This window comes from Leptodactylus fuscus, chromosome 2 (genome assembly GCF_031893055.1).
Source record: "Leptodactylus fuscus isolate aLepFus1 chromosome 2, aLepFus1.hap2, whole genome shotgun sequence".
In the NCBI taxonomy this organism is placed as follows: domain Eukaryota; kingdom Metazoa; phylum Chordata; class Amphibia; order Anura; family Leptodactylidae; genus Leptodactylus; species Leptodactylus fuscus.
This window is the reverse complement of record NC_134266.1, coordinates 90,209,464-90,281,552: the sequence shown is the minus strand read 5'-3', so window position 1 is coordinate 90,281,552 and position 72,089 is coordinate 90,209,464. Positions and strand designations below refer to the sequence as shown.

At 43.3% G+C, this 72,089-nt stretch overlaps 1 protein-coding gene across 2 annotated transcripts; it reads left to right on the top strand.

Annotated features, from left to right (window-relative positions):
* The first annotated feature begins 25,147 nt into the window (after window positions 1–25,147).
* On the top strand, window positions 25,148–58,679 carry BLACAT1 (BLACAT1 overlapping LEMD1 locus). Of its 2 annotated transcripts, XM_075264210.1 has the most exons (4): window positions 25,148–25,392; window positions 26,076–26,251; window positions 53,264–53,308; window positions 58,096–58,679. In XM_075264210.1, exon 4 carries the CDS (start codon window positions 58,133–58,135, stop codon window positions 58,232–58,234), a length of 102 nt encoding a protein of 33 aa, XP_075120311.1. In that variant the 5' UTR covers window positions 25,148–25,392; window positions 26,076–26,251; window positions 53,264–53,308; window positions 58,096–58,132; the 3' UTR covers window positions 58,235–58,679. The 2 variants fall into 2 exon arrangements, with proteins under 2 accessions (XP_075120311.1, XP_075120312.1); XM_075264211.1 differs by lacking the exon at window positions 53,264–53,308.
* The last annotated feature ends 13,410 nt before the right edge of the window (window positions 58,680–72,089 follow it).

The following is a 72,089-nucleotide window of genomic DNA, read 5'->3' as shown; positions in this document are numbered from 1 at the left end:
CAGGTATGCCACATGTATGACACTGGTGTACCCAGGATAACGTACGTAATGTCATATGTGGTATAAACTGATATTAGGGCACATGTATGACACTGGTGTACCCCGGATAACGTATGTAATGTCATATGTGGTATATACTGATATTAGGGTACATGTATGACACTAGTGTACCCCGGATAACGTACGTAATGAATTGCAAATGTATCTGATTGCTGTACTGTATCTCTCAAGTATTACGCTTGGTCTACTGGAGCTTCAATGTACTATGTTTCATTTGTTATTGATGCATGATATTTCCTATTCTGTTCTCAATTTTGAACCTATTGTAAAAATTTGTAAAAATATTCAATAAAATCAGAATTAAAAAAAAAAATAAAATATGTGGGTATAAACTGATATTAGCGCACAGCCGGACAGAGGGGAAGAAGGGTTATTTGGTTTTTAGAGCACAGACTTAGATGGTTTGGTTTTTGGATGCTATGACACTTTTGCAGAGACCCTAAAATTGCCCTTACAAACTGGGGCCACTTCTTGGTGAATTCCAGTTTACTGTAGCCTCCAGGGCTCTGCAAAAACAACATGGCCCCCAGAGGGTCCCTCTAAATCTGTTCCTCAAAAGCTAAAAAGCGCAGTGCTCCTTCCCTTCTGAGCCCTGCTGTGTGCCCAAGCAGCAGTTTACACCCACATATATAATTTTTTGCCCCTCGGGATGGCACACTTAATAGTTTTAGGAGTGCAGGTCTCTGACAACACAAAGTGGGTGCAACATATTGGGCAACGAAAAGGCATATTTCTTTAAAAATTTCAACTTTCAATTTATGGAAAGCATTTTTAGTCTCAAAATCATAATACCCCTTGATACATTCCTTGATGGGTGTAGTTTCTAAAATGGGGTCACTTTTGAGGGGTTTCTATTGTATTGATACTTTAGGGGCTCAGCAAATGCGACATGGCACCTGAAAACTATTCCATCAACATCTGCCCTCCAAAATCCAAATAGCGCTCTTTCAATTCTGAGCCCCACCATGTATCCATACAGCAGATTATGGCCACATGTAGGGTGTTGCCGTGTTCAGGAGAAATTGTGCAACAAACTGTGGGGGCTTTTAATTCTTTAACTACTTGCAAAAATTTTAAATAAGGCGCTAAATGGACAATTTATTTGAAAAAAAGTAATTTTTCATTTTTACGTCCCAATGTTAATTAAATCTGTGAAACAGCTGTGAGGTCAAAATGCTCACTCTACCCCTAGATAAATTCTATGAGGGTTGTAGTTTCCAAAATGGGTTCACTTTTAGGGGTTTCCATGGTATTGGTACTCTGGGAGCTCTGCAAATGAGACATGGCATGGGGGGGGGGGGGGCTTTTCCTCCTTTAACCCCTTGTGAAAATGAAAACCTTGGGGATAAAGTGACATTTTAGTCATTTTTCATTTACACATTCCAATGTTAGCAAAATCTGTGAAGCAGCTGCAGTGTCAAAATGCTCACTATCCCCCTTGATGAATTCTGTGAGGGGTGTTTCTAAAATGGGGTCACTTTTGGCGGGGTTTCCATTGTTTTGGTACTCTAAGGGCTCTGCCAATGAGACATGGCGCATTAAAACTATTCTAGCAAAATCTGCTGTTCAAATACTCGCTCTTTCCCTTCCATGCGCTGCCGTCTGCCCAAAAATCAGTTTACACCCACATGTAGGGGATTTCTGTGATCGGGAAAAATTGCATGATAAACTGTCAGAGGCATTTTCTACTTTAACCCTTTGTAAATGTGTTAATTTTAGGTCTAAATGAATGTATTGGTGAAAAAAATTAAATGTCTAATTTTCACCTCTATTATTTTTATTCTTATTAAATGTTTAAAGGTTTAACAAACATCCCAAAGTCTTCCTGCTCTGAAGGAGTCCCTGCATTCCTCATTGAACTTTGTGGGAAAGTGTGCATCTTCGTTACATCGTTCCAAGTACCACTCGCAATACTGTACTCTTCGGTCTGGATCATCGTCATTAAGAGCATGGACTAATCTTGAAATGTAATTTTTCCACTGACAACGTTTCATGATGCGATGGACTGATGATTTTGAAATCCCTACCTCACGACTAGCTTGCTGCAAAGCCTTTCTTGGACTTCGTTGAAACGTTTCCAGTAATCCTTCTTCTTTTATGGGGCTTGTCGAGAACTTTTACACCTGAAGAAGGGCGGAGTTATGCCCGAAACGCGTAGTGTGTTCAATAAAAATCATATATTTGCTCATCCATTTGACAAGCGCGGGTCCTTTGTGTCCAGGTTTGCAATCACAAATCTGTTATCTGGTCCATCTTTGTACTATACATACACCTGTGAGGTGTGAGGTACCCTGCAGCTGCATCCAATCCTGAGAGGGATCCTTGGCCAAGTGATCCCATCATCACCAAAACAGTTGTGTATACACACAACCTAAAAGGTGAGCCTGTTTTTTGTCATCTGAAATTATCACTGTCAGTACGATCTGCACTACGGGTTGCTCGGTGTCTCTTTTCTTTTTGAAATGCTTTTTTAAATTATTTGAGGGGTGCAGTTTTGAAAATGGGGTGATTTATGGGGGTTTCTAATATATAGGCCTTTATAATCATCTTCAGAACTGAAGTCGTGCCTAAAAAAATTAGTTTGGGGAATTTTCTTGTAAATCTGGAAAATCACTGTTACACTTGTAAGCCTTGTAACGTCCAAAATAAATTAAAAGACAATCAAAAGATGATACCGATATAAAGTTGAGATATGGTAGATAATATTTATTCATGTATCTGCCTGAAAAGTAGAGAATTTCACATTTTGAAAATTGCTGTTTTCCAAATGTCCTATTTTTTTTTAATAAGTAAATACAAAAATATTGATTACTGTTTACCACAAACATGAAGTATAATGTGTTACGAGAAAACAATCTCAAAATCACTTGTGTAAGTTAAAGCGTCTCAAAGTTATTGCGATTTAAAGTGAGACATGTCAGTTTTGAAAAAAGAGGCCTGGTCCTTAACGTACTTTTGAGCTGTGTCTCTAAGGGGTTAAAGACATTGCTCTCTAATGCATGACTCTTGTGGCACCTATTTCCAGGCAACAATTAAGCTCCAAGGAAATGCATGTAACATACTTGGCTACAATCTTCAAATCAGCCATCTTTCACTAGTAGTCTGAAAAGCTGTGGCTTGCAAATGTTGACCCTCTACTTTTTTCATGAATGTTCTTAGGCACGGTTCACATCTGCATTTGGTGTTCCGTTGGGGTAGTCCGCTTGGACTATTGAACACAGATGTAAACCAGGTCTTATTTTTGATTAGATTAACCTACAAAAAATATGACTATGTTCTATGGGATTCAGGTCTGGACCCATTGCTGGCCACTTTAGAAGTCTCCAGTGCTTTCTCTCAAACCATTTTCTACTGCTTTTTGAAGTGTGTTTTGGGTCTTTGTCCTGCTGGAAGACCCATGACCTCTGAGGGAGACCCAGCTTTCTCACACTGGGTCCTACATTATGGTGCAAAAATTGTTGGTAGTCTTCAGACTTCATAATGCCATGCACACGGTCAAGCAGTCCAGTGCCAGAGGCAGCAAAGCAACCCCAAAACATCAAGGAACCTCCGCCATGTTTGACTGTAGGGACCGTGTTCTTTTCTTTGAAGGCCTCTTTTACTTTCCTATAAATTCTATGTTGATGCCTTTTCCCAAAAAGCTCTACTTTTGTCTCATCTGACCAGAGAACATTCTTCCAAAACGTTTTTGGCTTTCTCATGTAAGTTTTGGCAAACTCCAGCCTGGCTTTTTTATGTCTCTGGGTAAGAAGTGGGGTCTTCCTGGGTATCCTACCATACAGTCCCTTTTCATTCAGACGCCGTCAGATAGTACGGGTTGACACTGTTGTACCCTCGGACTGCAGGGCAGCTTGTACTTGTTTGGATGTTAGTCGAAGTTCTTTATCCACCATCCGCACAATCTTGCGTTGAAATCTCTCGTCAATTTTTCTTTTCTGTCCACATCTAGGGAGGCTAGCCACAGTGCCATGGGCTTTAAACGTCTTGATGACACTGCCTACAGTAGACACAGGAACAATCAGGTCTTTGGAGATGGACTTGTAGCCTTGAGATTGCTCATGCTTCCTCCCAATTTTGCTTACCAAGTCCTCAGACAGTTCTTTGGTCTTCTTTCTTTTCTCCATGCTCAATGTGGTACACACAAGGACACAGGACAGAGGTTGAGTCAACTTTGATCCATTTCAACTGGCTGTAAGTGTGATTTAGTTATTGCCACCACCTGTTAGGTGTCTCAAGTAAGTAACAGGTGCTGTTAATTACACAAATTAGAGAAGCATCACATGATTTTTCAAACAGTGCCAATACTTTTGTCCACCCCTTTTTATGTTTGCTGTGGAATTATATCCAATTTGGCTTTTTGACAATTCTTTTTGTGGTTTTCCATTGAAGACAAATTAAATGAAGATAATAATACCAAAGAATTTGTGATTGCAATCATTTTCTGGAAAATGAGTATTATCTGACAGAATTGCAGGGGTGCCAATACTTTTGGCCAACACTGTAACAGCAGTAAATCCTAAATGATGCTAATATGCACTTATAACTTGACAGATACTTTATCAAGCCGTGTAGTACAATTATTGATCAGCCACCATGATATGAATGTTTATACAGAGAAGCTTCCACTCCTTTGAGATGGCCCCCATCCCATAAAGACCATGTTTTTCTGCTACGGATTTTACTCCCATAATGCACTCTGGCAGTGTTTCTCAATCTTTTCAAGTGAAGTACCCCCTAGTGAGAAAATATTCCAACCAAGTACCCCCAAATTAGCGATCACTTGTTTATATATTAAAAAATATAATATAAAATATACATATTAATAAAATAAAGAACCTCATTTGGAGTATTTATTAACAGTTAAATAATGGTCCCCTCAGTATCCCCACAGTCAGTAGAATGCCCCCCTCAGCGCCTCCTTGTATAGTATAATGACACCTTTAGTGTACCTACATGTAGTATAATGGCCCTCACACTCACTGGAATGGCCCCTTCAGTGCTATACATGTAATATAATGGCCCCCACAGTGTCTCCCCATGAAATATAATGGCCCTCGAGTGCCTCCATGTGTAATATAATGGCTACCACAGTACTCCACATGTAATATAATGGCCCTCACATTGCCTTCACATATAAAACAATACTGTGAGTTCCCCCGCATTTGATAAAATGGCCCCCACTGTACCTCCCACATATAATTCCCCCACTGTTCTCAACATATAAGATATAATATAATGGCCCCCACACTCAGTGATGTTTAAGGAGCAAATAGTAAGCTGCCTTCCTTATTTACCATGGAGTCATATTAATTGTGCCATGGGCCTTGGACTGTTCAGAAAATGAGCCCCTCCCCCCTACATTCATGTCAAAGCTGCCTGAATAATGTCCCATAGTGTCCTCCATGCAGTATAATATCTCATAGTGGAATTCCCAGAGTATGATTAGTGCTGGCCCGGAGAAGGTGAGTATACATAACAAACCGTGTTACTTACCTCCGCTGACTTCCGGTGTGACTCTACATGCTCTTGGAACATCTTGAGCGACATCAAGGGCCACTGGTCACATTAGCCACGAACCCCTTTAAGATGGGGGTTCTCACTGCGGCACTAGGAATAGAGGGTGTACTCTCTGTGGTACACATACTGCACTTGAGAACCACTACTCTATAGCACCTACTTCCCTATAAACAGACCCCTCTCTTATCCAATCAAAGACCATTTTTTTAAGCAGATTTTTCAGTGGGAACCCCTTTGAAAAAAAACACATAATGGATTTACATATACTGTGAGACCAATTTGAGATGCTATTCTGCTACACCAAAAATCAAGTATTTGTTTAAATAGGTATGTGTACAGACCAAAAATAGTAACAAGGGATAGAAGTGGGATTTTAGGTACACTAAACTGTAACTTTTATTTGTTTAATTAAAAAGTTTCAGTGATAACAAGTAAATAAAATACGTTCAAAAAAAGGCATGTTTGGTGTGTCTTTTCTGCCCACACTCACCCCAGCTTCACTCCTAATATAGCAGTGTAGGTGATTAAACTGAATCCCTTAAATCCCCGCCTACAGACATCAGATGTAGCAAATGTAACATATATAGCACCACATACAAATGTCAACCACTCAATATTCGATTCACTTGTAGTGGCTAAGGAGGGGAAATGGCATTGCTATACTCCATTTAGAGCTAGTCTCAGGCAACTAGAACACTCAACTATTTTTCTTGTGAGTTACAATCACCTAGAGACTAGAATACACATGCCACCAAACTCACTGTGGACCAGTATATAAGAAAGCGCCCAAAGTCATACATTCATCACTCCACTTAATTTGTTGTAGCTAGGAGAGGGGGGATGACATTGCTATACTTAAGTTTGGGCTAATCTCGGGCAGTTGGGACCTATAGCTCTTTTACTTGTAAGCCACAGTCACCCACAGACTCATACACACATGCTAGACAGATCGCTATAATAAGCGTATAGAAAAGGCCTGACGCGTTTCAATTAACTCCAACATGGAGCTAAATCATCAGAGGCTCAATAGGAACGTGCTGTAAATACAGCGCTGTTTAAACGAGCTTCATACATGCTCGGTCGGTCATAGTTTTTGACCGCACTGGGCGCTCACCAGAGCCGGGTATTTAAACCCCAAAAGCTCCGCCTCCTGCGCTCGCGTCAGAGGGGGCGCGACTAATGATGTCATTGGCGCCTCCCTCCTATGCCGACACAGGGAATGCCTCGCCTTACACTTCCAACAGCGGGGCGGGATTAGAACAGCGCGATATGCGCTCTAAAGGGTCAGACCTACGTCGCGGTACCGCTCCGTCAGTACACAACTTGACAAGTGGACGATCAGGTAAGTAATTGTGCCCTCAAAGGACCGATCCTCCGGTCTACATGATGCTCTGATATATTAAACGGAATACATCACCCGATATGGACTGTACATGCCACAACCATTGGATGAGGACTATATACTGCCAGCAATAAGATACATTATTAATAACTGCACAGATCAATAACCCCATGTTAAAATATGAGAAGCATGGATTCAAACAAATTGGGGAATGGCCAGAATAATTTCGCTACAATCCTAAAAAAGATCAAAAATACATCTATATCTACATGTGCATAATAGAATACACACAGCACTTAGAAACCTCTAAGATAGTATTTATGAATGGCTAAACATTCATTCCATATATAGAACTCTTTTAAGATGGTATTTTTAGATTCTATATATAAGAAGCATAGGATATGTATTCGTTAAGGCCCTTTGGATGTACCGAGTCCATTAGGAAAATCCACCTTGTTTCCCGTTGGATCACTTTTCTATCAAAGTTGCCCCCTCTTGGGGATGGCAACACTTTCTCAATGCCTTGAAACCGAAGACACCCCACATCTCCACCATGCTTTTCTCTTACATGCCTTGAAATTGGGGTCACTTCCTCACGTAATACATCATTGATGTGTTCACGGATCCTCCTGCGGAACTCCCTAGTTGTTTTTCCAACGTATTGGAGTCCGCAGGAGCATGATGTTAAATAGACCACTCCTGTTGTCTTGCAATTGATGAACGATTTGATGTCATAACTTTTATGAGTATTGGCAGATGTAACCACCTTGCCTTTTTTAATAAATTGGCATGCCTTGCACATCCCACAAGGGAATGTGCCCCTAATTTCTGCCCGCTGTCTATCCAACCAAGTATCAGCCGACACTTCTGGGGGCAAAAAACTGTTCACCACTGTTTCAAAAGAGAAATGGTTTTTTATCCCAGGCCCCACCCATTTCAGACTACCTGCTGAGAAATCGAAAGTAGTTTTGGATGGGTCTAGGGGATATGAGGATGATATGCAAATAGTCAACCTTTCTAGTCGTGCCCTTACAAATGATGAAATTAGTGTATTGAAAAAGGGATTGTCTTTTGTGCCCACTCCCAGGTTTGACCCTTTCATGTGGATCAAAGATTTACATCTGTTTTGTCGCAAGCTAAAATGGAGAAAATTTTTTAAAATGTCTGACAAACGTAGATGCACTGAATTGGGGATTACTGAGGAGGATCTACCCATACTTGATACGCTGAATGAACTGTGTAGTGAGGGTCAGAAAACAGTGGGCGAAGGGCCATTTACTACAAGGCATTGTCCCTCAACTAAGTTTCCACCAATAGGGGACGATGGAGCAATTGAAGTCTTTTTAAAGGTGACTACAGATCAGATTATGAAATTGGCGGAGAACAGATCCCATAGCATTTCATCATCTAACCTGACTAGGACTGAAGGCAGGGCATTGATGGACTTGGAAAAGGTGGTTACATCTGCCAATACTCATAAAAGTTATGACATCAAATCGTTCATCAATTGCAAGACAACAGGAGTGGTCTATTTAACATCATGCTCCTGCGGACTCCAAAACGTTGGAAAAACAACTAGGGAGTTCCGCAGGAGGATCCGTGAACACATCAATGATGTATTACGTGAGGAAGTGACCCCAATTTCAAGGCATGTAAGAGAAAAGCATGGTGGAGATGTGGGGTGTCTTCGGTTTCAAGGCATTGAGAAAGTGTTGCCATCCCCAAGAGGGGGCAACTTTGATAGAAAAGTGATCCAACGGGAAACAAGGTGGATTTTCCTAATGGACTCGGTACATCCAAAGGGCCTTAACGAATACATATCCTATGCTTCTTATATATAGAATCTAAAAATACCATCTTAAAAGAGTTCTATATATGGAATGAATGTTTAGCCATTCATAAATACTATCTTAGAGGTTTCTAAGTGCTGTGTGTATTCTATTATGCACATGTAGATATAGATGTATTTTTGATCTTTTTTAGGATTGTAGCGAAATTATTCTGGCCATTCCCCAATTTGTTTGAATCCATGCTTCTCATATTTTAACATGGGGTTATTGATCTGTGCAGTTATTAATAATGTATCTTATTGCTGGCAGTATATAGTCCTCATCCAATGGTTGTGGCATGTACAGTCCATATCGGGTGATGTATTCCGTTTAATATATCAGAGCATCATGTAGACCGGAGGATCGGTCCTTTGAGGGCACAATTACTTACCTGATCGTCCACTTGTCAAGTTGTGTACTGACGGAGCGGTACCGCGACGTAGGTCTGACCCTTTAGAGCGCATATCGCGCTGTTCTAATCCCGCCCCGCTGTTGGAAGTGTAAGGCGAGGCATTCCCTGTGTCGGCATAGGAGGGAGGCGCCAATGACATCATTAGTCGCGCCCCCTCTGACGCGAGCGCAGGAGGCGGAGCTTTTGGGGTTTAAATACCCGGCTCTGGTGAGCGCCCAGCGCGGTCAAAAACTATGACCGACCGAGCGTGTATGAAGCTCGTTTAAACAGCGCTGTATTTACAGCACGTTCCTATTGAGCCTCTGATGATTTAGCTCCATGTTGGAGTTAATTGAAACGCGTCAGGCCTTTTCTATACGCTTATTATAGCGATCTGTCTAGCATGTGTGTATGAGTCTGTGGGTGACTGTGGCTTACAAGTAAAAGAGCTATAGGTCCCAACTGCCCGAGATTAGCCCAAACTTAAGTATAGCAATGTCATCCCCCCTCTCCTAGCTACAACAAATTAAGTGGAGTGATGAATGTATGACTTTGGGCGCTTTCTTATATACTGGTCCACAGTGAGTTTGGTGGCATGTGTATTCTAGTCTCTAGGTGATTGTAACTCACAAGAAAAATAGTTGAGTGTTCTAGTTGCCTGAGACTAGCTCTAAATGGAGTATAGCAATGCCATTTCCCCTCCTTAGCCACTACAAGTGAATCGAATATTGAGTGGTTGACATTTGTATGTGGTGCTATATATGTTACATTTGCTACATCTGATGTCTGTAGGCGGGGATTTAAGGGATTCAGTTTAATCACCTACACTGCTATATTAGGAGTGAAGCTGGGGTGAGTGTGGGCAGAAAAGACACACCAAACATGCCTTTTTTTGAACGTATTTTATTTACTTGTTATCACTGAAACTTTTTAATTAAACAAATAAAAGTTACAGTTTAGTGTACCTAAAATCCCACTTCTATTCTGCTACACCACATCTTCAGACAGCAAGCAAGAGACTTGCAAGGGACATCAAGGGAGAAAAGTCACCAGCATCACACTGGGCCAGAGAGCTCAAGTCATAGTCAATGCAATCTGCCACTGAGGTCCTGAGCAGATAATTCCAATTTTGCCAAAACAATCTTGGGATCTGGTCCGTAAAGGGATGGGTTTTATGTATATCCCTCACCAAGGTTTGCCTTATGAAATGTCAGCAAGTATTGTCAAGATAAGGGCTCGTTCACATCTGCGCCCGGGAGTCCGTTCTGCAGGTTTCCGTTTCCTGCACAAAACAGGGGAAGAGCAGGAAACCTGCCGGCATCTTTCAAACCCATTCATTTGAATGGGTTTGAAAAGTGTCCGGCCGTGACCGCTGGTGAGCGTTTTATGCTCTCCACGCCGAAACAGTTTTTTTTTTAAACCAGAGACAGAGTTGGACATTCAGTACTCTGTGTCCGGTTTAAAAAAAAAAACGGTTTCGCCGCGGAGAGCATAAAACGCTCACCAGCGCTCATGACGGAACTCGGCATCTTCCTCTTAGTTAGTGGCAGGTGGACACATATTGGGCAGCGATCTCCACAGTCAACTCCTCTTCTCCCAGTAGAATGTAGAATTTCCTCTTCTCATCATCCAATCAGATTTAAAAAAAGTCAGGAGAGCTTTATTGTTGCCAGAGGGAATGGTTGGTATGGCGGGGGGGGGGGGAGGGGGGGCGTTGGGACGTGTGGGGGTGGGTAATTAGGGGGGGGCAGAAATGTCCGGGGGTGAATGGGTGATTAGGGGGTATTACAGTCCATGGGATTTCATCTTCCCCCTCATTTGGTGGCAGCTGGACACACATTGGGCAGCGATCTCCACAGTGGACTCCTCTTCTCCCAGTAGGATGTAGAGTTTCTTCTTCTCGTCTGCAATAATATATATATATATATATATATATATATATATATATATATATATTATAGTTGTATATAATAATGATATATCTGATGTTATTTAAATAAATATACTGTATATATATACAGTCCTATGAAAAAGTTTGGGCACCCCTATTAATCTTAATCATTTTTAGTTCTAAATATTTTGGTATTTGCAACAGCCATTTCAGTTTGATATATCTAATAACTGATGGACACAGTAATATTTCAGGATTGAAATGAGGTTTATTGTACTAACAGAAAATGCGCAATATGCATTAAACCAAAATTTGACCGGTGCAAAAGTATGGGCACCTCAACAGAAAAGTGACATTAATATTTAGTACATCCTCCTTTTGCAAAGATAACAGCCTCTAGTCGCTTCCTGTAGCTTTTAATCAGTTCCTGGATCCTGGATAAAGGTATTTTGGACAAACAATTCAAGTTCAGTTAAGTTAGATGGTCGCCGAGCATGGACAGCCCGCTTCAAATCATCCCACAGATGTTCAATGATATTCAGGTCTGGGGACTGGGATGGCCATTCCAGAACATTGTAATTGTTCCTCTGCATGAATGCCTGAGGATTTGGAGCGGTGTTTTGGATCATTGTCTTGCTGAAATATCCATCCCCGGCGTAACTTCAACTTCGTCACTGATTCTTGAACATTATTCTCAAGAATCTGCTGATACTGAGTGGAATCCATGCGACCCTCAACTTTAACAAGATTCCCCATGCCGGCATTGGCCACACAGCCCCAAAGCATGATGGAACCTCCACCAAATTTTACAGTGGGTAGCATGTGTTTTTCTTGGAATGCTGTTTCTTTTTGGACGCCATGCATAATGCCTTTTTTTATAACCAAACAACTCAATTTTTGTTTCCAAAATGAAGCTGCCTTGTCCAAATGTGCTTTTTCATACCTCAGGCAACTCTATTTGTGGCGTACGTGCAGAAACGGCTTCTTTCTCATCACTCTCCCATACAGCTTCTATTTGTGCAAAGTGCGCTGTATAGTTGACCGATGCACAGTGACACCATCTGCAGCAAGATGATGCTGCAGCTCTTTGGAGGTGGTCTGTGGATTGTCCTTGACTGTTCTCACCATTCTTCTTCTCTGCCTTTCTGATATTTTTCTTGGCCTGCCACTTCTGGGCTTAACAAGAACTGTCCCTGTGGTCTTCCATTTCCTTACTATGTTCCTCACAGTGGAAACTGACAGGTTAAATCTCTGAGACAACGTTTTGTATCCTTCCCCTGAACAACTATGTTGAACAATCTTTGTTTTCAGATCATTTGAGAGCGGGCTGTCCATGTTCGGCGACCATCAAACTTAACTGAACTTGAATTGTTTTGTAGAAAGAAATGGTCCAAAATACCTTCATCCAGGATCCAGGAACTGATTAAAAGCTACAGGAAGCGACTAGAGGCTGTTATCTTTGCAAAAGGAGGATGTACTAAATATTAATGTCACTTTTCTGTTGAGGTGCCCATATTTTTGCACCGGTCAAATTTTGGTTTAATGCATATTGCGCATTTTCTGTTAGTACAATAAACCTCATTTCAATCCTGAAATATTACTGTGTCCATCAGTTATTAGATATATCAAACTGAAATGGCTGTTGCAAACACCAAAATATTTAGAACTAAAAATGATTAAGATTAATAGGGGTGCCCAAACTTTTTCATAGGACTATATATAATATATATAATTATATAATATATATATATATATATATATATATATATATATATATATATATATATATATATATATATATCTTAACTAGCCAAGGAAAAAGGCAAAATGCAGGCTTGTCCTTCATATTTCCCTGGGGACAGGAGAGCAGAACGGTAGGTTCCGTTTATGATGTGTTTTTGAGCAGGAAATGTGATGTGACATTTAAAATCAGTGACATGTAGAGATGTGTGGGAGTGAGTCTCCCCTGATAGTTCTTGCTCATCTTTTTCTTTCTCTGACACCTCCTTTATTCCTTTCTGTCTCTAACACCCACTGTTCTCCTCTCCGGTCTCATTCACTCTTAATGTGTGTTTAATACAATAAAGACGGGCTCCAGTGTAGTTAATGATGTTTCCGATAATCCCTGGTTAGGAGCCTACGCTACCGTCAGTCTTCACTTTCTCAATGAAAAATCAGTTAGAGTTATATGATTATTCAGTAGTTCTCCTGTGGGTATGGGGTGAACATTCCACTATTGTCATATTATTGTCTTATCTGTGCAACACTGCCTGCCCGGACATTTAATTAAAATCTGTCTTGCTGTTTTTAATTCTTATAATTATATAATACAGTAGCATTCCCCAAGTCTAATATACTTGCTGCAGCCCAGATGGAGGGAACCGGAGGATGGGAACAGTATTGGCAGTAACTGTGTCACTGAAAGGCCAAGTACAACGAGGGCTCTCCCCAGCACACTTCCTAGGCTGGACACCTTGGTGGGGGACCTGCTGTGCTACCAGATGGTGGTGGAAGTATTTCCCCCAGGGCTTTTCCAGTTGAAGAGGGGTCTTCTGTCACTCTGAGCCATGTGATGGTGGTCGGAAGGGTCCTGGTGGTAAAGCAAATCAGGAGGAAGTGGTGCAGTGAAACAGGGTGAACTTTACTGTGGCAACTGTAAACATGTGCAGCTTCCTGATGGGGAAAATAGACTCCTAACTGTTTGGTATGCCCAGACTTGGCGATGATGGATGCCCAGACCTGACAGTACTTAAGTGCCTTGTACTCCACTCCAACAACTCTCTCAAAATCGTAGCCATGGTCAGTAGGTTGTTCTGGGGCTGGTTAATAAGGAAGTTCTTTCTGGGTCCAGTTACCTTATGAGGATAACAACTGCTGGCAGGCAGGACTCCTTCTCTCCTCCTGGCACTGTGTCTGTAGATGACAGCTGGAAATTCCCTGTCTTAGGGCTGTCTTTAAGGTATTGGGCTTCAATCTTCTGCCTCATGGGCTGAATAGGGAATTGAAGGGCACAGTGTGACAGTGCCAACTCTCACTGTACACCGCACACTACCATACCTCCCAACTTTTGAAGAACTGAAAGAGGGACAAAATGTGCTACGCGCGCCGCGGAAAAATTAGCCCCGCCCACTTTTGTGTTGACCCCACCCACTCGTTAATTTTTCATGTGCCCGCACACAGTATAATCCTCCTACAGTCACCCGTAAATTATATGTCCCCCCTCTATCTCTCCCCCAGTTTCATATACACCCTTCATCTGCCCCCAGTTTCATGTCCCCCTTCCATTTCTGCCCCCAGATTCATGTCCCCTCCATCTCTGCCCCCAGATTCATGTCCCCACATCTCTGCCCCCAGTGTCATGCCGTCCTCTCCATCTCTGCCCCCAGTGTCATGCCGTCCCCTCCTTCATCTGCCCCCAGTGTCATGCCGTCCTCTCCTTCATCTGCCCCCAGTTTCACGTTCCACCTCCACATTAAACTTACCTTCTCCTCCGCTCCCTTGCCGCTCTCTGCGCGCCTCTCTCGCTGACACATATGCGGCTGAAGCAAGGAGCTGACCTCTGGACGCAGATCTGAGTTGAAATCGGGACATACCTCCCTCCAACAGGGACCGCGGGACATGTCACCCAAATCGTGACTGTCCCGCGGAAACGGGACAGTTGGGAGGTATGCACTACACAACTCTGCACTTAGGCCTTAACTGTTTTCTGGAGACTTTTGTCTCTCAGGCTCCACCCAGGGGCCTGTGATTGACCAGGGCTGTACCAAGTATGGGGTAAATAAGAGAGTGGTGGAAACCAACAAGTAATATACAATGGGGAAGCTGCAAAACAATAAATTACATGAAACATATACACAATACATACATAAAACATTAGAAGCAGTAGCACTCTGGGATGCTGCATACATAATAGCATTTAATCAGGGACAGACATACCATATATAGTGGCAAAGATAGAATTAACAGCAGCCTACTATGTTCATTCTCTGGCAAGATAAGCCTTTCTTAGAGGTGTTTCACAGATGCTTGCTTCTCTCTCCCCATTGAGAAGACATATACACTTCAGCAAACCAATTGTACGTCGTACATGTCTATTTAGAAGTTGGGAGAAATTGCTGTTGGTCGAACAAGCTACTAAAGGTGTATGGCCAGCTTTAAACAGACTTAAAAGGGTGTGCTATGTTATAAGCAAATGGTACTACCCAAGGGAAAGGCAAGCTTCGGTGCTCCAGGTGCTTTTGGGACTGTAAGCCCCAATATGCTACTTACTCTGGCCTTTTTGGATATACTCATATACAGTAAGTGAATACAGCATGCTGGGATTTGCAGTTCCACAGCTGCTGGAGTGCCGAAGTTTGCTGATTGCTCCTTAAGATAGGTTATCAATATCAGATAGGTAGGGATCTGACACACAGGGTGGGCCACATTCCCCCTTCTGCGTCATGTCGTTTTCTGACATATTAATTATATCTCATGTCAGAAAACTGGCATGAGTTACACAGGAAATCTATGCAAGCGCTTGACTGGCTTGGATTTCCATTCTGGCGCATGGGTGCGCAAATGATTTATTAAGAGGTCCGCACCAGTTGGGGCCTTTTTCAAGTCTGGTGTAGGAAAAAACACTCTTAATAAATTTCCCCTAGTATCTGTACTAATTTACATTAACATGTTTGACAGTTATTGATATCAGTGACTGATTTAGTAAGTTCCTTAGAGGCACTGGTATAGCTATAGACTGGACAGAGGTAGCACATGGATTGGGGCCAATTATTACCTCTGCTAGACTGGTAAATGGCATATGGTAGTTTGAGGTAGAAGCTGCTACAAATTTTGCATTTGGACCGAGGAACTTCAGGTTATGTCTCTGCTTAGTTAAATCATCTGAGGTTATTTTAACTAGATGTATGCATAATTATAACTATATTTACATTTACGGATGCTGAATATTTTACAGTGACAGCAGATGTCTTTAAGGTTAATGATTAAATTATGCAGAATCCCTACATATGCAGCTGTATAATCCCTTTCCCCCATTTACTCCTGCACAAGGTACAAAAATTTGGCACCTCACACATTAGATATACTGACATTTATAGGAACGGGATTCCCCTGATCTGAGCAAAGAGGGGGGTGGAAATTGGCAGTGCTGAAGTCTGGCAAGAAAATGGATCTCTCCGATTCTGCCGTCTGTCTACACTCAGTGCTGCAGTCCACTTTGCAGTATGTTTAAGCGTAGTACAAATACAATACTAGAACATTACGCATTCATATTTCTGCAACTCCATGCAATATTCCCAGGGGTCTGGCAGTGTGCTTATTATCATAAAAGTTAATACATTTCCTTTGAACAGCATAGACCCCCACCATGCAGAAACACCGCTTTTTTTGTTGCAGATTATGCAGCGTTTATTTGAAATGCTCAAAAACCACAGCAAAATCTGCAACAAAAAAAGCTTGGGGCATGGAGCCTCAGCCTAAAGGTGATTTAGTATGTTAACCTAACAGATCTGATCTTCATCTGATCTGATCTGATCTTCTGATCTATTATACACAAACCTTCCAAGCTGTTCAATGTTTTGAAGAAGCAAATGCTAAACTGCACAATGCTAACACTTAGGCCTCTTGCAGAGTTAGTGTGCTGGCCATGTTTTTCACGGCTAGCCCACTGACCCATTCATTCCTATAGCCCATTACACACAACTGCATATTTTCATGGTTTGGTGTATGGGGCCATGTGCTGTGAGCAAAACTCAAGACAGGTCCTATTCCTGTCAGTTTTGTGGCCCATTCTCACCCGCCAAAAATTAATGGGGCTGCAGAAGCACAGACGATGCATGGATGACATCCATGAGCCGCTCATGCTGTTCAGTCACGACTCGGCGACACACAGGTAAAAGGTGGCAACTCATAAGAGTGGAAATAGAGATTGCAGTTTTCACAAGTGATTTGATAGGGAGCAACTGAGCTCATCTATAAAACTTTGTATATACAATCAATATTGCAAATCTTGTAGACAGTGCTCATTGATAAAATAAATAACTCACTGTTGAAACTGAATGAAACTCTATATTTGTGATCAGAATGATATATGTAAGTGATTACAATACTGGATCGACATTTATACTAGGGGACAGGGAATACTGTGCAAAAGGAGACATTGGGGGGGCTTTATAATGTTATACTGTGTGTGGGAGCCAGGAAAGTGGGCTTTATACCATAGCATAAATGATGATAAGGTAAATAGACAGGGCCAGGAAAATGGCGTGACTTTTTTTTCTATGGCTTGTATGCCAGTAGTAGTAGAGTGGACCCCTAAAATCAATTCACTAGTGTACCCTAGATCCTGGATGCAAACCCTCCCAAAGTCTGTCAACTGGACAAAAATGTCTTTGAGTATGTTAGGGCCCATTCACACGGAGTAACGTGCTGCGTGACCTGGCACATATACGCTGTGTGAGATTTTGCGGGCCGTATACGCTCCCATTGATTTCAATGGCTGCATGGATCGTAAACGCCGTGTTATTTTGCGGCCGTGATTTTGCGGCCGCAAAATCACGGCCACAAAATAACGCGGCGATTATGAATAAATCCCCAACAGTGTATATTCAAATAAATTTTGAATAAATCCCCAACAGTGTCACCAGCAAAGCACCCCCACACCATCACACCTTCTCCTCCATGTTTCACTGTGGGAACCAAGCATGTAGAGTCCATCTGTTCACCTTTTCTGCGTCGCACAAAGACACTGTGGTTGGAACCAAAGATCTCAAATTTGGACTCTTCAGACCAAAGCACAAATTTCCACTGGTCTAATGTCCATTCCTTGTGTTCTTTAGCCCAAAAAAGTCTCTTCTGCTTGTTGCCTGTCCTTAGCAGTGGTTTTCTAGCAGCTATTTTACCATGAAGGCCTGCTGCACAAAGTCTCCTCTTAACAGTTGTTGTAGAGATGTGTCTGCTGCTAGAACTCTGTGTGGCATTGACCTGGTCTCTAATCTGAGCTGCTGTTAACCTGCGATTTCTGAGGCTGGTGACTCAGATGAACTTATCCTCCGCAGCAGAGGTGACTCTTGGTCTTCCTTTCCTGGGGTGGTCCTTATGTCTTTGTAGCACTTGATGGTTTTTGCAACTGCACTTGGGGACACTTTCAAAGTTTTCCCAATTTTTCAGATTGACCTTTTTAAGATTTCTTAAAGTAGTGATGGCCACTCGTTTTTCTTTACTTAGGTGCTTTTTTCTTGCCATAATACAAATTCTAACAGTCTATTCAGTAGGACTATCAGCTGTGTATCTACCTGACTTCTGCACAACACAACTGATGGTCACAACCCCATTTATAAGGCAAGAAATCCCAGTTCTTAAACCTGACAGGGCACCTCTGTGAAGTGAAAACCATTTCCATTGACTACCTCTTGAAGCTTATCAAGAGAATGCCAAGAGTGTGCAAAGCATTAATCAAAGCAAAAGGTGGCTACTTTGAAGAACCTAGAATATAAGACATATTTTCAGTTGTTTCATACTTTTTTGTTAAGTATATAATTCCACATGAGTTAAAGGGGCTCTATCACAGGGAAAAGTCATTTTCAACTAAACACATCCTTGCATAGCCTTTAGAAATGCTATTTCACATCTACCTTTAGTATGTAGATTGCCTCAGTGGTTTCTGAATAAGTCCGTTTTTATTCATATGTTAATGAGCTTCCAGCCAGCACAGGAAGTTCCCAGCAGCACTTGTCCCTGCTATTATCTCCTATGTGTGTATGCAAACAGGAAGCTTGATTGTAGTGTGCTGTCACTCAGTATTCATTAGTTTGGGTGCTCAGAAAAGGCATCTCACCACCATGACCAAATGAAATGAATTTCTGACACTCACAGAGAATCATGAAGAATTAGGTATTTATTTGCATCCAAAAATTAAATGTTTCGGTCAAAAATGACCTTCATCAGTATAATGGATGCATGGTGGAGGAAAAGGAGGAAGCCTTTTCCTCCACCATGCATCCATTATACTGATGAAGTTCATTTTTGACTGAAACGTTTAATTAAACATTACATTTTACCAAAAAAAGAAAAAAATATACTTGAAACGTCTCTGCCTGTTTGGGCCTCTGCGCCACCCTCTACTTGGATGCATGTGTGCAGGAGGCGTGTGCAGTTTGATAATTTGCTTAGAGTTTTTAGTTGTACTGTGTGAACACGGCTCTAGTTTTGTAATTGAATTTGCACCATACCCGTCTTCTGCCCTTGTTGCCTCTGTCCATTAAGTAGTTACATTTTGTCTTGCCCTGTGATTGCGAGCCTGCCTTCCTGTCAGGTCCAGGGCGAGTTCTTCCTCCCCTATTTAGTCTTGGCTCACATTCACACTGGTGACTGTTATTGCCTCGTGCTTGCTGGTTTCCCTTGCTAATTATTTACTTGTATTCTAATCCTTGACCTCTGGCTTTCCCTACTGACTACTCTTTTGGACTTCAATTTGGCACTGCATTGCTCGACTGTTACCGAACCCTGGTTAGCTGACCTCCCTTTGTTGTTGTTCGTCTTGTCTGCGTTTTTGTGTATCACATATATAGGAAGGGATCGTCTTCGAGTTGCCACCTATTCTGTAGGATAGGGCCTGGCAATAGGAAGGGACAGTGGGGGGCTTCAGCTTAGGGCTCACTGTCCCTTGTGCCCCTTCCTCCAGGGTTCTCCAGCAGCTTCTGGGGAATTGTCATCTAGCGATTCCCTAACAATACTCACATTTGTGAAGCAGAAAGTGGAGCATCGCAACAGACTTCTCTCTGCCCCCACACAGTACGATGTAAGGGACAACTCATTGCTGAGAGGGAGAGGGGGGTGAAGTCTGGGCTGCACAGACAGTTGTTCATGAGATGGCAGCGATAGCTGATGTTGCACATGGTGTCCTCCCAATGTATACTTTCCCTATATTAATAAGGAAAGTATGCCACTGGCAGGAGGCCCGTGTGTTTCAGGGCCCTGGGCAACTGCCGACAGCCGACCATCTTTAATCATTACAGTGCTGCCGGCAGCCTGGTGACCCCGAGGTTACTGATCCAGCTCTTGACCTCTATCAGTCCTCATTTTATCAATGCAAATGCATTGGTCAGGGGCCCTATCAGGACAAGGTCCCTGACCATCTCAATTGGGCCCCTGACCAATGCATCTGCATTGTGAAAATGAGGACTGATAGTCAAGGCTCGGGGGCCCATCAGTTCTCCAGTGGGCCAGTCCGACCGTGATACAAACTCCATGCAGATGTTGTCCTTAAGTCCTCTTTGTGGTTCTTGCTTTTGACTAGGACACTTTTAGCTCTGTGATCTGGGGATATGTACTCACACAGCAGCAGGTCTCAGGCAGCAATAAGATACTGGAGGATGAGAAGACTGGGGCTGGGGTGGGAGGATGCCTGACTGTGTCTGTGCACTGATGTAACTCCACCCAATGTATCTATATAACTATTTATTGGGTAGTTTATTGTATTGGATTGAGATGCTGTGTGATCTGTGTATCACAGTGAGCGTACTGTGCCATGCAGTGGCATAACTAGGAATGGCGGGGCCCCGTGCCAAACTTTTGACATGCCCCTCCCCCCCGACCAACGCCGAAGACCTCGATCGACACCCCCCCCCCCCCCTACGCATTCCTGTGCGCTCTTTTATGCCCCTTAGTGGCTCCTGCACAGTATTATACCCCATAGTGGTCCCTGCGCACAGTATTATGTCTCTCAGTGGCCCCTACACACAGTATTATCCCCCATAGTGGCCCCTGCACACAGTATTATGCCCCACTGTGGATACCCGTAAACAATTATTATACTGTATTGTCAAGAACCGGATTATCATACCATTTTACAAGATGTTTATTATTTATACCTCAAAACCTGTCACGTTGTCCTTCCATTGCCGTCTTCATATTGTAGCAATTTATTACTTCTATACTGAATACTATGAGGAAATCTACTATCGTATTACCCGCCTTGATACAACTAGGCCTTTATGTACATATGTTGTATATATTTTGTATATTTTGTAAAACTATGTGCACATCACTGTTTTCACATGAATTTTTCTTTATGTCTTTATTTTTTCTGTATGTAGAGTCTGATGAAGGTACTCCAACGTACCGAAAAACGTTTCACTCTAACTCTACTTGAATATTGAATAAAACACTGAGAATTTATGGCACATTCCGCTGTGTGACGTTCCATTATTGTCGACAACGCAGGGTTGGGACCCTATGCTCACACTAAACTTCATCTCCTACTGCAACCCTTTACCAATTATTATACTCTGTTACTCACCTATCTCCCGGCTCTGCTGCAGTCCTCCGCTGTCAGCCTCCGCTGTAGTCCATCTTCAATGACGTCAGACGTCACATGACGCAGGCCGGGGTCATGAGACGTCAGACGACTAGGCCTGAAGCCTGCCTGGATCGTGGAGAGGTAAGTAACAGTGTTTTTTATGTTTCTTACCTATCCCTGGCCTCTGATCATTATACTCGGGGGGTCTGAAAAGACCCCCGAGTAAAATGATAGTGTTTGTGGGGCCCGCGGCGTCACTTACCGATCCCGGCTCAGGATCGGTAAGTAAATAGGGCCCGTTACCGGCTGGAGTAACTCCAGCCAGTAACAGCCTATTAAGAAAAAATAAATAAAATGCAGCGGAAGCGGCTGTCGCCAGGCCCCTAAAGTCCCGGGCCCTGTAGCAGCTGCCTCTGCTGCTACGGCGGTAGTTACGCCACTGGTGCCATGCACTAGCCTTGAAGAGTGGCTGAGGACCCAGCATGTGTCTCGGGTTCACCAGGGCCAGTCCAAGACTAGATGCTGTTATTTAAAGTAGAAACTATTGATATAATGAATGAAAACTGAAATGCAATACTGTAAGAACTCAGCATATTTATTGGCTACTTGAATGCCTGTCAGTATGCATTGGTGACTTTAGGTATTGTTAGTTGCATGTTGCTAAATTAATCCAAAAAAAGAAGTATTGTTTGCCTACCTCTGCACAGAAAGTTCAGGCAACAGTACAAACCATACTTCATAGAGCTACTAATATGCACATACCAGTTTTGCCTGCATGGATGCCTCTTTATAACAGGGTTACAAGCAGAGGAAGACTATTAATCTAAAGGAGCAGAATACTGAGGACTAAGCCTACATTGGCATCTTTCAGCACAGACAATCTACACTTCTTACTATTCATCCATTTTGATAACTATATTCAGAGGTTAATCTGTTGCATTACACTTCTCAGCTTTATGCAGAGCGTTTCCTCATATAATTATTTAGTGGTCGGAGATCCTTTCTTCCTTTCTTTTACAGCAACAACACTACATTTCCCTTCGACATACTGTAAATGTAAAAATGTGGTGAGTCTGTATGAAGCTCATAGTGAAATCAATAGAAAAATCATACTTTTTGTTTTCCTTTTTAAATCTTTTTCACAAAAACACATACAAAGCAGATAAAGCAACAGATCTTTTTTTTTTTTGTTGCATCCGGCAACTGTCTGGAATAGAAAAACATGGTGTCAAAGGAGCCAAACGGCGGAATGGCACAATGCAGAGTTATGGAAAAAAAGATGTTCCAGAAATGTAATTTCATCAGAAATAGACTAGGTGCACATCACTTTTTTACAATACAGTTCATGTCTCAGTTTTAAAAAGAAAAAAATGTCACTTGTTTTACATAGAATTCAGTGAGTTTAAAAGCATCTGTTCGTTCTTTACAGGGTAAGAAACAGTGTCTTAACAGTGGTCCCTGAGGATGCAACTGCGTGGAGATCAGTGGCGTAACTAACGTGGTTGCAGGGAGTACAACCATGGCCGGGCCCGGCAAGGTACAGGGCCTGTGGTCAGCTGGAGATGGCCAGGGCCCAGCACCCCTATGACAATGGTTGTGGAAAGCCGCTATACATTTTGTAAATGAAAAGGGGCCACAGCATGTCAAAAGCTTGCACCTGGGCCCACAAGACACTTGTTACGCCACTGCTAACAATAGAAGGTATGCGAGTATAATTTTTATTTTTTGCACCTTAGAGGGGAATATTAATATAAGTGGGGGCATCAGAGGACATTAGTAAGAATATTAATATAATTAAGGCATGAGGGGACATATAACTGGGATCATGGGGCCTTTAGAGTGGGGATAATTAATATAAGGGAGACATTAAGGGGAAATATTAGTATAAGGGGGCATCAGTGGACATGTTGGATATTAATACAAGGGGGTTCTTCATAGGGAATATTAATATAACGGAGCATCAGGAGGCATGGGAAGATTAATATAAATGAGCCAATAAGATGAAGTGTTAACATATGGAGGGACTTTAGGGGGAATATAATTACAGGTGGACGTAACTTGCTGTATTTAAGGGGAACATTAATATGGGGGACATTCTAGGGTAGTTCTTCTACCAGACAGTGAGGCTCGGGTCCCTGACAGTGTCAACTTTGGTACAAAGCAGAAACTCTAAAGCAGAAGTTGCATTCATAATGGCAACCTTGCTTCATCAGTGCAGTCTCTGTGGCTAGAGAGCCTGAAGGACTTGTGATGACAGGTCCTGTAACAGTCCACAGGTCCTTCACATGGAAGTAGCTCAGTCTGAGCCTGCACTATGATGTGTGGCTCTTATTTCAGGCATTGTCTGCTGGGCGCTGTTATTTCGCACTGTTGAGGAGATATTTTGGGTTGTAAGGGTATTAAGTGTACACCGCAGTGACATTTTTTGGAATTCTGTGCTAGTATTTCTTTGCTGGTGAGGCCTGAGTCAAAAAAATTTAAGAAGCCCTATTATAGCGGACAGCAGCAACTGTGGAAGGTGCCAGTGCAGGGTGTCCATGTCGCTCAATGGGCATGGCTTTGCAATTTGCTACACATGCCAATCAACCCATGTGCCAACTATGAGACTTGGACCCTGGTCTGCTGCCCCCAAAGGCCATATTATAATCTGCTACTGGCTATATTTAATATATACTTTGTAACCTGATAATTGTCTCTGCAATATGTGCAAACAGCAGGGACTGACTTGCCATTTAGACAATTGGGTACTACCGAGGGCCCCAAAACATTAAACGAACCACTACATTTCATTAAGAAAGCGTACTATATACTGTATTTTTCTAGACGGCCAGAACTGATTCTTATACAGTGCAGAGCTAAAAATCGTTTTTTTTTCCAAATGAGGAACAGGGACACATTATGACCTAGTACTGAGACAATCCTACTTCAACCCTGTTTGATAAAATAATGAATTTGTTTTATGTAACGGGACAAATTCGTTGACTTAATGGGGCAGATATGTTATGCCTTGTACAAAATTTTCTACTTTTTTTTTTTTTTTTTTAAATCGGATGTGGTGTGGGTGAGGCCTACGGACTCTCCATATTTCTTACTGTTTTCAGCAAGTTACTGGTATCTCAAATCTTGTAACTGGCATAGATTTCAGTGCGCAGGAATGCGGCATGGCGGAGGATGCGTCTGATTTATGACATGTGCGGCTGTACATAAATGAGGCACACTTTCCATTGGTGCAGCGGATATTAAGAAGACGCCAATCGTCTGCCCCACTAATCTTTTTTGATGTGATGTGACTTGTAAGTGAACACTGTACTAGTAAGTCATATATAGTGTTTCAAATCATTGGGAACAACCAACTAAAATTCTTTGAATGGTTAGGAATACTGGGGCACATTTACTAATCTTATTTCATTCTTAGACAGTGCTATCTTTGTTCCAGGTAAGCTGTGCCACCTCTCCAAGCAAGGTGAAGAAAAGTGTCTAGAACACATATAAATATGATGGATGTCATGTAAAACAGATTTAGTACAAATAGAATTCCAGTGCATTTAGCTTAGTAAATCTGCGTCAACGTGTCAGAATTCTTTTAAAACTTGCATTGATCATTCACGTGACATTTGGTGATCTATGAGGTACAGGGAACATGCTGGCCATAGACTTTATTTCGGCAAATACATAGACTAATCTGATCATCTACTGATCAAAAACCCTAATCACCTGCACAGAAAGTGTACACAAGCCCAGTGCTGAATGGGTTAGTAGCATCTTTCCGAGGCTTCTCCACTGGGATGTATTGTGACATAGACTATCCACCCTCCCTCATTCCCCCTCTCCTATTACCTTCACTGCCCCCTCACTCCCTGCTTGTGCAAAAGGAAACCCACCCGCTCTTCACCTACCTGCTCACTGCCCTCTCTCCTTATCTTTCTTGCTACCTTCCACTGGTAATTCACATTGTTCTGTCCACCCCTCCCTATTCCTTATCCTGCACATATGTGGGTTTTCCTTTTAGTGAGGGATCCCAGAGCTGTGACATAGAGCTAGGAATCTGCAGAGAGCATCAGAAAGGTAGGGGGATCTCAGTATCTCTGCATCTGCATGAGAGAAGTATGTGTGCAATACAAATGTGTGACATCATGCATGTCTATGTATGCCTTTGTGTACACCATTGTATCTGAATGGTTGTGTGTTTTGTTTTTAAATGTGTACGTATACAGATATATATATATATATATATATATATATATATATATATATATATATATATATCAAAGTGTTATGTGCAGGTCCATGTGTGTATTTATGTATATGCAAGATGACACATCATATATACTTTTTCACTTATGATAGACTATGTACTGTGTCTACCTAGCAGGGCCTTGCATAACATGTTTTATCTTACACATATATGTTATAGGCATATACTACTATTTTTATGTGCTAGACAGTCCACTCCCTAACTCCTAAGTCTGACTGTCACAACAACAAGCACAACATAGTGTGAAGTAGTGTGAATTGTATTCTTCACACATAAAGGAACATCTCAAGACCTCACGCTCTCAAACCCTGATTTCTGTACTGGATCTAGAATGGTCCCCATTGTTTCCATCCCAAAAATAAGACTAACCTCTGCAAATCCCACCCAGTCCTAATGTGTGAGCTTTAGGACAATTTTAGTATTGGATGGTGGCTAAGAAGTCATTATAGTGTTTGTTGGATGGACTTCTGACATGTTTTTGTGATCCTTCTAGGTTCCCACCTTTTTCAGCTTGCCCCTCTCAGCCCCTCCTTATAAAACAGGGGGGACCTCTGTTTGTAAGAACGGATCAGGCGGAAGGGAGCACAACACAAGATATTCTGCAGCCACAGAGGGACAAAGAGAGAGGGGGGCAGACACAGACCTGGCAGAGCTTAAAGACAGAAACCTGTAAGTATCATATTTAAGTCATCGTTACATTGAGAGATAAACAAAAAAAAGGAAAAGAGGATAGAGAACAGAAGAGGGAAGCAGCTTGTGGGTCACATAGAGATATGACAATCGCTGGAGTTCCCAGGGTATTGTTGTATGTTATGGCAGTGAAAGAGTAAATCAGCAAGCAAGCAGATCAGAGAGTGAAATGCGCAGACCATCCTGCCGTCTCATAACAGAGGGGAAGCACAAATGGAGGGAGAGAGAAATGGAGCAGAGACAGGGTAGCAAGTGAGCCAAAAAGATGGAGAAGGTATGTATAGAAGGGGACGAATGAGGACGGTAAGTGCAGATCATCCATAAAGAAAGTGTGCTGCACATTCCATTGTTTGTATCTGTTATATAGTATATAAAGGTCATGAAATGGTTAAAGTGTTACAAGGGGTAAGCTGCTGTAACTGGGTTCTTTATATTTCCAATACACATGCATACATTACGTCCAGAAGCTTAGCAAGCAAAATGCTTTGTAGTCAGTCAGTACAAAATAAACTAAATCGCAATTGACCAGCTATAATTATTTACTAAAGAGCTATACCAGGGACAATAGCCTATACGGCCAGAATTCCTAATAGTAGGGGCCTTCGTAAGGGTTAAGGACGACCCAAGAGTGGCAGAAAGGCCAATGTATTCATGGTCAGAGAGGGAGGAGAGATAAAAGACCATAGGGCATGAAAGAGATGGGGGAGCAGCTTAGGACAAGAGCTCTGCATTTAAACAACACTTCCAGGACTACCTTAGTGTATTCCTGGTCAGCACAGTCCTAATATACTCGGGATATTTCACCAGTAGTAACATGCATGTGTCAATAATATACATTCCATAAGCAGATGAGATGCTTCTTGTATATAGACATTGGTGTTTTTACGATATGTATATAGTTTTATTCTCTTGTACATCCAGATCAGGAAGCATTTGTTTATATGACTGCTGTCCAAGTGCTTACAAACTATCCAAGTATTTTCATGAAGATGGCCAAATGTACAGATGGAGCCAGTCAAGTGCTGCAAACATGCACCTGTCACAGGTCTTGCCAATCATGCCACCTATACGGAGGCATGGGTTAAGACAGAATAGATCCACCTGCATATTGAAGTGCATAGACACATGGTCTATGAAAGCTGTGATGATCGTAAATGGTTTCTGGATTCACTGATTTTTCCAGATTAGAGGACTGATAATCAATCCGGACCCAGCTTAAATAGCACTCAGAGCTATCCACTAATAAGATTGCAGGGAAGTAACATTGCCATACGTTTCTCTAACAGGTCAGCAAAGTGGGTTGTTGGCCTGTCTGTCTGATGCACAGAACACAGGCAAACCGATAGACTGATAGACAATACTTTACATATGTGCCTTTTTAACATATATGTGTCATATGGTATAATGACCACAAAAGATATTTGTGTGTTTAAGCTTTGTTCACATCTGCTTTGCTAGTAGCCTACATCAGATTTGGTTAAAAAACAAAAACTCTGGACAAAGCAGAGCAGCATGCTGCACTCTTTTGTCCAGGAGAATGATAGACACCATGACACTATTAGAGTCACTTGGGCCTTTTTGGCGCCATCGGTGTCAGTCATGTGATGGATCGGGCACTGCAGGCTCATATATATATATATATGTATATATACTCTCAAATTTGCTGCAAGTCTGAAGCCCGTTCTGTATGTATTTATAGTAAAGATCAAAGCCAGGAATATTGAATTCATATTCCCTTCAGCTAGTCCTCAGTAAGGCAGGAAATCTATATAGTCAATGGCTTTACACTGCAGATGAATGAAAAATGATATATTATGTGATATTATGTTACACAAGAAGTATTTACTGAGAATCTAAAGAAACATTCCCCACCTCACACTAATATTAAATTACCACTGTGTGTAAGAGAACAGATATGAGCTGGCACAAATCTGATCCCTTCTGTACTTGAGAGACAGCCAGGTCCTTTTATATGTGTTTCATTAATAAAAATGTTTATCAATAATTGGATTATTAAGAAACGTACTGCAAGGAAAAGACAACCCAAGTGTCATCAGGCAAGTGAAGATTGTTGGTCCTCTTGTAACTATTTTCTTTCTCCATAAGCAGAGATCATTATAAGACAGCCATAATGTAACACAAGCATTCTTTGACTGGCTGACAGCATTTAATGTTCTGTCTCGCAAGTTTAGTTAAGTGGAAAGAGAACTGCTCTGACATTATGATATCCCAGGGTAAGATAACAGGCAACTGGAGAATGGGTATTTTACATACCAAAAGTCACTAGGAAAGTAGTAATATATGTACTTCTGCTGTGGCCTGAGATCACTTACCACCAGGGGATTGTATAACCTGTATATTACACAAGGTTAAATTAATATTGCAAATGAAATGGGAACCAAGGAACAGGCCCCTTAAAAAATGGGCGTCATACAATAATGGACAATGAGTGATTTAGACATGCCTTACACTGGGCATTAGAGAACTGACTTTATGCATATCTGCTCCCATAGAAAATTCTCTAAATATACTGTCAGGAAATAATCTGTGCACATGACTTGGTTGTTAGACAGTGAGCTATGTACATTAGAACTTATTCTAGTCCAAGCAGTGCATATTTACTGATGTGCTAGTTTTGGTGGGGTTAAGGTGACAAATCTCATGTATTAGTAAGTATTATGGCAATAATAATGGGATGGATTGGAAGTACATTTACCTATAACCCATGTATGGCTAATGGTAGACAGATGTATTGCACAATGTAAATGGATTTCCATGGTGCAGACATGCCTCAGTAGTTTGTACTTTGACATACATTTGGCAGGTTACATTTTAATTAATTTTTATAGTAGTAAAAAAGTAGATGACCGAGCTCCAAAGACACAAACAAAACCTATACCTTTAAAGTCACTGGTAGACAGTTCAAATTGGATAGGTATATGCTTGTACAGTGTTGACCAAAAGTATTGGCACCCCTGCAATTCTGTCAGATAATACTCGTTTTCTTCCAGAAAATGATTGCAAGCACAAATTCTTTGGTATTAATATCTTCATTTATTATGCTTGCAATGAAAAAACACAAAAGAGCATGAAAAAAAGTCAAATCATTGATCATTTTACACAAAACTCCAGAAATGGGCCGGACAAAAGTATTGGCACCCTCAGTCTAATACTTGGTAGCACAACCTTTAGACAAAATAACTGCGAACAACCGCTTCCAGTAACCATCAATGAGTTTCTTACAAGGCTCTGCTGGAATATTAGACCATTCTTCTTTGGCAAACTGCTCCAGGTCCCTGAGATTTGAAGGGGGCCTTCTCCAAACTGCCATTTTGAGATCTCTCCACAGGTGTTCTATGGGATTCAGGTCTGGACTCATTGCTGGCCACTTTAGAAGTCTCCAGTGCTTTCTCTCAAATCATTTTCTAGTGCTTTTTGAAGTGTGTTTTGGGTCATTGTCCTGCTGGAAGACCCATGACCTCTGAGGGAGACCCAGCTTTCTCACACTGGGCCCTACATTATGCTACAAAATTTGTTGGTAGTCTTCAGACTTCATAATGCCATGCACACGGTCAAGCAGTCCAGTGCCAGAGGCAGCAAAGAAACCCCAAAACATCAGGGAATCTCCGCCATGTTTGACTGTAGGGACCGTGTTCTTTTCTTTGAAGGCCTCTTTTTTTTTTCCTGTAAACTCTATGTTGATGCCTTTTCCCAAAAAGCTCTACTTTTGTCTCATCTGACCAGAGAACATTCTTCCAAAACGTTTTTGGCTTTCTCAGGAAAGTTTTGGCAAACTCCAGCCTGGCTTTTTTATGTCTCTGGGTAAGAAGTGGGGTTTTCCTGGGTATCCTACCATACAGTCCCTTTTCTTTCAGACGCTGACGGATAGTACGGGTTAAAATGGGAGAGACACCGAGCGCCAATATAGTGTAGTAATTATAAACACTCTTGGTGATGATATGTAGTTAGTCTCTTACCTATTGGTGTTGTGAAATAGTCACAACTCCATATGAGCATATAAAAGGTGTTATAGCAGCAGCTCTTTCCCTTACACTGTGAAACAGCGTGATGCAATGATAGGTGATTCCTCAGGCAAGCCCGACAGGAGTGGAGGAGTAGGGAGTAAGCGCGCACACCAACGTATGATCTTGAACAGTTTATTAAACACGACCGTATGATCTTATGATTTAAGAGTAAATATTATTGTGATGAGCCAAACACCTTTTTGTTGGTAATATTGAAACCTTTAGTACATGTGTCAGTATTTATATGATTTTGGATGATCACATTGGCTAACGATGGAAATTTGTATATATTGATTGATTTTAATATGTTGCTACCATATTGGACTGTTCTTTTTATAGTTTGTATCACACTTGAGAAAGGGCAGATGCCCGAAACGCGTCGTGTTTAATAAACTGTTCAAGATCATACGTTGGTGTGCGCGCTTACTCCCTACTCCTCCACTCCTGTCGGGCTTGCCTGAGGAATCACCTATCAATGGATAGTACGGGTTGTCACTGTTGTACACTCGGACTGCAGGGCAGCTTGAACTTGTTTGGATGTTAGTCGAGGTTCCTTATCTACCATCCGCACAATCTTGCGTTGAAATCTCTCATCAATTTTTCTTTTCCGTCCACATCTAGGGATGTTAGCCACAGTGCCATGGGCTTTAAACTTCTTGATAACACTGTGCACAGTAGATACAGGAACATTCAGGTCTTTGGAGATGGACTTGTAGCCTTGAGATTGCTCATGCTTCCTGACAATTTTGCTTCTCAAGTCCTCAGACAGTTCTTTGGTCTTCTTTCTTTTCTCCATGCTCAATGTGGTACACACAAGGGCACAGGACAGAGGTTGAGTCAACTTTAATCCATTTCAACTGGCTGCAAATGTGATTTAGTTATTGCCACCGCCTGTTAGGTGCCTCAGGTAAGTAACAGGTGCTGTTAATTACACAAATTAGAGAAGTATCACATGATTTTTCAAACAGTGCCAATACCTTTGTCCACCCCCTTTTTTATGTTTGCTGTGGAATTATATCCAATTTGGCTTTTTGACAATTCTTTTTGTGGTTTTCCATTGAAGACAAATTCAATGAAGATAATACCGAAGAATTTGTGATTGCAATCATTTTCTGGAAGAAAATGAGTATTATCTGACAGAATTCCAGGGGTGCCAGTACTTTTGACCAACACTGTATACTTCTGTACAGTCGTAACAAAAGAAAATAACCTTAAAAATGGATCTATACCTTGACTGAAATAAGTATATTATTGGAATACTGTTGAATCTTTTATTTTTTGGCAGCATTCCTATTTAATTATAGGTTTGCTTTCTTTTGTGTAGTAGTTTTTCCTTTTTAGTGCATTTTTTTCAGAAAATTGTATGACCCAAACATGGTATGAACAGAGCCAAACTTTGATTGAGACTCTCTAAGAGAGAGTCTACGTCTACTCATTGTTGTAGAACACGCCGTGTGTGAGTCAGCAATCATAGTGCAAAATATAATTTAAAAAATTATATATATATATGTTTATATATTAAAAAGTGGAAAGCCAATATTTACTTTTACAGCTATTGCCAACTTTTTACTGTATTTAGACTAAGTGTTACTCATATATTTGATTTAAAAAAAAAGTGCACCACAGCATATGAACCTGGTAGGAACATCTTGGCTTGGTTATGTATTAATCCCAAATGAAAATCCCCATGCAAGGGGCCCTAGTGGAAACTGACTACTAGTTATACTCTTGACTAGAGATGAGCGAACACTAAAATGTTCGAGGTTCGAAATTCGATTCGAACAGCCGCTCAATGTTCGTGTGTTCGAACGGGTTTCGAACCCCATTATAGTCTATGGGGAACAGATACTCGTTAAGGGGGAAACCCAAATCCGTGTCTGGAGGGTCACCAAGTCCACTATGACACCCCAGGAAATGATGCCAACACCTCTGGAATGACACTGGGACAGCAGGGGAAGCATGTCTGGGGGCATCTAACACACCAAAGACCCTCTATTACCCCAACATCACAGCCTAACAACTACACACTTTACACACTCAATACCACCTCTCTGACAGTAGGAAAACACCTTGAAACATGTGTATTTGGCACTTGCAGTGAGGAGAGCTTGTCACCAGCAGTGAATTTGGCCCTTGTAGTAAGTTGAGGTTGGCACCAACATTTGTTTTGAAAATCAGGGTGGATTGAGCCTCTAACCAGCAGAGTTTGGGCAAATTCATGGTGGAGGGAGCCTCTAAACACCCCAGTTTGGGCAAATTCATGGTGGAGGGAGCCTCTAAAAACCCCAGTTTGGACCAATTCATGGTGGAGGGAGCCTCTAACCAGCCCAGTTTGGGCAAATTCATGGTGGAGGGAGCCTCTAACCAGCCCAGTTTGGACCAATTAATGGTGGAGGGAGCCTCTAACCAGCCCAGTTTGGACCAATTAATGGTGGAGGGAGCCTCTAACCAGCCCAGTTTGGACCAATTAATGGTGGAGGGAGCCTCTAACCAGCCCAGTTTGGACCAATTAATGGTGGAGGGAGCCTCTAAACAGCCAAGTTTGGACCAATTCATGGTGGAGGGAGCCTCTAAAAACCCCAGTTTGGACCAATTCATGGTGGAGGGAGCCTCTAACCAGCCCAGTTTGGACCAATTAATGGTGGAGGGAGCCTCTAACCAGCCCAGTTTGGACCAATTAATGGTGGAGGGAGCCTCTAACCACCCCAGTTTGGACCAATTCATGGTGGAGGGAGCCTCTAAACAGCCAAGTTTGGACCAATTCATGGTGGAGGGAGCCTCTAAAAACCCCAGTTTGGACCAATTCATGGTGGAGGGAGCCTCTAACCAGCCCAGTTTGGGCAAATTCATGGTGGAGGGAGCCTCTAAACAGCCCAGTTTGGGCAAATTCATGGTGGAGGGAGCCTCTAACCAGCCCAGTTTGGACCAATTAATGGTGGAGGGAGCCTCTAAAAAACCCAGTTTGGACCAATTCATGGTGGAGGGAGCCTCTAAACAGCCCAGTTTGGGCAAATTCATGGTGGAGGGAGCCTCTAACCAGCCCAGTTTGGACCAATTAATGGTGGAGGGAGCCTCTAACCAGCCCAGTTTGGACCAATTAATGGTGGAGGGAGCCTCTAACCAGCCCACTTTGGACCAATTAATGGTGGAGGGAGCCTCTAACCAGCCCAGTTTGGACCAATTAATGGTGGAGGGAGCCTCTAACCACCCCAGTTTGGACCAATTCATGGTGGAGGGAGCCTCTAAACAGCCAAGTTTGGACCAATTCATGGTGGAGGGAGCCTCTAAAAACCCCAGTTTGGACCAATTCATGGTGGAGGGAGCCTCTAACCAGCCCAGTTTGGGCAAATTCATGGTGGAGGGAGCCTCTAAACAGCCCAGTTTGGGCAAATTCATGGTGGAGGGAGCCTCTAACCAGCCCAGTTTGGACCAATTAATGGTGGAGGGAGCCGCTAAACAGCCCAGTTTGGGCAAATTCATGGTGGAGGGAGCCTCTAAACAGCCCAGTTTGGACCAATTCATGGTGGAGGGAGCCTCTAAAAAACCCAGTTTGGACCAATTCATGGTGGAGGGAGCCTCTAAACAGCCCAGTTTGGGCAAATTCATGGTGGAGGGAGCCTCTAAACAGCCCAGTTTGGGCAAATTCATGGTGGAGGGAGCCTCTAACCAGCCCAGTTTGGACCAATTAATGGTGGAGGGAGCCTCTAAACAGCCAAGTTTTGGGAAATTCATGGTGGAGGGAGCCTCTAACCAGCCCAGTTTGGACCAATTCATGGTGGAGGGAGCCTCTAAACAGCCCAGTTTGGGCAAATTCATGGTGGAGGGAGCCTCTAAAAAACCCAGTTTGGACCAATTCATGGTGGAGGGAGCCTCTAACCAGCCCAGTTTGGACCAATTAATGGTGGAGGGAGCCTCTAAACAGCCAAGTTTGGACCAATTCATGGTGGAGGGAGCCTCTAAAAAACCCCAGTTTGGACCAATTCATGGTGGAGGGAGCCTCTAACCAGCCCAGTTTGGGCAAATTCATGGTGGAGGGAGCCTCTAAACAGCCCAGTTTGGGCAAATTCATGGTGGAGGGAGCCTCTAAACAGCCCAGTTTGGGCAAATTCATGGTGGAGGGAGCCTCTAACCAGCCCAGTTTGGACCAATTAATGGTGGAGGGAGCCTCTAAACAGCCAAGTTTTGGGAAATTCATGGTGGAGGGAGCCTCTAACCAGCCCAGTTTGGACCAATTCATGGTGGAGGGAGCCTCTAAACAGCCCAGTTTGGGCAAATTCATGGTGGAGGGAGCCTCTAAAAAACCCAGTTTGGACCAATTCATGGTGGAGGGAGCCTCTAACCAGCCCAGTTTGGACCAATTAATGGTGGAGGGAGCCTCTAAACAGCCAAGTTTGGACCAATTCATGGTGGAGGGAGCCTCTAAAAACCCCAGTTTGGACCAATTCATGGTGGAGGGAGCCTCTAACCAGCCCAGTTTGGGCAAATTCATGGTGGAGGGAGCCTCTAACCAGCCCAGTTTGGGCAAATTCATGGTGGAGGGAGCCTCTAAACAGCCCAGTTTGGGCAAATTCATGGTGGAGGGAGCCTCTAACCAGCCCAGTTTGGACCAATTAATGGTGGAGGGAGCCTCTAAACAGCCAAGTTTTGGGAAATTCATGGTGGAGGGAGCCTCTAACCAGCCCAGTTTGGACCAATTCATGGTGGAGGGAGCCTCTAAACAGCCCAGTTTGGGCAAATTCATGGTGGAGGGAGCCTCTAAAAAACCCAGTTTGGACCAATTCATGGTGGAGGGAGCCTCTAACCAGCCCAGTTTGGACCAATTAATGGTGGAGGGAGCCTCTAAACAGCCAAGTTTGGACCAATTCATGGTGGAGGGAGCCTCTAAAAACCCCAGTTTGGACCAATTCATGGTGGAGGGAGCCTCTAACCAGCCCAGTTTGGGCAAATTCATGGTGGAGGGAGCCTCTAAACAGCCCAGTTTGGGCAAATTCATGGTGGAGGGAGCCTCTAAACAGCCCAGTTTGGGCAAATTCATGGTGGAGGGAGCCTCTAACCAGCCCAGTTTGGACCAATTAATGGTGGAGGGAGCCTCTAAACAGCCAAGTTTTGGGAAATTCATGGTGGAGGGAGCCTCTAACCAGCCCAGTTTGGACCAATTCATGGTGGAGGGAGCCTCTAAACAGCCCAGTTTGGGCAAATTCATGGTGGAGGGAGCCTCTAAAAAACCCAGTTTGGACCAATTCATGGTGGAGGGAGCCTCTAACCAGCCCAGTTTGGACCAATTAATGGTGGAGGGAGCCTCTAAACAGCCAAGTTTGGACCAATTCATGGTGGAGGGAGCCGCTAAACAGCCCAGTTTGGGCAAATTCATGGTGGAGGGAGCCTCTAAAAAACCCAGTTTGGACCAATTCATGGTGGAGGGAGCCTCTAACCAGCCCAGTTTGGACCAATTAATGGTGGAGGGAGCCTCTAAACAGCCAAGTTTGGACCAATTCATGGTGGAGGGAGCCTCTAAAAACCCCAGTTTGGACCAATTCATGGTGGAGGGAGCCTCTAACCAGCCCAGTTTGGGCAAATTCATGGTGGAGGGAGCCTCTAACCAGCCCAGTTTGGGCAAATTCATGGTGGAGGGAGCCTCTAAACAGCCCAGTTTGGGCAAATTCATGGTGGAGGGAGCCTCTAACCAGCCCAGTTTGGACCAATTAATGGTGGAGGGAGCCGCTAAACAGCCCAGTTTGGGCAAATTCATGGTGGAGGGAGCCTCTAAACAGCCCAGTTTGGACCAATTCATGGTGGAGGGAGCCTCTAAAAAACCCAGTTTGGACCAATTCATGGTGGAGGGAGCCTCTAAACAGCCCAGTTTGGGCAAATTCATGGTGGAGGGAGCCTCTAAACAGCCCAGTTTGGGCAAATTCATGGTGGAGGGAGCCTCTAACCAGCCCAGTTTGGACCAATTAATGGTGGAGGGAGCCTCTAAACAGCCAAGTTTTGGGAAATTCATGGTGGAGGGAGCCTCTAACCAGCCCAGTTTGGACCAATTCATGGTGGAGGGAGCCTCTAAACAGCCCAGTTTGGGCAAATTCATGGTGGAGGGAGCCTCTAAACAGCCCAGTTTGGGCAAATTCATGGTGGAGGGAGCCTCTAACCAGCCCAGTTTGGACCAATTAATGGTGGAGGGAGCCTCTAAACAGCCAAGTTTTGGGAAATTCATGGTGGAGGGAGCCTCTAACCAGCCCAGTTTGGACCAATTCATGGTGGAGGGAGCCTCTAAACAGCCCAGTTTGGGCAAATTCATGGTGGAGGGAGCCTCTAAAAAACCCAGTTTGGACCAATTCATGGTGGAGGGAGCCTCTAACCAGCCCAGTTTGGACCAATTAATGGTGGAGGGAGCCTCTAAACAGCCAAGTTTGGACCAATTCATGGTGGAGGGAGCCTCTAAAAACCCCAGTTTGGACCAATTCATGGTGGAGGGAGCCTCTAAACAGCCCAGTTTGGGCAAATTCATGGTGGAGGGAGCCTCTAAACAGCCCAGTTTGGGCAAATTCATGGTGGAGGGAGCCTCTAACCAGCCCAGTTTGGACCAATTAATGGTGGAGGGAGCCGCTAAACAGCCCAGTTTGGACCAATTCATGGTGGAGGGAGCCTCTAAAAACCCCAGTTTGGACCAATTCATGGTGGAGGGAGCCTCTAAAAAACCCAGTTTGGACCAATTCATGGTGGAGGGAGCCTCTAACCAGCCCAGTTTGGACCAATTAATGGTGGAGGGAGCCTCTAAACAGCCAAGTTTGGACCAATTCATGGTGGAGGGAGCCTCTAAACAGCCCAGTTTGGGCAAATTCATGGTGGAGGGAGCCTCTAACCAGCCCAGTTTGGACCAATTAATGGTGGAGGGAGCCTCTAAACAGCCAAGTTTTGGGAAATTCATGGTGGAGGGAGCCTCTAACCAGCCCAGTTTGGACCAATTAATGGTGGAGGGAGCCTCTAAACAGCCCAGTTTGGACCAATTCATGGTGGAGGGAGCCTCTAAACAGCCCAGTTTGGGCAAATTCATGGTGGAGGGAGCCTCTAAAAAACCCAGTTTGGACCAATTCATGGTGGAGGGAGCCTCTAACCAGCCCAGTTTGGGCAAATTCATGGTGGAGGGAGCCTCTAAACAGCCCAGTTTGGGCAAATTCATGGTGGAGGGAGCCTCTAACCAGCCCAGTTTGGACCAATTAATGGTGGAGGGAGCCGCTAAACAGCCCAGTTTGGGCAAATTCATGGTGGAGGGAGCCTCTAAACAGCCCAGTTTGGACCAATTCATGGTGGAGGGAGCCTCTAAAAAACCCAGTTTGGACCAATTCATGGTGGAGGGAGCCTCTAAACAGCCCAGTTTGGGCAAATTCATGGTGGAGGGAGCCTCTAACCAGCAGAGTTGTGGGAAAGCAGGGTGGAGGGAGCCTCTAACCAGCAGAGTTGGTGGAAATCAGGGTGGAGGGAGCCTCTAACCAGCAGAGTTGGGGGAAATCATGTTGGAGGGAGCCTAGTATTAGCAGAATTGTGCAACGCTTATGGTGGATGAGTATGAGGATGCGGAGGAATTGGAGAGGTTGAGTACAGACATGGAGTTTCATGTTGGGGTGCTTTACACAGGTGGGCACAAAAATGAAGGCTCTATCCAGTGGTGGTTCATTTTTATCAAAGTGAGCCGGTCGGCACTCTCAGCTGACAGACGGGTGCGCTTGTCAGTGATGATGCCACCGGCTGCACTGAACACCCTCTCAGATAGGACGCTGGCGGCAGGACAGGACAGCACCTCCAAGGCATATAGGGCAAGTTCAAGCCACAGGTCCAACTTCGACACCCAATACGTGTAGGGCGCAGAGGGGTCGGAGAGGACAGGGCTGTGGTCGGAAAGGTATTCCCGCAACATGCGCCTATACTTCTCACGCCTGGTGACACTAGGACCCTCCGTGGCGGCACTTTGGCGAGGGGGTGCCATCAAGGTGTCCCAGACCTTAGACAGTGTGCCCCTCGTTTGTGTGGACCGGTGAGAACTTGGTTGCCTACTGGAGGAACTGCCCTCCCTGCCGCCAACGTCACATGCTGGAAACATCTCCATCATATTCTGCACCAATTGCCTGTGGCAAGCATTGATGCGATTGGCCCTCCCCTCTACCGGAATAAAAGACGAGATGTTGTTTTTATACCGGGGGTCAAGGATAGCAAAGATCCAGTACTGGTTGTCCTCCATGATTTTGACAATACGCTTGTCGGTTGTAAAGCACCCCAACATGAACTCAGCCATGTCTGCCACAGTGTTAGTTGGCATGACTCCTCTGGCCCCACCGGAAAGTTCAATCTCCATTTCCTCCTCATCCTCCATGTCTACCCATCCGCGCTGCAACAATGGGACGATTCGAAGTTGCCCGGAAGCCTCCTGTATCACCATCACATCATCGGACAACTCTTCTTCCTCCTCCTCCTCCTCCTCCTCCTCCATTAAACGCAGTGAAGCGGACAGATGTGTGGACCTACTCTCCAGCTGTGACGGATCGGATGCTATCCCTAACTCCTCTGTGTGATCTGAGTTATCCCTGATGTCAATCAGGGATTCTCTCAGAACACACAAGAGCGGGATTGTAAGGCTCACCATCGCATCCTCAGAGCTCACCCTCCTTGTGGACTCCTCAAAGACCCGTAGGATGTCACAAAGGTCTCTCATCCATGGCCACTCATGGATGTGAAACTGAGGCAGCTGACTTTGTGGCACCCTAGGGTTTTGTAGCTGGTATTCTATCAAAGGTCTCTGCTGCTCAACCACTCTATTCAACATCTGAAACGTTGAGTTCCAGCGTGTGGGGACGTCGCACAAAAGCCGGTGTTGTGGCACATGCAGGCGTTGCTGGAGAGATTTTAAGCTAGCAGCGGCTACTGTCGACTTGCGAAAGTCGGCGCACATGCGCCGCACTTTCACCAGTAGCTCTGGAACATTGGGGTAGCTCTTTAGGAAACGTTGCACCACTAGGTTGAAGACGTGGGCCAGGCATGGAACATGTTGGAGTCCGGCAAGCTCCAGAGCTGCTACCAGGTTCCGGCCGTTATCACAAACGACCATGCCTGGGCCCAGGTGCAGCGGCTCAAACCATATTGCCGTCTCATCGAGGAGGGCATCCCTCACCTCGGAGGCAGTGTGCTGTCTGTCCCCCAAGCTGATCAGCTTCAGCACAGCCTGCTGACGTCTACCAACGCCAGTGCTGCAACGTTTCCAACTCGTAGCTGGGGTCAATCTAACAGCGGAGGAGGAGGCGGTGGCGGAGGAGGAGGCGGTGGCGGAGGAGGAGGCGGTAGAGGAGGAGGAGGAGGGGGGTGTTCTTCTCGTGTCCCTGCCAGGAATGTTAGGCGGGGAGACGAGGTACACCGGGCCAGTTTGGGAAGCAGTCCCAGCCTCAACTACATTCACCCAGTGTGCCGTCAGTGAAATGTAGCGTCCCTGTCCGCATGCACTTGTCCACGCGTCGGTGGTCAAGTGGACCTTTGTGCAAAGCGCGGAACTAAGGGCCCGCCTGATGTTGAGTGACACGTGCTGGTGCAAGGCGGGGACGGCACACCGGGAGAAGTAGTGACGGCTAGGGACGGCATAGCGAGGTGCCGCAGTTGCCATCAGGTCCAGGAAGGCGGGAGTTTCAACAAGCCGGAACGCCAACATCTCCTGGGCCAGCAGTTTAGCGATGTTGGCGTTCAAGGCTTGCGCGTGTGGGTGGTTAGCAGTGTATTTCTGCTGCCGCTCCAATGTCTGAGAGATGGTGGGTTGTTGTAAAGAAACGCCTGATGGTGCCTTTGATGGTGCAGGAGAAGGAGATAAGACAGGACCAGGGGAGGATGAGGTAGAAGTCAACAAAGTGGCGGAGGCAGATGAAGTGGTGTCCTGGCTCGTCCTCTGGAGTGCATCGCCAGCACAGTCAGCAGTGGCAGTGGCAGAGGCAGAGGCAGTGGCAGAGGCAGTGGCAGTGGCGTGAACGGCAGGCGGCCTTTGTCCTGCCGTTGCTGCCTGCCACTGATTCCAGTGCTTGGATTCCAAATGACGGCGCATTGAAGTGGTGGACAGGTTGCTCTTCTCAGAGCCCCTAATCAATTTCGAGAGGCAAATTGTGCAGACAACACTATATCTGTCCTCGGCGCATTCCTTGAAAAAACTCCACACCTTCGAGAAACGTGCCCTCGAGGTGGGAGTTTTTCGGGGCTGGGTACGAACTGGAACATCTTGGGAGATTCCGGGTGTGGCCTGGCTTCGCCTAAGCTGCTGACCTCTGCCTCTGAGTCTAGCTACCCTTTTTGGTGCTGCACCTGCCTCAACATCCACACTACTTTCCCCGCTTGACATCCCCCCTGTCCAGGTCGGGTCAGTGTCCTCATCATCCACCACTTCCTCTTCCAACTCCTGTCTCATCTCCTCCTCCCGCACAATGCGCCGGTCAACTGGATGCCCTGACGGCAACTGCGTCACATCATCGTCGATGAGGGTGGGTTGCTGGTCATCCACCACCAAATCGAACGGAGATGGAGGAGACTCTAGTGTTTGAGCATCTGGACACAGATGCTCCTCTGTTAGGTTCGTGGAATCGTGACGTGGAGAGGCAGGTTGAGGGACAATGAAAGGAGCGGAGAACAGCTCTGGGGAGCAGGGACAGTTTGGGTTATTGTTCTGTAAAGCTTCGGAATTTTGGGAGGAAGGAAGACAAGACTGTTGGGTAATAGGAGGAGAGGAGGCAGAGTCTGACTGGCTGCTGGACAATGTGCTGTAAGCGTTCTCTGACAGCCATTGCAAGACCTGTTCCTGGTTCTCGGGCCTACTAAGGTTTGTACCCTGCAGTTTAGTTAATGTGGCAAGCAACCCTGGCACTGTGGAGTGGCGCAATGCTTGCTGCCCCACAGGAGTAGGCACGGGACGCCCTGTGGCTTCACTGCTACCTTGCTCCCCAGAACCATTCCCCCGACCTCGCCCACGGCCTCGTCCACGTCCCTTTCCGGGAGCCTTGCGCATTTTGAATTCCTAGTTAGAAATTGGCACTGTATACCAGTAGTAAAAATTGTGGGTGCACGTAACCCCAATATATTCTTTGAATTCCCAGTCAGACACTGGCACTATATGGCAGTAGCAAGAAATGAGGGTATTTATAACCCCAATATATTCTTTGAATTCCCAGTCAGACAATGGCACTGTATACCAGTAGTAAAAATTGTGGGTGCACGTAACCCCAATATATTCTTTGAATTACCAGTCAGAAACTGGCACTATATGGCAGTAGCAAGAAATGAGGGTATTTATAACCCCAATATATTCTTTGAATTCCCAGTCAGACAATGGCACTGTATACCAGTAGTAAAAATTGTGGGTGCACGTAGCCCCAATATATTCTTTGAATTACCAGTCAGAAACTGGCACTATATGGCAGTAGCAAGAAATGAGGGTATTTGTATTCCCAATATATTCTTTGAATTCCCAGTCAGACACTGGCACTATATGGCAGTAGCAAGAAATGAGGGTATTTGTATTCCCAATATATTCTTTGAATTCCCAGTCAGACAATGGCACTGTATACCAGTAGTAAAAATTGTGGGTGCACGTAACCCCAATATATTCTTTGAATTCCCAGTCAGACACTGGCACTATATGGCAGTAGCAAGAAATGAGGGTATTTGTATTCCCAATATATTCTTTGAATTCCCAGTCAGACAATGGCACTGTATACCAGTAGTAAAAATTGTGGGTGCACGTAACCCCAATATATTCTTTGAATTCCCAGTCAGACACTGGCACTATATGGCAGTAGCAAGAAATGAGGGTATTTGTATTCCCAATATATTCTTTGAATTCCCAGTCAGACAATGGCACTGTATACCAGTAGTAAAAATTGTGGGTGCACGTAACCCCAATATATTCTTTGAATTCCCAGTCAGACACTGGCACTATATGGCAGTAGCAAGAAATGAGGGTATTTGTATTCCCAATATATTCTTTGAATTCCCAGTCAGACAATGGCACTGTATACCAGTAGTAAAAATTGTGGGTGCACGTAACCCCAATATATTCTTTGAATTCCCAGTCAGACACTGGCACTATATGGCAGTAGCAAGAAATGAGGGTATTTGTATTCCCAATATATTCTTTGAATTCCCAGTCAGACAATGGCACTGTATACCAGTAGTAAAAATTGTGGGTGCACGTAACCCCAATATATTCTTTGAATTACCAGTCAGACACTGGCACTATATGGCAGTAGCAAGAAATGAGGGTATTTGTATTCCCAATATATTCTTTGAATTCCCAGTCAGACAATGGCACTGTATACCAGTAGTAAAAATTGTGGGTGTATATAGCCCCAATTCTATTGCTAGGGGACTTGCAGGGTATTTCTGGGGTGAAGGTGGGGGGGCACACCGTTGGAACGGGTATCGGGGTATATATCGGGTATACGGGAATACACTGACAGTGTATTCCATTCAGGATCCTGGGAAAGCTGGGTTGCGGCGATTGAGCCCGTCAGTGCCACGTTACACTGACAAGCTTCTCCCTGGAATTTAGCTCTTATAAGAGCTGTTGGTTGTCTTCTCCTTCCTATCCTAGCCTGTCCCTGCCTACCCAGAATCTAAGCCCTAGCTAGCTGGACGGAAACCTCCGTCCTCGGTGAATTGCAAGCTCAGAATGACGCGAACCTGGGCGGCGCTGTTCTTTTAAATTAGAGGTCACATGTTTTCGGCAGCCAATGGGTTTTGCCTACTTTTTTCAACGTCACCGGTGTCGTAGTTCCTGTCCCACCTACCCTGCGCTGTTATTGGAGCAAAAAAGGCGCCAGGGAAGGTGGGAGGGGAATCGAGTAATGGCGCACTTTACCACGCGGTGTTCGATTCGATTCGAACATGCCGAACAGCCTAATATCCGATCGAACATGAGTTCGATAGAACACTGTTCGCTCATCTCTACTCTTGACCTCTGACCAACAAAGTTCAGGAGACAGACAAGGAACCTTGGTTTTGCAATGCTGTCAGTTCAACAAGGCCTTGGGTCTTTCAGAGCCCTGTCAGGCATTTACAAAATTCATAGATTTGGATGAAAAGCAGGATGCTAAGATGCAGCATATCCACTAACTCCATTCTGTCCTATGTTTATTCCATGCAAGAATTGCTTGCTCCTCATGCTATTCCTGCTGTGCCTAAACCACCTGTGGCTACACCAGCTCATATCACTGCTTACCTACACGTCTGCCTATGTTCTGTGGTCACCATAATACCTCTTGGAGCTGTTTCAACTAATGTGCCATTCAGTTTAGAGGCTTCTTCTAATATTCTTATATTGAGTTTTCTAAAAGAAACAAATAGTCACTCAGTCCCCCCCCCCCCCCCTCAAGCCAGTTTAACATCCTTCTAAATTTATCTTGCAGAAAGCCATGACAGTGATTCTGATAACTGTTGATCTAGGTATCTACTATTTGATAAAAATAGTAATGCCTTCCTATTTTCCTTCCAAAATTACACATGCCACAGACCCCACACAGTCTTAGGATGTAGTGTATTATTAACCTTATAACTTTCCCGGCACAATAAAGCCAGGTAAGTTATACTTTCCAGAGAAGGCTTTCATAAGTGATCAATGAATGTCTTCAGACCTAGATCCTCTGTGGATGACCTAATCTCTGTGCAACAAAATGGACATTCATTTTCAGTACTACTCCCAGGAGAAAGATCAGTTTAGAAGAATTTCAATTCGACTCATACAATGGGGGTGATTTATGAAGTCTCACATGCCAGAATTCTGATGTACACCAGATTTATCAAGTACGCCTTTTGAAAAGTTGCAAAAATTGTTGCAATTTACTCCAGTAGATAGATTATATATAAAAGCAGAAGTAGCATCTCAGAACAGAAGTGTTAGACTTAGAGATGTGTGACATTATTTTATTTTTTCATAAATTCTTTATTTAGAAACACAAAAATAAACAAAGGGGCAATGAACAAGCCAACAGCAAAACAAGGAGGACCCAAAAACCAAATAAGGGCCCATAAACTCAAAACCGAACAAGGAGCGCGGAGTCAGGGCCACTCTACTAGCAATAATGCGAGAGGGGCACCGATACCGCCAAAGAGCGCCAGAGAGATGAAGGAAGGATAGAAAGGGGTAACGAGGAGGGTTCGAGAGGGGAAAGCAGGGAAATAGGGAGAGGGAGAAGCGGGAAAGGGCAAAAGAAAAACAGAAGTGACACAGAGGAGATGAAAGAGGGGGAGGGGGGCTCCGGAACCAAGCCACCAGGTAGGATTTAGGCCTAATCCATGACATCTCTGTAAGACTGGGACCCTGGAAAAGGATCCACGGGGTCCAAGCCTTCAAGAAAGCCTCGTGAGAGTCTCGGAGAGACGCTGTGAGGTCTTCCATAGATTGGATGTCCTCTACCTTGCGGATCCAGTGGCGAAGAGATGGGGGGTTGGGAGATTTCCATAACGCCGGGACACAGGCCCTGGCGGCATTGATCAAATGCCGAATCGCTGATTTACGGTAGGCTCGGTGGGGAATATTAGAAAGGTGGAGAAGGAAACAAGCCGCTGTATTAGAGAGAGCATTTTGGAAGATCTGGGATAAGATGAGTGACATTATTAAGTGTACCACACACTACAGCAATCCTGACTCCCCCATGATCATATGGTGCATGCTCCTTGGTTATGAGATGGGCGATGTTGTACACCTATCTGTCATCACATGACCATGGCTGTCCAGCACATGACCATGAAGTCCTTTTTATCCACTGGAAGAAAGCAGAATGAATGACAGCAAGCAGAGATTTAGAAAACATGAGGAATTGCTACAGAAAGTATATTTTATTACTTATTACACAAACAATAACACTTATTTATAAAGTTCTATTTAAAGGAATACTAAACATAGATTCCTTCCATGTTGGCCTTTGAGGTAAGTCATCTGCTGCAGTCAGTTGATTTTAAGTCTGATCCGATTATTTATCAGGTGGAACTTTTCCTATCCTTTATCTTCGAGGTAGATTTCTCTAAGAAAAGTAAAAGTATGGCTCCAACGACAAGCAAACTCCTGACTGCTGGATCAAAAATAATCTATATCATTAAAGGGGTGTCCGAGTTTTCCTTTTGTTTATAGGGAGGCTTTAAATGACAAATACTATATACTTATATGTCCATTCAGAGTCCTCGTTGGCTGAGCACTGATGTTCCATTTGAAGTGGGATTCCGCCTCAGAATCCGCTCCGAAAAAAAACTTTCCGCAGCTAGCCTTGGATGCTGGCAACTAGTTGTGATATTCCGCTCTGGATAAGGCCCAAATAAATGGGCCTAGATGGGAGGGAGTATCGCACAGCGGAAGCCCATGGCTGATTCAGCCGTGGCATCCATGGCAAGATAGGGCAGCTCGCTAATATTTTCTGCGAGCGGGAAAAAGTGAACAGCTCCCATTGAAGTCAATGGGAGGTGTTTTTTGGAGTGGATTCCGTGTCAAAATCCGGACCAGAAAACACTGTTACTTGAGGATAACTAGAAACCAGCAGATTTGTCCACCACTGATCTAATATGTATAGCGGCTTCAGTGAAATAGGTCTTTGACTGATATCTCTGCACAGAGGCTGGATAGGAAATGTCTGTGACCTTATCTTGAGGATAGTTGGGAGTCCTCTAGTATTTCCTCTTATAAGGGTGCATTCACACTGAGTAAACGCTAGCTTATTTTGTAGAGTAAAATTACACTTGTAAATTTTGCTATCCCATTGACTTCAATGACATTTTACAGGCGTATTTTTACAGGCGTATTTTTTACAGGCGTATTTTTTACAGGCGTATTTTTACACTTGTAAAAAAAATCATTGAAGTCAATGGGATAGCAAAATTTACAAGTGTAATTTTACTCTACAAAATAAGCTAGCGTTTACTCAGTGTGAATGCACCCTAAGGTTGTTATAGCATAGTTTTGCTTTAGTTCCTTTCAATAGCAGGAGAACCCCTTTAGGCCAGGTTCACACAGAGTTTTTTGGACCAGAATTTAACGCAGAAGCCACCTCAGAATCCAGTCCGTGACTAGATTCGTGACAGAATCTAGCCGTGACTGGATGCCGGTGCAATGCAGCACTCCGCTCCAGATTAAGCCCAAATGAATGGGCCTAGACGGGAGGGAGTGTCTTCAGGCGAATGTCTGGCCGCGGCATCTGCTTGAACAAAGAGCATGTCGCTTCTTTTTTCAGGAGCAGCAACAAACTGTTCGCGAAAAAAGGAATCCATTGATTTCAATGGAAGGCGGTTTTTTTTGGTCAGGATTTTAAAATCCTGACCAAAAAACCCCTTCTGAACTCAGCCTTAGGGGGCATTCACACGGAGTAAAGTGGTGCTGTTTGTGGCATAATAACTCGCGGCTAAATCAGAACTGAAAAAAGACTCCCTTTGACTTCAATGGCTTCCATTTTCCGCACGGAACCCATTAAAGTCAATGGGAGTTTTTTGTTTTTTTCACAGCACTGATTCTGATGCGAGTTATCGTGCCAGAATCAGCGCCACTTTACTTCGTGTGAATGCCCCCTTAAGCTTCTAACCACTTCTCAAATTAACCAAGTGCAAAAGAAGTTGCAGTACTCCAGTAGTTGTAATAGTTAATCTTGTGTTCATTAGTCCATATTCAGCGACATTAGGATTTTTTTAAGGTTGTTGGGTTTTTTGGTTTGTTTGTTTTTTAAGGCAGGAGTTTACAACCTGCTATATCTGAGATTGTAAATGTATAAATGTATAAGTAAAGCTGATGGCTCACACACAGGCTGGAATGTGGTAGCCGCATGTGCCCAAAAACAACTCTCCCATGTCCAACTAATGGCCATACAATGTAAAACGGTTATTGCTATCAACATTCTGAATCCATTGAACTTCCTCAGGTTAGCAAGTTTCTTCCACATGTGGTTTTTGCTTGGCTGCCACTATATGAGCCATCTCTTTCAACAATATCAGTCATTTAGAAGTAGCAAAACATGTAACTTGTATAAGTGTTCTATACTGTTGTTTTTATGAATGGGAACCTTGTAGGTTACATTTTTGCTAGTAAGCAAGGGAAATATAATTTTGCATACAGCCATATTACAACTCCAGTTTATATAGAGCCATAATAGGAATACTGTATAGTTCAATGAGTCCTCTGCTGTAGAAATCCTCTAGAAAATAAAATGGATGCTGGATGGAGCATATAGAGGGGTTTTATCTCCTTATATATGGCTCCTTGCAAATGTATATCCAATAACTGGTATGCTAATGGGGGCAATGTAAAGGGTGCTGTAGGGTAGTACAGAGGCTGTGCAGATATGTACTAAGGAGTCAAATACTGTAGGTCTTTTTTTTTTTTAATGTAGATTGTGAACCCCACATAGAACTCACAATGTACATTTTTCCCTATCAGTATGTCTTTGGAATATGGGATGGAGATCCATGCAAACACAGGGAGAACATATGAACTCCTTGCAGATGGTTTTATGCCCTTGGCGGGATTTGAACACTAGGACTCCAGCGATGCGAGGCTGCAGTGCTAACCACTGAGCCACCGTGTGGCCCCTAATACTGTAGGTCTTGTGCCAGGACTCCGCCATGTGTGAGACCCTAAACCTGAACCAACCTCCAGTCCCAATCAGTATTAGAATAGTTGACATCAGTTGTTGCCGGATGTGACTGGTTGTCATTTGTCAGATACCTGTAGCGCTGTTATTGATCCTCACGTATTGCAAAGGATGGTATTTCTTTGGCCTGTATGCTTTAGTTCAGTTTAGTAAAATGGAAAATGGTTGTGCCAACAGAATGATAGCAGACAGAGGAGAATAGCATAGAAATGAATTCAGTGAAAAATAAATTTGACCTATAAGTATTATGAAAGTAAAATGAATGTTCAAGTAAACAGGTAGCCATTTAATTTTTTTTTCTGAACTTGACATTACTTTTTATTACCTCCCTTTCTTTATTTCATAAAATAAATTCTTATTTTCTATTATCCCTTCTATAAGACACCTGCAAAGTGGATAGTCAGTAGAGGATGGCAGCAGGTGCACAGATCAGAAGCTGCTTCAGGGTCTGGTTGGGAGGTGTAGAGATGGGGCTCACATAATAGCCTGTTGCATTTTCTATTTCACAGACTAGAAACCGCTGAATGGAGTCTTTGTTAACTGGCTCCTTCAGGAATAGAGAAGGCAAAATACCTGACCCCCCTTCCCTCTAGCTCTGCCTCCAAACCCTCTACTCCCCCCTTTTCAATCTCACCCACTTCACCCCCCATATCCCCCTCCTTCATCCATCTCGAGTGTTCACTGCAGGCCTGATGGGTCCCTTTCTGGGAGCGTAGAGGAAAAGAAAAGAGCAGACATTTAGCGAAAGGAAAAACAGACGTAGAAAGAGACAGAAGTGAGGGAAAAGGTGACTACATGGGCAGAGACTGCAAGAGAAAGAAACCTTATACTATCAGAATCAGATGAGAGAGCTAAAGTAGGAGTTTTCTCTTTTGCTGGACAACTTAGGATGTGCTGAAGCAGGTAAAGCTGTGGTGGGGGTGGGATTTCTTAGACAAAGACATTGGGGTCTACCCATCACAGATGTAGGGGTTCTTGGAGTGGTGGGGAGGCCCATGGCAGGCGGCCAGGAGAGGGTTTCCAGATTAGCAGATGTTGCTGGTTCTTATTTCCATTCCCCGAGAGGCACCATGCTTCAGCGTGCTATATACTCTGTGTATGTGCTATATTATAAGTATGTCATTTATCATTCACTCTGATTGTATTGTAGACATGATATTTACAGGTTTTATTTCTGCCTATTCTTTATGAATACTGCTCATCTCTAAACACTTTGTCTGTTATCTAGAATATTCTTCTTTGTTAGGATTTCACCAGGCTGTACGTATATAAAACCTCTTTGCACAGTTTGCTGAGGTAGCACAATAGCAACCCTGAACTACAGTATATTTTAGGCTCCTGCAGTAGGATGATAAGTATGTGATACTGATGTCTAAAATGTCTGAGTATGTAAGCATGTTTGATGTATTAATGCAACGGGAGAGGTTATTTGTAATATATAAACCATATTTTAAGGTTAGGAATGTGTTTGATGTTTGTATATTACAAATTGTATTACGTTTGATATTTGTAGCTACATTAATAGTATAGAATGAATAGGACCGTAACTAAAATACATGGTATATGTGTAATGATCCCACTCTCTGAGATCCTCCTGCTGTGGTATATGGCTTTTTATTCCTATGTGATTGCATTTCTACCTCACGTAGGGCTGAAAGCCATGTACTGCAAAGGGGACATTCACCAGTGAAGTTGAATGGGTGCTTGCTACACAACACTTCTAGACACATTACTGTTGTTCCCATCTTTTTATATACCCAATTATATGGATGATAAATATCATACATAGCATAAGAAATAAGACCACTGGGGCTATTTATCATGCCTGTTTTCTGGCATACTAAATCTGACAGTCATGTATGTTATGCATGTTTGTGCAAAAATGATGACTTTTTTTTTTTTTTTTTTTTTAATTTTGTGTCCCATCGTGGACAGGGATAAAGGTGGGGCAGGAAGGGGCCAAACCAATTGATTAGAACATATGGCAGAAAACTGGCAAAATTATAGCTGAAACCTATGCCAGTTTCAGAATGGCATAGGCTTCAATTCTGGCACATGGGACTTCCTGCAACGTGCCTGAATTATTAAATGGGTTGTCCAGTTTATAATTTTACTAGCAGTTACCCGCGACTTCGTCTGCGGGTTGGCGGTGGCGCTGAACCGCTTATATGTATGCAATCGCTGGCGCTACTGATTGGTGGTGCGCACACGTGCAAACCCCTGTGCGCCCCCGCCTCCCATTGGCCCTCGATGGGCACTGAGGTCTCTGTACCTACGTATACATCCCAACTTTGGAGGAGCTGAAAGAGGGTCAAAATATGTGCCGCGCGCGCTGCGGGAAACTTAACGCCGCCCACTTTTATGTTGATTCTGCCGATTGTCATGCTTTTTTTTTTTATCTGCCCCCACACAGTATAATCCTGCTATAGTCACCTGTTACTTATACTCCCTCCTCCATCTCTCCCCCAGTTTATACAACCCCTTCATCTGCCCCCAATTTTTTGTCCCCCATCTCTGCCTCCAGTTTCTTGTCCCTCACTTCATCTTCCTCCAGTTTCTTGTCCCCCCATCTCTGCCAGCCACTATCACTTCCATTTGCAGTGGTATCATGAACAAGAAACTTGGATTGCTATGGCCTGGAATACAGGTTCTGCTTGGAATCTGACAAAATTGGAGTTTGGGTATGAAGGTCTCTTTAATCCTGCCTTTGCTGTGAAGTGACACACTATCTAAGCTGCTGGTGTGGTGATATTAGAAACCATTGGATACGACAATGATACAAGAGACACTAAGGGCATGTTCACATGGCGGAAAATGGATTCTGCGTGTGAACATACTAGGCGGCTAGCTGCGACGGATTGCCAATGCAGTGCAACAACATTCCGTCACGGCATTCCAGTCTGAATTAGGCCTGAATGAATGGGCCTGATCGGGAGGGAGTCTGCAGAATCCGCAGCAAGGTAGGGCATGTCGCTTCTTTTTTCCATTACTAGCTAGTGGAGAAAAGAAGCGAGCGGCTCCCATTGAAGTCAATGGGAGCTGTTTTTGGTAGCGCATTTTGAGGTGGATTCCATGTCAAAATTTGCTGCGGGGCAACATGGTGGCTCAGTGGTTAGCACTGATTCCTTGCAGCGCTGAAGTCCTTGGATCGAATCCCGCAAGGAACAACATCTGCAAGGATTTTGCATGGATTTCCTCCCATTCATCCCAAAAAAATCTGTGTGAACCTACCCTAACAGCTCAGAGAGATGTGCAGGAGATCTTATTATCCCATGTGTTGCCTGTCATGGTAGGACTACCAATTGCCAATTTACAGCAGGATAATGCTTGCCGAAACATAAAAAACGGTTTCCCAAGTATATCTTGGCCAAACTACAGCATTTCTCGTACTTCTTGGTTACAAAGTTTATTACCAATTGAGTATTTATGGGATCAGCTGAGATGCCATCTTCAGCAAGCTACAAGTGTGCAGGAAATGTGCTGCAGGATACCATAAGGAACCTGTATGCCTCCATACTCAACCTTATCTCATCTTAGCTAAAGGTGGTCTAACAGGGTACTAGAGACTACATTCAATTGTGTTGTGTTACTACTTCTACTTCTTTTTTTTTTTTTTTTTTTTTTTGCAACATATTCCCCTTGTGTGCCAAAGAGGAATAGGAAAACATGCAAAATAACAAGTGGATTTCTGTATCAGCAAATCCTGAATTAATTTGTGCATCTTAACAGAAAAAAAAAACAGTTATGGCACATGTCACAGATTTTATGTGTCTTACTAACATGGCTTTATGCTGCACCATTATCTCCAGGTGCTAATAGAGAGTTCTGCCTCTTTGTTGGAGATACAAAGATTTTAAAGATGCATTGTGCATACATTCTAGAGTGTATTTATACAGATGTCAGACACCTCTCTTGTGGGTTAAACTTCAACACCAGTTGATAGAGCTCTCTGAATTTCCTTAAGATAGTTTTGAAGTTCTGGGATACAAACTTGTCCAGGTTAGTCCTCTCTTCACGCCTTGGCTCCTGTATACCAGTGGTTTAAAAAACTAGGCTACCTCTAGGTATAGAACATGATGTTAATACTAGAGATAACAGCCAAAGCAACTAACATTAGACAGTTTCTATCTGGTTCCCGTTTAGATGTTTTTGGTTGTTTTTTTGTTTTTTGTTTTTGTAAGGGTTTGTGCAGTGAGTATGGTCCACCAGTCTTCAAATGACCAGCTTTATTAGAGGCCTCTTTCCTATTTCCCCACAAACATCCCCCTACTGGCATAGTGTTGGTACTCTATGGGCAGGTCCTTGATGAGGGTGGACCTTCACTGACCATGCCTTACATGAGAGCCTGAAAAAGACATCTACAAGTTACTATTTCATGATACAATTGAGCAGTCTTATATTTTGGTTCACAGATTGTTGGTTTCGTCTGTTTCCTTAGTGTCCTGTAGCTAACATACATATATACATTGGATTTATCCCCTTAATAATACAAGTTCAGAAAAGGCCAGACATGAATTCTAAGGGATGTGCAAAGAAGGCACAATGGTCTCCTGGTATGGCTTCATATTCTTGGCAAAGAAAGGTTCTCTGCAATTTGTTTGTCCAGGTATCCCCCAAGTCATTGTGAGACACAAGGAAATCCAAATTTTGTCCTCCAGAACAAGATGTCTAGGTAACGTTCTAGAAATGTGTCAAAGGGATGAACTTTGAGCCATGATAGTGACTGGCGTGTTTCCTTCTTCATGGCAACAACAATTATATACGTTCTCCAGCTTAAATGGAACCTGTCCCCATGAAAATGAGGTCTAATCTGCAGGAACCATTCTATAGAACAGGAGTAGCTGAGCAGGAGGAGGAAGAATTTTGTGGAAGAGATTCAATATAACTTGTGATTTGTGCATTTATTTCTTTGTTTTCATGCTTGGAAGGAGTATTTGAGTCCAGTGGGCGGTCCTAACGTGATTGTGCCTATAGAGAGCTGTTAATCACTTTTAGGACCGCCCACTGGACTCATTTAGTCCGTCTAACCTAGAAAGAAAGAAAGAAAGAAAGAAAGAAAGAAAGAAAGAAAGAAAGAAAGAAAGAAAGAAAGAAAGAAAGAAAGAAATGACAGGTCTACTGAATCCTTTCCTTTCTGTGCAGTACCTTCTACTTTATAACATGCTGCCTGCAAAATACACACCATGTTCATGATGGCAGGTTCCCTTTAAAAACCTATTACTTCGCTATTTTTCATTTACATACTTATTGCATTGTCAATCTTATGACTCTCAAACTCTATCACTATGTATATTTATGTATCTGTATTTTCCTTCTGCTTTCTGTAGAATGCTGCAATTGTCAGATCCACCTTCATCAACTCTAACCTATATGTGAGTCTGTACTCCTAATATATCTGTAGTTATATCAATTTTAATGTCTTTCTCAAAACACTATGGATCGACAGAGCGAGGGGATTTTACTGGTTTAATTACCAGTTCCATTTATTGATGTGAAAATGACTGAGAATTTCATGAATCCCATGACTCTATAAGGAGCTGCAGTATCATCAGGTTCCTCATGCCTTGACCTTAGCGAATAGATATTTAATTGTCTATTAAATAGAAAGCTAGGTCTAGAATTGAGAGCTCATTAGCGCTAAAAATAGCGCCGATCTATGTCCCCTATTCTACGGGTGTAAATAATATTAAATGTGTAAGAGTCAAGATTATGGTATTACAGAGCAATGAATGGCAACACATAAATATGAGTCATAATATGAAGTTATTCTCTTATTCACTTACTCTTTGAATCAGTTCTTTTATATTTTATTCTCAGTCTTGCATCAAAGCTTTCAGAGATATTGGAGATAAAATATTTTATTTGTGAATCATTGCCCAGGCTGTTTCATGTGAACATGAAGAAATCAGACAGATTGGGAATGAATACAGGAAAGATTAACAAATACAACTACAATGTCTTGTGTATTAACACATTTAATGTGTTTCTGTCTGTTTTAAGCTTTTCTTTTACACCCAAATGCACAAAAGAAAATTGTGGATTTTGCTTGAACTTTATATTAGAGAATAGAAAGTGACTTGGACATAATTTGGATTTCTTTATGACTTGATACCAGTTTTTCAGGATACTTGCAATATAGTCACCATAATATTTTACCCTATTGAAGGCAACAGACTAACCCCAAAGTCTGTTATACTGTTAGCCATCAAGGCCTTAAAAATATTGTGCAGTCTGGTTAATGGCTCCTAACTAAGGATATAATGGACTGATGGTTATGGGTCTGTTTTATTCAAGAGCAAACCTGTTCAGATGTTACTAGACTTTTCTTGCCTCCCTCCTTAGTGGCTGCCATGAGGATCCACAGTTGTACACTAGCCAAATACCACTTGTTCCCCCTGCCATGTTGTATAGTATTCAGACAGAGCCTACTGAACACCACATTTATGAAGGTGCATCTGTTTCATTAACACAACATATTGCAGTTGTCATAGTAAGGTACAAGTAGGTTATTCTATTTTTATTGTATACTTGTATAGCGCCATCATATTATGCAGCGCTTTACAAACATTGACATATTTCATTGGATTCGAGAAGAGGGACTACAGTACACAGGTATTTCCTGTGTCATTAGGGAATGGGGTATGTAACACTTGAAGGTGTATGTAAGTTTATTAGTGCTTAGTAGAGATAAATAGTTTGCACTGTATTTAGGTAGGTAATTTCTTGGTGCCAAGTGGATATAAAAGTAAGTAAGCAGTGGTGAGAAAATTACATGGTTCTCCATGAAAGCAGAAAAAACAATTGTTTCTTCTAGGACTGATAGGGAATGGTAGGTTGATCTTCTTATCTTAGTGGGTAGCAGTTTCGTGTAAAGGTACCTTATGTAAGGACTGTTTTATATGAGCTGAGAGTAGGACCATTATCGGCTACTTCCTTTCCGGATAAGTGTGATGGTTCTGCCCACAAGTGATCACTTGCTTGTTTATCAGGTGATTGCACCTGTAATGTGGCAATATAGATTATTTTTTGTTGGCAGCACAGTGCCCTATGTAAACAAGGCAATGTGGTATTGACATGCCAATGTATGGTGAGGGAGTGGGTCCTAACAGGGGCGGCCCTAACAAAATGGTCCCGGTCAGCTCGGCATAGTCGGGCAAGTGCCGGGGCCCACAGAGCCTCTGGGGCCCCCCCGGCACTTGCCTGTCACAATTTCAGCTCATCGGTGTCCGTCCGGCGATGAGCTGAATACATACGCGATTAAAGCAGGAGCTGTGAGATCAGCTCCTGCTTTAAAGCTCCGGCCCGGCTTGCGCGTGTAGGCGCGATGTCTTCATCACATCACGCCTACACACGCAAGCCGGGCCGAAGCTAAGCAGGAGCTGAGGTCACAGCTCCTGCTTTAATCGCGTATGTGACTGGAGAGAGGAGCGTCGGGGGAACGATGGAAGGTGAGTGATAGAAGGTGAGTGTAAGTGTTTGTTTTGTATTAAATATTAAGGTGGAACATAATGAAGGGGGCCCATGAAACTGGGGGGCAAATGAAGGGGAGGGGGGAACGGCATGACACTGGGGAAGATGAAGGGGGTGGGGAGAGAACGGCATGAAACTGGGGACAGAGATGGAGGGGGCCCAATGAAACTGGGGGGCAAATGAAGGGGAGGGGGGAACAGCATGACACTGGGGAAGATGAAGGGGGTGGGGAGAGAATGGCATGAAACTGGGGACAGAGATGGAGGGGGCCCAATGAAACTGGGGGGCAAATGAAGGGGAGGGGGGAACAGCATGACACTGGGGAAGAGGGGGGACATTAAACTGTGGGCAGATGAAGGGGGAGAATGTGATGAAACTGGGGACAGAGATGGAGGGGGGACATGAAACTGGGGGCAGAGGAAGGGTGTATATGAAACTGGGGGAGAGATGGAGGGGGGCATATAATTTACGGGTGACTGTAGGAGGATTATACTGTGTGCGGGCACATGATAAATGAATGAGAATGGGTGGAATCAACATAAAAGTGGGTGGAGCCAAATTTGCCGCGGCGCGCAGATCGCGCCGCACATTTTACCCCTCTTTCTACTCTATAAAAATTGGGAGGTATGGAGTTGGTGACGCCACACTCCTGCATGACGTCACTCGCTTCATCTGCGACACACAGTGTCTCGACTCCCCCGCCTCCTTTACAAGGGGGTCCACTGAGGCTCTGTCGCCCAAGGGCCCATAAAAACCTGGAGCCGGCCCTGGGTCAGCATGTCCCTACGGACGCCGATGAGCTGAATACATAGACGTTTAAAGCAGCTCCTGTTTTAACGCTGAGCTCTGGCATTTGTAGTCGCGATGTGATGACGTCACATCGCGCCTACAATATGTGTATGAGGGAGAGAGCTGCGGGGGAACGAGGAAAGGTGAGCTTGTGTGTGTGTGTGTGTGTGTGTGTGTGTGTGTGAGAACAGCATGACACTGGGGCAGATGGAGGGGGAGAGAACAGCATGACACTGGGGCATATGAAGGGGGGAGAACGGCATGACACTGGGGCAGATGAAGGGGGGGATGGCATGACACTGGGGCAGATGAAGGGGGGGAGAATGGCATGACATTGGGGCAGATGAAGGGGGGGAGAATGGCATGACATTGGGACAGATGAAGGGGGGAGAAAGGCGTGACACTGGGGCAGAGACGGGGGGGACATGAAACTGTGGGCAGATAAAGGGGTAGAATGGCATTAAACTGGGGACATAGATAGAGGGGGGGACATGAATCTAGGGGTAGATGAAGGGTGTATATGAAAATGGGGGAGAGATGGAGGGGGGACATATAATTTACGGGTGACTGTAGGAGGATTATACTGTGTGGAATCACATGAAAAATGAATGAGAATGGGCGGAGTCAACATAAAAGTGGGCTGGGCCTAATTTGCTGTGGGGCGCTGCGCGTAGGGCCCCGCCAAAGTCAATTGCCCAGGGCCCCGCAAACCCTGGATCCGCCACTGGGTCCTAAGATGAGCTACAAAGGGTGGAGGGTCTTAAGTGTGAATGCATCAGGAGAAAACTTAATTTATATAGTCCTGAGGAAAGAAGTGGAAATCTAAACACAAGAACAAGTGGGTGAATTCTGAAATTAACTGGAGACGGGGGGTTAAATGCAATGTCGGAAATATGTTTTCACTGAAAGAGTAGCTGAGGCTTTGGAGAAATTTTCAGCAGATGTAGTTGGGAAATTTACAGTAACTAGTATAAGAGTATAAGCATGCCTGGAATAAACACGTCTATCCTAAGAAAATTGGTAACAATATAAAGGGTAGGCCAGGTGGACCTTGTGTTTTTTGTGTTTTTTTGTTTTTTTTTCTATTCTCAATCTTCTATACATTTATGTAACATATTTCTCCCAATAATTGCTCACACATTTGTTCATCCCCATACAGTTTGCATTTGTTTGGGAGCCCCTTGCTTAGTCAGTGCAAGGCATTGTGCTGAAGGCAAACAATAATTCATAGTGTTACATAAAAGCTGCAGTAACCCAGCGAATAGTCATTAAGTTATCAGGCGATTGCCCCCACCTTTACACATGCCAGTTATGGGGAATAACTATTCCTAGGAACGGTAGTTCTCAATAATTGGACAAATTGTCACCCAGGTAAAGTGGCCATAAATCCTGGGAATGATTGGGAATGAATATCCCACGTCCATTGCCGATCATTGTCCATTGCCGATCATTGCTCCCTCAGTCTGCCAATATAGAAGGACCATAACCAAAGAAATTAATACAAAAAAAATGGAGGATTAAGCTTAATATTGATATTGTGATATATTTTGTACTTAATTTTTTCAGTTCTATTTTGTGTCCATTTTGTGACTTGACTTGTGAATTGAATTATATAGTTCGGTTTTAACAAGTACAAAGATCTCAGGCTGAGGAGATGGGAAACCCCTTGTTTTAAAATAACTGCAGGGTGGGGAGATTCCTGGGTTAAGTATCTATACTGTGGGAAGATAGGAATTTTGCGTGGTAAGTACTGTATTAAGTTCATTAAAAATATAATTAGAATTATTTTTGTGAATTCATTTTCATTAAATTTAATTTACACATACAATAGTTTGCCAATTACAAAGGTTATGTACATATAGTATAAGGGACAATGACTAACTTTGCTCTTTTACTGTAGGTTAACGTCATCATTCTGAACTGCAACACTACAGTCCATGCCTCAGTTTACCTTTGCATGTTTCTGTGGTCTTCATGGATTCTGCAAAATGAAGCCAAAAAAAGAGGAACCGCAAGCTGAACAGGAGACTTCAGTATGAGACCTATAGGTTCCCTTTTCAGGGACCAATCCGTCTACATTTTGGAGTTTTTATGCCAGTGTTTATGTAGGAACATATCCCATACAATACCAAGGTTGCAGTATATTGCTGGGGGTGCATTTCTGGCATCCAGAAATGAAAGGTGTAACTATGTGCTGTACCCTTCGTGAGGGACTTCAGAAGTTAATCTTTGTCACTGCAGCAATGCCATGGCAGCAATTTATAGCCAGAAAAGCTGACAATCTAAAGTGAGGATGGAAAGTAAAAGTGAGTGGTCATAGCTTCAAATTATCTATCGCTAGTCCTGTCCTGGATTCCAGAAGAAATTCCTAGCCAACATAAAGAAATTCACTAGATACTGTAACTTGACCCAGATAAGATTTTTTTAATTTAGCTAGCACAGTTATTATTGTGAAGCAAAATGATTCTACTAGTAAAACTGTTCACATTATTTTAATAGGCACCAGGTTACCGTTTATAGGCACATTGGTATCTGGGCTTCTAAAAGTAATAAAATCCTGCTATAGTTTAATATTATGATGGCAGGAGCTTGTACATTTGCAGTACTGATGCAGGTGTGCCAGTAGTTATAAGCGGGTAGGGAAGCATTAAAAAAATAAAAAATTGTTTGAAAGATGTAATATTTAGCCATTAGACCTTCTCAGGTTAAAAGCATATTATATTAGTATATCCACTTGGTTAGCACAGAACATTTCAGTCCCCTTTTTCAGTGATCATTTCTGTCTGGCCCTGGGACGGAGGTGTGGGACGCCTGAAGTCAAATGAAAAATTTGTCTTGACTAGAACAAGACTTACACAGACACTCCCATACAGATCCGATGTGCGGGAAGGGAAGAGTATCAGAGCACAATGTCTTCACATTAAGTGACCTTGTATAAAGATACATCTATAAATCTTTCATTCAATTGCAACATAAAATGTTATTACATTTCTATACAATTTAATGTATTTAGAATGTTTAGGACATGCTCAAAGAATGATCAACTTCAACACATATTTTGCATTAAGAATTTCTATTCTAGGCATGCATATTCTTATTTAATGTGTCTATTTACATTCATTCAAATAAGACGTATAGCATGACATTGACAACCTGCCTTCTAATACCATGACGCATGTACATTACTACAGTATACTTATATCATTTACTGTTATCTTACACTTACTAAGGAAAGGTCATAGAGATCTCTGCTGCTAAGATGTATTTTTTACTACATATAAGCCTCATTATTATTTTTATATAGGTATAATTAACTGTATGAAAAGCAATTATCTATTAGTTATACAAATACTCTGTACACTATGGGTACACACCAGGAGTAGAATGTAGAACATTTTTACATATAATATATGATAGAACACATTTTACATTCTGTATATAGTCTGTGATGTTACTACCTTATATGTATACATATATATTAGCACCAATAAAAATAGCCAAGTGCAGTTTATAGACAGACTACTGTCAGATTCCATGTCAGTATTATTATTAGGGATGCAGTATTAAAGTAAGCTGGCTACTCTGGACATCCCATATATATATATATATATATATATATATATATATATATATATATATATTCCTGGTAGGGCATATACATAGTTATTGGAGGATGGCTTCCCTATTGGGACCCCTACTCGTAGCAAAGTAGAAAGCCATTGCAAAGAGCAGCTGTCTCAAACAATGATTCATTCTCTACGAACATCAATGGCTGTCGTGGAAGGCTTTTAAGTGGTTGCCAAGTGAAGACATCTCGAAACTGGGGATCTCGAAGTCTTTTTGAAAAAGCAACTCCAGATATTGCATGTGTTTTTGGAAACCATGAGTGTTTTGCATAGTTTATCATGCATTTTTTTGCATTAATGTTGGTCATTCTCACTGGTGTAGAAAAAAAACAACAACCCAGTACTTGCATTAAAGTGAGCACAAACCGCACGTGTAATAGCACCTGTTTGCTCATAATCTTCACCCGCTTAGTAATATACTTTTGCATGCCCTACTAAGAACATTGTCTGAAGGTAAGTGATAACTGATCCACCACATTTCTGCTACAAAAAGGAGTCTTTGTTGTTATAGATCCTTCAATAATTGGGACGTAAATGCTGAGGGAAAAATCGCAGCGTTTTAAAGTGCAAGCAAACGGGATGGGATTCATGCAAATCCCATACCCACTTTGCAGAAAAAAATGCAGTGCGGACATGCTGCGATTTTCAAAACCATTGCAGTTTTGAAAACCGAAGCATGTCAATTATATCTACGGAAACGCCAGCGGTTTTCCTATAGTTATAATTGTAACAGAAAGTCCGTGGAGGAAAACTCAGCGAACTTTCTGTTGAATGTGCTGCGGAAAGAACCGCAGTGCATTCACGCCACGGTTCTTTCTGCAGCGCTTCAGCGCTGCGATTACGGCACGTGGGGCCTTAGCCTAAAAAGAACCATGGCCCCACCTCCCAACAAAAAAAAGACCACTTCTTAAAGAAGACCACACCCTGATACAGATCAGATGTCCTGTGACAGATGTTTTAATTGAACTACATATTATGCATATAAACTATCTTTGAGGTGACCACTGTCAATTGAATTCTGGGTGGTCACCTCAAAGTGTCTAATAGGAAAGGGGGGCAGACACTTTCCTCAGCTTGAAGCCCCTGAATATAGCAATGAATAGGACCTCTATGGGCATCAAGGCAGTGTGAGACTGGGATTTTTCTACTTGATTGACTGCATGATAATAAGGCTTTATGTCACTCATCTTGTTTTTGGGACAGTCAAGGTAAAGAAAAGCTGCATGACTGACTGCATGGTAATAAGGCTGTATGTCACCCATCTTGTTTTTTAAACTGTCCAGGTAAAGACAGCTGGCCTACGATCAACATTGGGTATAAATCACATCATGGCTTTTAAAAACAAAATTATATATAACATAACATTATACTGTATATTTATAATTATATATATATATATATATATATATATATATATATACAGTATATATATGTTGGAACTATAGTTTTCAGGTATAGGTAGATTGACTGTGCAGTCTTCTAACCAAAAGCACAGAGCTATAGTGTGAGCTTTCTAAGTATCTTACTACTGTCAAACCCATATAGAGTGTAGACCCTGTATCACTAGTATTGTTCACATCATTGTTCATAGGAATTCCTGGGCTTCAATGCAAACCTAAGTAACAACCGTACAACAGGACAATCGTTTGGCTACTACCTGTATTATAGTTATATTAGTAATCCAAATTAGCAAAATAGTTATATTAACTTATTGCAACTTTTTGTTCTTTATAACACATATATGTTATTACACAAACATTATATACATTTTTGTATATATGGCTATTTGTACACAGTTCTAACAACCTGCATTCTCTTTAGAGCTCCATTGATATGTATAGGCACAATCACATGAAGCATGGCCATTTCTGATTTATAATATAATATGGAGTTAGATTTTGGCATCCAGTGCGCATCTTTTCAGGTCTTATGTATACTACTATTGTATATCAAAATGTATCCTGTATTCATATAGGCAAAAGGATTTCGAGTAGTTACATTTTTCTTTTTGCCTCACATTTGACTCTTTGGATGAGTAGATCTAGATAAATACTATCCAGATATAATAAAAGTTATTAAGGGTCATTTTGTGTGCTCATATATTTGGGGATATTCTACCACAGAGGTTCACGGTGCCCCTTTACACAAAGGAGAATCCAATTTCAGGTATCCTATTTTGTTCCTGTAGACTCTGTATGTCCAGTATCTGTCAATGTTAGTGTCACTATGCCCTAGAAATATGTTCTCTCTACAAACTAAGTTCCTTGTACTGAAAGGGAAAATACCTTTGTTTCTCCCAGCATGGCTGATGAAAGCAAGATGGTATCATTTGCAGGGTAAACTATAATCCTGAGCAGATAGGTATTAAATGTATCCAGTGTCATGTAAAAAGACTGAGCTCAACGATTCTCATGGAGACAAAAAGCAAAGCATATTTGTGTCAATGAGATGTGACTTCTGAGGTCAAATAAGCCTTCTCTGAGAAATTACATGCGATATTAAGATGCTTATCTGGCAGAAATATTGGGCTAAAATCTTAGTGAGTTCCCCTCTACAATGAACCTCTTATGCACTTTAACCTGAACTATTTGGATTTACTGATCTCAATCACATGTAGTCTTAGACATTGTGAATGACAAAGTCTCTCCTGATGTGGAGGAAGGGCATTTGGCCCCTCCGACATTAGCACCTACTACTACCTCTTACACCCCTGTACAAATATCATTTAACATTCCTTTGTGTATGTGCGGTCTATAAACTGCACAAAATCCGTCAGTTTTTCACCTGTTTACAATTTTTACAAAACTTCTTAGTTAAATGAACCTTGCAAGACCCCCACCATTGTTTCATGCGCTGTCAGAAAGACCATACACAGGTCAGGTTTTAGATGACAGTAGTATATGTGTTAGTAGCAGAGCCACATAATAGATGAACCTAAGGGCATAGTGTGGTAATGAGACTGAATGGATCATTAATATTACTCAGCTAATTGGATTCTGATTGTTTGACAGTCAGATCTCTTATCCACAATAAACCCATGTTCCCAGTTTGTAGTGAAAAGTTACCATTCTTATGACTAAAACTGACCATGTACATGACATTCTACTGTACTGGAAGTAGGATAGGATGTGCTCGAATTTAAGCCAAAAATTCTTGACCATTCTGAAAGACAAACCACATCATACATAGCTGGAATCCACTTATCACCCTGTCACTATTCATGTGTATGGAGAAGTCAGACAGGATAGCCATCAGCCAACCGTTATCTGAACTTTGACTCTATTGTACCCAGCCATTCAGATTAGTCTCAAAACAGCTAACGCTAGGTTTACACTAGCGTTTGCTTTCCGTTCAGTCCCCAAGCGGACCCGAAAAACGGAAAGCTAACTCGCTTAGGGGGCGTTCACACTACCGTTGGATTCTGTCAGCAGTGTCTGTGGCTATTGTCCGTTACAAGATTTTAGCAATGGACACTAGCTGGTCCTTCTGAAATTTCCAATCATTTCAATGCGATTTTATTTTGTGTCCGTTGTGTCTGTTTACACCCATGTCCATTTTTTCAAGCGGACAAAAAAAAAGTGTCCATTTTTTTTTTTTTAAATTGAAGTCTATGGGCAATGGACTTCTAACAGACAGTAACTGATAGCCATCAGTTACTGTCTGTTAGAAGTGTCCGTTTATTATCTGTGCATGCTCAGAAAGCAGAAACAGCAAAACAACCTGTGGATAGGTTCTGTTTTGAAAGTAAGCTAGGTTTTTAAGTGTTGGACAACCCCTTTAAGACTAGTTTCAGACAAACATAATTTGAAAGGTTTTGTACACTCAGGCTATGGCCTGAACGTGAGACCTTGCTTACTCCCGTGATGATGTCATACTGGGTCATTAGACCTGTGATCGGGCTCCGTGCTCATACACATTGGTATTTTGGGCACTTTTCTGTTTCACTTGTACCTAAACATAACATTAAACACTGATGGCTTATATCGGCCGAGTCCCTACATACAGTATATACTTCTATATATGAAATATATGAAATGTACTTTTCTCGTTTTCCTGTAAGCCTTGATCTCAGGAGGTTCCATAATATTACATCACTAGTCGGTGCTATTTCATTTTAAGCATTTTTAAATAGTCATTTTGGTTGCTGCCAATAATACTATTCATAGTAGTTGTAACAAAATCTGAAGTACTGCCAAAAATCTATGTATATTTTTTACTTAGAAAATGTATACAGTATAACCTCTCTCTGAGAAGACGATAGAGCCAACACATCTTTCTTTAGGGTTCATGAGTAATGTGTATTTCAGCTAAATCATTTGAGACTGAGTCAGTATTTGTCAGAACCCTAAAAATATGTATTGAGTGAACTGATAATTTTTAGAGATGAGCGAACACTAAAATGTTCGAGGTTCGAAATTCGATTCGAACAGCCGCTCACTGTTCGAGTGTTCGAATGGGTTTCGAACCCCATTATAGTCTATGGGGAACATAAACTCGTTAAGGGGGAAACCCAAATTCGTGTCTGGAGGGTCACCAAGTCCACTATGACACCCCAGGAAATGATACCAACACCCTGGAATGACACTGGGACAGCAGGGGAAGCATGTCTGGGGGCATAAAAGTCACTTTATTTCATGGAAATCCCTGTCAGTTTGCGATTTTCGCAAGCTAACTTTTCCCCATAGAAATGCATTGGCCAGTGCATTCTATTAGCCCGATGAAGTAGAGCTGAATGTGTGTGCTAAGCACACACATTCAGCACTGCTTCATCAAGCCAATACAATGCATTAGCCAGTGCTGATTGGCCAGAGTACGGAACTCGACCAATCAGCGCTGGCTCTGCTGGAGGAGGCGGAGTCTAAGATAGCTCCACACCAGTCTCCATTCAGGTCCGACCTTAGACTCCGCCTCCTCCGGCAGAGCCAGCGCTGATTGGCCGAAGGCTGGCCAATGCATTCCTATGCGAATGCAGACTTAGCAGTGCTGAGTCAGTTTTGCTCAACTACACATCTGATGCACACTCGGCACTGCTACATCAGATGTAGCAATCTGATGTAGCAGAGCCGAGGGTGCACTAGAACCCCTGTGCAAACTCAGTTCACGCTAATAGAATGCATTGGCCAGCGCTGATTGGCCAATGCATTCTATTAGCCCGATGAAGTAGAGCTGAATGTGTGTGCTAAGCACACACATTCAGCACTGCTTCATCAAGCCAATACAATGCATTAGCCAGTGCTGATTGGCCAGAGTACGGAATTCGGCCAATCAGCGCTGGCCAATGCATTCTATTAGCCCGATGAAGTAGAGCTGAATGTGTGTGCTAAGCACACACATTCAGCACTGCTTCATCAAGCCAATACAATGCATTAGCCAGTGCTGATTGGCCAGAGTACGGAATTCGGCCAATCAGCGCTGGCTCTGCTGGAGGAGGCGGAGTCTAAGATCGCTCCACACCAGTCTCCATTCAGGTCCGACCTTAGACTCCGCCTCCTCCGGCAGAGCCAGCGCTGATTGGCCGAAGGCTGGCCAATGCATTCCTATGCGAATGCAGACTTAGCAGTGCTGAGTCAGTTTTGCTCAACTACACATCTGATGCACACTCGGCACTGCTACATCAGATGTAGCAATCTGATGTAGCAGAGCCGAGGGTGCACTAGAACCCCTGTGCAAACTCAGTTCACGCTAATAGAATGCATTGGCCAGCGCTGATTGGCCAATGCATTCTATTAGCCCGATGAAGTAGAGCTGAATGTGTGTGCTAAGCACACACATTCAGCACTGCTTCATCAAGCCAATACAATGCATTAGCCAGTGCTGATTGGCCAGAGTACGGAACTCGACCAATCAGCGCTGGCTCTGCTGGAGGAGGCGGAGTCTAAGATAGCTCCACACCAGTCTCCATTCAGGTCCGACCTTAGACTCCGCCTCCTCCGGCAGAGCCAGCGCTGATTGGCCGAAGGCTGGCCAATGCATTCCTATGCGAATGCAGACTTAGCAGTGCTGAGTCAGTTTTGCTCAACTACACATCTGATGCACACTCGGCACTGCTACATCAGATGTAGCAATCTGATGTAGCAGAGCCGAGGGTGCACTAGAACCCCTGTGCAAACTCAGTTCACGCTAATAGAATGCATTGGCCAGCGCTGATTGGCCAATGCATTCTATTAGCCCGATGAAGTAGAGCTGAATGTGTGTGCTAAGCACACACATTCAGCACTGCTTCATCAAGCCAATACAATGCATTAGCCAGTGCTGATTGGCCAGAGTACGGAATTCGGCCAATCAGCGCTGGCTCTGCTGGAGGAGGCGGAGTCTAAGGTCGGACCTGAATGGAGACTGGTGTGGAGCGATCTTAGACTCCGCCTCCTCCAGCAGAGCCAGCGCTGATTGGCCGAATTCCGTACTCTGGCCAATCAGCACTGGCTAATGCATTGTATTGGCGTGATGAAGCAGTGCTGAATGTGTGTGCTTAGCACACACATTCAGCTCTACTTCATCGGGCTAATAGAATGCATTGGCCAGCGCTGATTGGCCGAATTCCGTACTCTGGCCAATCAGTGCTGGCCAATGCATTCTATTAGCTTGATGAAGCAGAGTGTGCACAAGGGTTCAAGCGCACCCTCGGCTCTGATGTAGCAGAGCCGAGGCTGCACAAGGGTTCAAGCGCACCCTCGGCTCTGATGTAGGAGAGCCGAGGGTGCACTTGAACCCTTGTGCAGCCTCGGCTCTGCTACATCAGAGCCGAGGGTGCGCTTGAACCCTTGTGCACACTCTGCTTCATCAAGCTAATAGAATGCATTGGCCAGCGCTGATTGGCCAATGTATTCTATTAGCCTGATGAAGTAGAGCTGAATGTGTGTGCTAAGCACACACATTCAGCTCTACTTCATCGGGCTAATAGAATGCATTGGCCAGCGCTGATTGGCCAGAGTACGGAACTCGACCAATCAGCGCTGGCTCTGCTGGAGGAGGCGGAGTCTAAGATCGCTCCACACCAGTCTCCATTCAGGTCCGACCTTAGACTCCGCCTCCTCCAGCAGAGCCAGCGCTGATTGGCCGAATTCCGTACTCTGGCCAATCAGCACTGGCTAATGCATTGTATTGGCGTGATGAAGCAGTGCTGAATGTGTGTGCTTAGCACACACATTCAGCTCTACTTCATCGGGCTAATAGAATGCATTGGCCAATCAGCGCTGGCCAATGCATTCTATTAGCGTGAACTGAGTTTGCACAGGGGTTCTAGTGCACCCTCGGCTCTGCTACATCAGATTGCTACATCTGATGTAGCAGTGCCGAGTGTGCATCAGATGTGTAGTTGAGCAAAACTGACTCAGCACTGCTAAGTCTCTGCATTCGCATAGGAATGCATTGGCCAGCCTTCGGCCAATCAGCGCTGGCTCTGCCGGAGGAGGCGGAGTCTAAGGTCGGACCTGAATGGAGACTGGTGTGGAGCGATCTTAGACTCCGCCTCCTCCAGCAGAGCCAGCGCTGATTGGTCGAGTTCCGTACTCTGGCCAATCAGCGCTGGCCAATGCATTCTATTAGCCCGATGAAGTAGAGCTGAATGTGTGTGCTTAGCACACACATTCAGCTCTACTTCATCAGGCTAATAGAATACATTGGCCAATCAGCGCTGGCCAATGCATTCTATTAGCTTGATGAAGCAGAGTGTGCACAAGGGTTCAAGCGCACCCTCGGCTCTGATGTAGCAGAGCTGAGGGTGCACAAGGGTTCAAGTGCACCCTCGGCTCTCCTACATCAGAGCCGAGGGTGCGCTTGAACCCTTGTGCAGCCTCGGCTCTGCTACATCAGAGCCGAGGGTGCGCTTGAACCCTTGTGCACACTCTGCTTCATCAAGCTAATAGAATGCATTGGCCAGCACTGATTGGCCAGAGTACGGAATTCGGCCAATCAGCGCTGGCCAATGCATCCCTATGGGAAAAAGTTTATCTCACAAAAATCACAATTACACACCCGATAGAGCCCCAAAAAGTTATTTTTAATAACATTCCCCCCTAAATAAAGGTTATCCCTAGCTATCCCTGCCTGTACAGCTATCCCTGTCTCATAGTCACAAAGTTCACATTCTCATATGACCCGGATTTGAAATCCACTATTCGTCTAAAATGGAGGTCACCTGATTTCGGCAGCCAATGACTTTTTCCAATTTTTTTCAATGCCCCCAGTGTCGTAGTTCCTGTCCCACCTCCCCTGCGCTGTTATTGGTGCAAAAAAGGCGCCAGGGAAGGTGGGAGGGGAATCGAATTTTGGCGCACTTTACCACGTGGTGTTCGATTCGATTCGAACATGGCGAACACCCTGATATCCGATCGAACATGTGTTCGATAGAACACTGTTCGCTCATCTCTAATAATTTTGTCCCAAAGCTTGTCAGATATGAGACTATGCCTGCAGAACGGCTCAGTATTACTAAGTGTTCTGTGAATCACTTCTCCCTTATCTTTATATTTTGATCATTCTTGTAATACATATTGATACAGTGCCTTTTCATTCTCCAGAGCTTTAGACATTTTACTTTGCTATGTAGCAATAGTCTGAAGTTTCTTTCATATGTTCAGAAGATTTAGTCATGCTGGAAAAGCAAATGGGGATTCTGATTGAGTTATGAGCAAAATGCATTGCTCTCTGGTGCTTATTCGCTAAATGATACATAATGTAATGTTTATGCTATAACAGTGATACTTTCTATATATATTAGCAAATAATTTCCTATTATGTATTGTATTCTAATAATAGATAGTGGCCTTTTACTGACCATTAGTGTGACCAATGTTCCAGCAGTATTATGGGGCAGCCTCATAGATTTGAATGGAGCCTGAAAACGCAAGGGCACTGGCACTCCATTCACAAGGAGGCCTAAGGCTGGTCTTACACGACAGTAAGTTTAGTCCGCAATTGTGGGTTCTCAATTGCAGACCATTTGCGGACACATTGTATTCAGTTCAACTTCTTACGCCACCGGATATTTTATCCATGGTGTGTCCTATAGAACTCTATGGTCACGAGCCGCTGGACACGGACGTCTGCGGAATGACATTTTTAAATGAAATTTAAGTTGCTGATCAGCAAATTGCGGACCGCAAAAACCACTACAGTCGTGTAAGACCAGCCTTAGGGGGACTTTCTGTCCGCCATCATCCTGATCACTGTGAGACCCAGTGATCGGGCTTACAGCGATCAGACACTTATCTCCTGTCCACAGTACAGGAGATGTGTCGATAGAGACACAACCCCTTGAAGTAAGAGCAAAGTTGGATATATTCAGAGTGGTTTGGAACTGTGCTTGCAAACTCAGAATCTCAATCTCAATGTCTCAAGAAAACAAATGAATAAAACCCAGGTTTTAACCAGGACCGGTCAACACTTTTGGCACGTCTGTTCTAGAGCTGTGCAATCTAGTCCTCTCTGAATTAATTGACCACTGGGTGTCGCCAGTTGGGGGTGTCCCCCCTTTCCCCCCCCTACACACACACTCTGATACAGTCCAATCAAAGCCAAGACTGTATAGGAACACCCTTCTTAGTAGGAAATAGTAACACCCAGTTGTCAATTTATTTGTAAGTATTCAGGAAGAATAACAGAGGAAAAACATACTTCACAGCAAATATTTGTAAGAAAAAAATTCTCCAGCATTGTGATTTCTTAGGAACTACACCAGATAAATCAAGAGGTGGAAGATCTTCTTTAAACTGTTTTCAGAATGTATACATGAATAATATACAGTATATTGGCCATTTATTAGGTACTGTATATACAAGGTTTAATAAAGATTTGTATTAATTATATATTTATTTCAAATATCGTATGGAAATAAAGAAATTTATGACTTCGGATGTGTAGTCATTTTGCCAATGTGTCAATTTTTGATTGAAGATATCATACATCATGCCAGACTACATGAGAGGCATGTGCTGAACAATGAATTATTATTGTGTGCATGTATTCTGTGCAGAAGGGCTAGATTACAAATGTTACCATATATCTTAATGATGATGTACAGCTGAAACAATTCACCGATATTAAATGGGTCTATAACATTTTTGGTAGCCCACTTGTTCATGAAGAATAAGATGGATTTCCACTGATCTGCTACTAGTAATAACTGCAATAGTGCTCAGGCCTATACATGTACCCTACAAAATCCATACACAGTGTATGTGTTCACCGCAGCCGTGTAGCATACCGTTAGTCTGTGACATAGTACACTAGGGATATACAGTATGCTTTCTGCAGGGTATAGTTTAACCCTTTATTCAGCAAGAATACAAAGACTAGATTAGAAAATATGATAAAAGAGGATTCCAGGCTTTAACCACTTCTGTACCGTGCCAATTTCTGCTCCAGGACCGGGCACATTTTTGGGTATTTTGTATGTGCAGTTTCGATGGCTGTAACATTTTTTTCATTTGGGTTATTCAAGTAAGTTCTGCATCTTTTTTCGGTGACACATAGGGCTTTATTTTTATGTTTTTATTTTTGCATGTGTTTTAATATCCGGGAAAATCTAAACAAAAGAGAAAGGAAAATGGGTCTGTTTTTCACTTTCCATTATTATTTTTTTTTTAAATTAATAACATAAAATGTTAATATAAAAACTGTTTAAGGCTGGGGCCCCACAGCGGTATACAATAAGGGCAAAAAGGACGGGATTCAAACTAATTCCATGCCAACTTTGCAGTAAAAACTGCAGTGGGCTGAGTTAGTTGAGAAATCTAGTAATGGGTTGGATAGCTAGGGAGACAGTGAGGGAGTGAGAGAGGAAGGGAGGAGTGAGAGGAAGGTAGTGCAAGTCTGCCTGCATCTACCATGATGCATTGCTTTAGCTAAGAAAGCAGGAAACTACACCATGTAAACAAATGCAGAGGATGCCAGAAGCTCCCAGAGAAACTCATAAATCACTTAAAACACTGCTAAAGGTATTTTGGTTCACTTATTAAAAAAATCCCTTTAAAGAGGACCTTTCACCATATCCGGGCACAGGCAGTTCTATATACTGCCAGAAAGCTGACAGTGCGCTGAATTCAGCGCACTGTCGGCTTTCCCGATCTGTGCCCGGTGTGAAGAGCTTACGGCCCGGTACCGTAGCTCTTCTATGGTCAGAAGGGCGTTTCTGACCATTAGCCAGAGACGTCCTTCTGCCTCGCGGCGCCAATCGTGCTGTGCTGTGGAGCGGGGAGGAACTCCCCCCTCCCTCTGCTCACACAGCTTGTCTGTAGACTAGCATTATCAGGAGCGGGAGGGGGCGTTCCTCCCGGCTCCACAGCACAGCGCGATAGGCGCCGCGAGGCAGAAGGACGTCTCTGGCTAATGGTCAGAAATGCCCTTCTGACTGTAAAGCGCTATGGTACCGGGACTGATAGCGCTTTACACCGGGCACGGATCGGGAAAGCCGACAGTGCGCTGAATTCAGCGCACTGTCAGCTTTCTGGCAGTATATACCACTGCCTGTGCCCAGATATGGTGAAAGGTCCTCTTTAAGTCACCACAAGCTTTTATAGTTCAGTATATCACGCATATAGATTGATGACACGAAACATGCTTAATATACAATGGAAATATAGGCCAGGGAGTAGGTAGTATGCAGGTTGAGATTTGACATTAACCCCTTAGATGTCAGCTCTAAAAGGTTCTATATCATTGTAAAAAAGGCATGCTTAATACATTGCAATCCAGAAGTACAGTATTGCAGTATATTATAGCAGTGATCAAGGTTTCACGGTTTAGGCATTATTCACACAACTGTTATTTTTTTCACTGACCTAATGTCTGTAAAACACAGGTCGGTCCATTTTTATCCTTATTCACATTAAAAAAAGCCAGGCAGTAGCCTTTTTTTGAATGGCCATCACATAATAATTTTAAAACCGATGAAAGTCTATGCTGTATATATGGATATATCACAAGTCTGTTTTTGTATTTGTCAACAGTCAAAGATAGAGCATTTTGAGTCATCAAAAAACAGACATGTGAATGTGGCATATTCACCATTGTTTTTGGAAAGGCCGTCGTGTGACTAAGGACATAGTGGCACTAAAGTGAAATTAGAAAAGTTTTAAAAATGTTTTAATATATTGAAAAATCCAATTCGTTCCATTAAAAATGTTTCATTGTTAAAATTTTTACACAAAACTCCAAAAATGGGCTGGACAAAAGTATTGGCACCCTCATCCTAATACTTTGTAGCACAACCTTTAGACAAAATAACTGCGAACAACCGCTTCCGGTAACCATCAATGAGTTTCTTACA

Excerpts from the sequence above, each read along its gene's own strand:
- BLACAT1 (XM_075264211.1), top strand. The coding sequence starts at position 58,133 with ATGCCTCAGTTTACCTTTGCATGTTTCTGTGGTCTTCATGGATTCTGC.